This window comes from Haliotis rubra, unplaced genomic scaffold (assembly GCF_003918875.1).
Source record: "Haliotis rubra isolate DU_JTF1 unplaced genomic scaffold, ASM391887v1 Scf274, whole genome shotgun sequence".
NCBI classification, from domain to species: domain Eukaryota; kingdom Metazoa; phylum Mollusca; class Gastropoda; order Lepetellida; family Haliotidae; genus Haliotis; species Haliotis rubra.
This window is the reverse complement of record NW_025766825.1, coordinates 127,880-199,968: the sequence shown is the minus strand read 5'-3', so window position 1 is coordinate 199,968 and position 72,089 is coordinate 127,880. Positions and strand designations below refer to the sequence as shown.

At 39.4% G+C, this 72,089-nt stretch overlaps 2 protein-coding genes and 1 long non-coding RNA gene across 3 annotated transcripts in view; 2 read left to right on the top strand and 1 right to left on the bottom strand.

Annotated features, from left to right (window-relative positions):
* The window catches only part of LOC124280783 (monocarboxylate transporter 10-like), a 20,027-nt gene extending 3,279 nt beyond the window's left edge, over positions 1–16,748 (bottom strand). Inside the window, exons 1-4 of the mRNA XM_046716753.1 lie at positions 16,169–16,748; positions 2,832–3,433; positions 1,361–1,727; positions 113–240 (exon numbers count right to left, since the gene is read on the bottom strand). Coding sequence (XP_046572709.1) covers positions 113–240; positions 1,361–1,727; positions 2,832–3,433; positions 16,169–16,490 — 1,419 coding nt within the window. The 5' untranslated portion in view covers positions 16,491–16,748. The remainder of the gene's footprint in view (positions 1–112; positions 241–1,360; positions 1,728–2,831; positions 3,434–16,168) is intronic.
* Positions 16,749–29,598: 12,850 nt separating this feature from the next.
* LOC124280782 lies at positions 29,599–33,869 on the top strand. The gene is made up of 2 exons (XR_006899771.1): positions 29,599–30,093; positions 32,449–33,869. It is a non-coding gene; the product is annotated as an uncharacterized LOC124280782 (long non-coding RNA).
* Positions 33,870–46,882: 13,013 nt separating this feature from the next.
* LOC124280809 (ras-like protein rasV) lies at positions 46,883–47,527 on the top strand. Its single transcript, XM_046716790.1, has one exon. It carries the CDS (start codon positions 46,883–46,885, stop codon positions 47,525–47,527), a length of 645 nt encoding a protein of 214 aa, XP_046572746.1.
* Positions 47,528–72,089: the final 24,562 nt, after the last annotated feature.

The following is a 72,089-nucleotide window of genomic DNA, read 5'->3' as shown; positions in this document are numbered from 1 at the left end:
TGCCAATATGTACTTTCTAACCGGCATCTGAAAACTTGTACTGCTCAACCTGCCTGTGTAAGCTTGTCCTTATTAATCTGTTCGTTCAACCTTTGTAACCTGTTCTTGTTACCTTGTACACTCTAAGTTGCCTTTGAAATGGACTCTTCACCAGGAACATAAAGATAGATGCGACCAGAGTTATCGCCCCTGTCAAGTGGAAGCCAGGGTTGTAGGACTTTAGCTGGTCGTGCATGGCGCCTGGAGTAGAAATGTCATTATGTTTCCAGTGTCCAACATGCCTATATTATAAATACATAATAACAAGAAAGGGTTATGTCACCATACCATGTACAGTCGGTCGTATAGGTTGCTATGTGCTGGACGCCATGGGGAATCCCCTCTGAGGGAGATGCTGACTCATCCGGCACGTGGTAAGTGGAATTCCGCTCTGTGACTTGGCTGATTGTGCGCAGTTGTACAACATGCCGTTCATGTCGCTGACGTTGCACCATGTCTGTCATAATCAATTATTTACAAGCCGTCATGATATTGCTGGGATACAGTTGAGGTTGTCCAGTGGTCTAATGTCTTATCAGGTGGTCGTGAGTTCGTAGTATATTCACCCCAACGAAACGTCCGGACAAATACATTTGTTTATTACCTACGGTGGCGAAAATATCGGGGTTCATATTTTTCAGACGATGCCCTCGGGCAAAATATCACCTTGTTATGGTGACGTGACGTCATGAACAATGTTATGACGACACGTTTCTTCTGTGACGTTGCGTTCTACATGCGGCGACGCCTATGTTTGAAAGTAGATTTGAGTTTATTTTCCTCAATTTGACGACCTCGGTAATAAACAGAATATTATATTCGTGCCCATATCATACTATGTTTACGACACTCGTGCCTGAATATCGGTATATCCTAAATGCCTAAATACCAACATTTAGGCACTCGTGTCGTAAACATAGTATAACATGGGCACTCATATAATATCCTCTATATACTTTAAAATAAAGCTGAAGCTCATGGATGTGATTAGAATAATGTCCTAAACGACGTCATATCTAACACGTTCTTTCGTCCACTGAAATAAGTATTATATCGAATGTATGCAAAATCCAGTAGACATAGACCGGTAAAGATCAGGGTTAGAATTGGTCTTGTCGTAAGAGGCGACTAACGGGATCGGGTGCTCAGGATATCTGACTTCGCCGACACATGTCATCGGTTCCCAATTACGTAGATCGTTGCTCATGATATTGATCACTGGATTGTCTGGTCCAGACTCGATTATCTACAGCCCGCCGCCATACAGCTGGAATATTGCTGAGTGCGGCGTTAAACAACAGTCAATCAAGAGAGGATGTACCTGTAATAACGGGTGCTGACAGGAATGTCGGAATAGAGAGGAGGGAGGAAAATCCAATTGCCTGGGAAGCATTTCCGGCCCCGACCAGATCGATAGCGTTTGGTCCAAACAAAACCATTATAACAGCGTCCGCCAATCCTAGAGCGACGGCGATTACAATGAACCCTGGGAAGGTGTGGTTGAATGGAATGCAGATGACGATGACGCCATAGACAAATAGCGCCCCCTGCTGGAGATATATCCTGTATTGGCTTAACAAGTCGGATAACTTCCCCACCACGAGTTTGAACACACCCGACACGGCCGCCATGATGGTGATGAGAATACTGACATGGGTACCCGGTAGAATATAGGCCACGTGGTTGACCTGCAACATTGAATGGAAATTATATCTGCATCATTTTGAGAGGACAATTACTGTACTTGTCAGAATATCTGATATGTAAGGCTGATTGAAAATTGTTTATAATATAAATATTTACGTTACAAAATCAACACTTAATTTCACAAAATTCTATAAAATCAAGGGCCCCGTTTCACAAAGCTCTCGCAACGCTACGACAATCGTAAGTTAATGTTACAGTATAGGAGGTACAAATGCAACGAGATCATAGGCTTACGAGAGCTTTGTGAAATGGGGCCGAGAATGTCTTGAGAAAGTAACGTTTATTAGTCGAGTGCAAACATGTGTCATTCAGAATCTGAGCGTGTCAATCTGAGAGTTCGATGACTGTGCTTGACATGGATTATCTGATATGAAAGGTTGATTTAAAATTGTTTATAATCTATGAGGCTAAATTTTAAATTTTATAAAATTCAGCAGATCTAGAAAAAGTGACAGTTGTCAGTCGAGTGCCAAAATGTGTCATTTTTAGACAGAATGTGTCAACTTGAGAGGCCGGTTAATGTTTCTCATGGAAAATCTCTCCTGCAGCTATAATGGAGAGTTTAAACTTAATTTTCACTGAAATTCTATGACAAAAAATGGGAATCTAAAATGTAGCAGTTGTCAGAGGAGTGCCAAAAATGTGTCATTCTGAGATAGATTGTATCAACTTGAGAGGGCGGTTACAGTGTTTGTCATGGAACATCTGATAAATGAAGTTTAATTTCAAATAGCTTACAATCTACAGCGATTCAAGAATGGAGCCGATTCATTCTTTGGTCCGTGATCTAGTTTTCAGCCATTTCGAATTTGGGCACATAATAGCAAAAAGGGTATCATAAACAAGTGTTAACAAACAAACATAGATAACAGTACATAGTCCCCTACCTCACTGACTCACCGTGGCGGTGAGGTAGCCTTGTGGTTAACGCCTAGTGGCTCGTCACGTCGAAGACGCGGGTTCGATTTCCCACATGGGTACAATGTGTGAAGTCCATTTCTGGTGTCCCCCGCCGTGATGTTGCTGGAACAGTGCTAAACGCGGCGTAAAACTAAACTCACTCACTCACTCACTCGTCGACTCACCATGTGGAAGTACGGCTCTAGGTAACCAAACCGACTGACGGACAGAACAATACACCACGTGACGAACTGTCTGTTCTTCCAAACACGTCCGTTCAAGACTTTCCAAGACATGAAACTTAAACACCTCTTCAAATGACTTGTGCTCCCGTTGGTACTGCTATGACTTAAATATTCTCGCGTGATCAGAGGTTTCCATGCAACTGTACACAAGGTCAAGGTCACTCCAAGGCCAGCATAACATATCAAGGTCACCTTAAGTCCGAAGTAGCCAAGTATGTAGGGTAGAGAGAACGACATTGCGACGGTGAAGGCCGACGCGCCAAAGGTGACAATGCCGTTGACAAGGCCGAGGTTTTTCTTGAAATAATGCCCTGTAATGGCCACCATTGGAGAGAAGACGAGGCCAAAGCCGCTCCCGAGGATTACCCCATAGGTGAGGTAAAGCAGTTCCAGCTGGGTCACGAAGGCGCTCGAGAGAAACCCCGACACGCAGAGAACACCGCCAATCAGAGCCGTGTGACGTAATCCGATGACGTCACAGAGTATGCCGGACACACAACACATGAAGAACATGACCCCGTTCATGCACGAACCGATGAAAGCTGCAAACAGAGATATCAGACAATTACTAACAATTATGATCAATATCTTACCTGTGTCAACTTAATTACTTGTACTTATTTGGGGGCGGTGGGGTAGCCTAGTGGTTAAAGCGTTCGTTCGTCACGCCGAAACAAGGGTTTGATTCCCCACATGAAGTACAATGGGTGAAGCCCATTTCTGGTGTCCCCAGCCGTAATATTGCTAAAAGCGGCGTAACACTAAAGTCACTCACTCGCACACTTATTTTGTTTATATGAGTGAGTGGTGTTTTACGCCGCTTTAAACAGTTCTTCAGTTGTATCGAGGCATGAAGTCTACACACAAGGGAGCTGATAAACCAAGAATCGCAATGACAGCATTTATGGGATTCGAAATCGGAAAAATTGTTTTAAGGATGCACCTGCCAGAATGTCACAAATTCTGAAAGCGTAACAGTTAAGAGTAATATTGGAGCTTTCTACAGCTGTATCGCCTTATCAATTATAAATATCGTTGGAGCTGAATATTGCTCATTCCCTAAACAGTTTTCATTTGGTTTGTTAATTCACCCATTAATTCATCAAAAAATGACTGTCGAAAAACTTGCCTATATACACATTTATTTCGACACTGCGTAACCACATACAGAAGCAGGCATCGTTTCATTCGTTAAATCAAACATTAATTATTCTGGAAGCGAACTATTGCTTTTTCATTAGAAATGTCGTCATGGCTGAAACATTGCCGAAACCAAGTGTTAATTCACACACAGAACCACCTTAGACGTACTCTCGGGATGTCTATTCCCTGTGTGTCTTAGTGTTTACATCTCATAATTGATGATTGGTTCATCACAACCGATCAATCATCGAAAATAATTGGTTCTCGTCATTTATCAAATATTCCTGATTATGTTTCTTAATGCACAAAAAATAAAGAAAAAATGTGTCGTTCTTTCGAGTTTTTTGCAAATTGCCTAAATGCATTTGCAAATTTTACATCTTTAAAGGATGATTAGTATGTTAGGAACCTAAAGCTCTTGGAGTCTTTAAGATAAATTCAATCCTGACTTGGAACGAGCTGATTGTGCTTTTGAAATTTAACAGACAAAAACAGACAAAAACAACCTTCTGAAAAAATATTGTTAAAGCAAAATAAGTGTTCCAAAATTGTTTGTGTTCGATTATGAGAAAACATGATCGATTGCTTGGTCGTTTAGTCATTGTGACCAATCTTCGATTATTTCAATTAATCGGACCACCACTAGTGTGTCTGCGGCTTTTTTTCTCACTTTCTCAATGTCCCTTATTTTCTCCGCAGTCACCACAGTCGTAAAAACAAAACAAGCAAGAAACACCAAGAATATCCCCACAATGATTTGTTCCAATCTTGCCTTAATATTTATTTATGTATGAACCCAATCCCATTTATGAATCACTTGCACCTAATGGAACATTAAGAATAATCTACCGCTAAAGCTGCTCAACTTAAATCTCACCCGGAGGGCACGTCTTTCAAGTTGATACAGGCGTTGCTCCCAAGGCCCCCCCTATGCCTGGATATATATGACACACTGATATTATCATTTGATTGCAACTATTTTTCAGTTTTAGAAACCTTATGAGAAAACAACACAATACAACATTCATACAGTCACTGAGATGATGATAAAGACTTACCCATAGTATTGAGGATGATTTAATTAGGAGATAATCATACTGTGTTGGAAAATCAGAGTTATATAACGAAATTATAATAGCTCTAAAGTATTTTTTTAAAACCTCACTCGACCATAGCCGCGTTATTAAGGTTTAAAAGAAATACATACTGTGTTGGAAAATCAGAGGTATGTAACGTGATTATATACCTCTGACTGACTTTAATTCACCAATCACAATCCAGTATTTACCGAATTCATGGTAGAATATCGATTCATCCAGATATTAATCCAGTAATAGTTATTAACCCGGAAGTATCGATTTAAACAGTAATACTGGCTTCCCCGCTATACTGACTGATGTAGTCGTATTGATTAAACGTTATATTTACAAATCAAGCAACAGTGATTTCTATTGTAATTTTGAATAATCTAGTGGCATTGATTTACCCTGCTGATTAATCAAGCAATACTGATTACCGAGTAATGCTGATTTATCTGGAAATACTGATTTACCAGGTAATTTTGTTTTATTCACTAATATTTATTTGTATCAGTAATATTTATTTGTTCAGTAATATTGAATTAGCCAATAATATTGACTCATCCAATAATATTTATTTATTCAGTAATATTGACCAGTCCAGTAATATTGACATATTCAGTAATATTGACTTATTCAGTAATATTGACTTATTCAGTAATATTGACTTATCCAGTAATATTGACTTATTCAGTAATATTGACCTATCCAGTAATATTGACTTATTCAGTAATATTGACTTATTCAGTAATATTGACCTATCCAGTAATGTTGACATATCCAGTAATAGTGGTCTACCCAGTTATATTGACTTATTCAGTAATATTGACATATCCAGTAATATTGACTTATTTAGTGATATTGACTTATCCAGTAATATTGACTTATCCAGTAATATTGAATTATTTAGTAATATTGACTTATTCAGTAATATTGACTTATTCAGTAATATTGACCTATCCAGTAATATTGACTTATTTAGTAATATTGACTTATCCAGTAATGTTGACTTCTTCAGTAATTCTTTCACAGAGGTTTTATATATTTGTCTAGAGTTTTATTGAATATTTGGTTTCATATTTCATATTTACTGTTTCATCCACGTGTCTATTTCATACACTTATCTGGTTACATCAGCCCATTGTTTCACTGTTATTTGAGATTGTACTTCAGTACTATCATGAATGTCGACATACACATAGTCAGGTAAATATACTGACGGGCAAAAGAAACGTTCTCCTCGTTCAATTTGATCTCACTTAAAAACAACAACAAGAAATCGAAGTTTGCAATTTATAATTTGTGAAACAATGACATAGGCACGTGCTAAGTACAAACGTTTTTTTAACAAGGCTGATAACTTATTGAACAGGTAATGGTCGACATGGGGTCAAACTAGAGAATTCACGATCAGTGGGTCCATTCGGGAAACAGCAAAGCGTGAACAGAAGTCTGTAATAGCGAGTTTGTCCACCTCTGGATAGAATACATGCACACACACTTCTTCTGACTGAAGTTGTGAGGCGTCTGATGACGTCAGCTGGGATTCGCCTCCATTCTTCGACAAGGGCTTGAGTCATTTGCTGTACTGTAACTGGTGGATCAAGATGGTTCCATACGTGCTCGATTGGCGACATGTCATGAGTGCGTACAGGCCATGGCAGGACGTTGACGTTGTTGGCGTGAAAGAAGTTCTGGACAACTCGAGCGACCATGTCTGTCAGCAGCCTCCCTCGGTACGGTCGGTAGGCCCTGATACCATAGGCCCGTAGTCTCCTTGACACTATCCTTCGACTCACTGGGTGACCGAGTGCTGTTGACGCTGATGACGTTACCGTCAGGAAGCAGTTTCTAAGGTGTAACATCTTGAGGTTTCGGTCTTCCTGCGCATTTGTCACCCGGGGTCTGCCTGTCTGGGCCTGTCTGAGGTCTGACCAGTTTGTTGGTAGCGCCGACGAAGGTTCCTGACGGTCACGACGGAGCAATTGAAGGTTCTTGCAACGTGACCCGTTGTAGCGCCCATTTGCAGCATTCCGATGGCCCTCTCTCGCTCTGCTGAAGTTAACCTCGGCATTGTAAAGTAGTTTTCTGCTGAAGTATGATCTGCTCTGTGCTGTGAGGTAATTTTATACCATGCTTTCACGTGCATTTTACCCTTACTTGCAAAACACTTGCATTTTGCTGTTTTCGATGCAAAGTTGTCAAGAGGTGCGTTTGAGCGCTGATGTTGGTCGGAATCGAACCCTTGTTGTTCGCAATAACTATGGGGCAGTTTGCATTTGATTATATTTTCTTATGTTAATATTATGAAAACTTTTGCAAGAGAAAGTTTCTTTTGCTCATGAGTATATTTCATGAGCGACCTTTGAGATCGCCAGGCCTATTTACATTAAGTAACGTGTACATAATCTCGACGGTTCAATAAAAGATGTGGATCTTATTCATATTGTTTACCTGTGGGTAATACTTCTCGGGGAGTTGAGAAATCAAGTATATTCTGTCAGGTATTGTGAGCATGTTTGTTAACATTTACTATGTTTCTTTAAAAACAATCAAATTAAACATAGACTCTGTAGAAGAAGAAGTTGAGGTGGCGGGGGAGCCTAGCGGTTAAAGCGTTCGCTTGTCACGCCGAAGACCCGGATTCGATTCCTCACATGGGTACAATGTATGAAGCCCATGTCTGGTGTCCCTCGCCGTGATATTGCTAGAATATTGCTAATCGGCGTAAAATTAAACTCACTCACTCACTGAAGGAGGAGTTAGGGACGAGGAATCCTGTCTATGTTCACCTCACGACTGCCACTCTGAAACGTCCATCTACACATTTATTTGTTGGTAGAGAGAATAAAATGGCGAAGTCACGTGAGCGAGATTTAGACGTTAGGACAGGTGGTCGTGTTGACTTCAGTTTCAGCGTAGCACGCAATCAATCACGTATACTTAACTTCAAATGATAGATAAATGTGCCGGAAACCAAACTAATCAGTGTAGCACGGCTTTAGTCACCGACCCCGCTCGGACTGCTTCTGTTCGAGGTCAGTAACCTCGGATGAAGAAACGAAATTCATGGCTCTTTTCGACATTCGGATTTATTCGAGTCATAAGTCATGGCTCTTTTCGACATTCGGATTTCCTCGAGCCCTACGTGATGGCTCTTTTCGACATTCGGATTTCCTCCAGCCCTTATAGTCTGTTTGCAGTGAAAACGTACCGATGAATTTCACTCTAAACAAAAAGGTAAATCGAATTATAGTGAAATTAAAATTGCCAATCCTCATAATTTTACCTTGCCAATTGAACATTCAAATCTCATAATTTTATGCACTTTAAATAAAACATCGAGAACAAGTAGGGTTGGTGTAAGTTAACGCTCATCACGTACCGCACGTGCATTTGTTTCACTGTTCCATCTACTGCGTTCACCCCCTTGTAATACAAACTAATAATAGCGATTTGAATCTATGATCGTTTGTTAAACAACTTTTATCCTAAGTTGAATTTTTTTTGGAGATTTAAATGTTCATTTTGCTAGGTAAAATTATGAGGATTCGCAATCTTAATTTCACTTTATTCGATTTACCTTTTTGTTTAGAGTGAAATTCATCGGTACGTTTTCACTGCAAACAGACTATAGTCATGGCTCTTTTCGACATGCGGATTTCCTCGAGTCCTCAATTTTAGAGCTGGGCGACAAAGCCTTCCTCCCATGGAAATTCTATGTTAGAATTACTCCCGAGCACAGTGCGATGTTCGTATGAGGTGTTTAGATAGGTCGGGTGATGTGACACGGTAACATGGCTTACAGTGTGTCACGGTGACCAGATGTCGTGGGTCGTTACTCATAGCAGTGTGCGAAATATATAGTTTCCAAATTTTGCTAGCCAGTCGGGCTAGCTATGCCTGAAAGTTACTAGCCTACAAAATAATTTACTAACCCGAAATATGAATGTAGGAACTAAGCAAAAGATTATAAAAAAATTGATGAGAATAACATATTGTCGGCATGATAGGGGTTTCATAATTATCCTGCTAATATGATGAACATTTTTATCAGGGCATGATCTTGGGTGATTTAAAATTGTATTATAACTTAACATGTCGGAGAGAGTGATATTGTTATGAGAGTGTGTTTTTTGTATTAGTTTAAAACTATCAAAGATATGTTAGGAGGTATTAGTTTACAAGAAAGCTGAACAACACAGCTTTAGGCAAATCACGAAAAATAATTCTCAAATGCATTCATATTTAGGTGTTATGCATCTTCTTCAGAAGATTTAAATTGTCATATTTTCGTCCATGCCCAAATAAACCAATAAAAGTGATTTAGATGTCCAAATGAAAGGTAGAAATAAATTTCTGCTTTGGGACAAAGATAAACCATTTAAAGTCACCATTTTTAACTATTAAAACAAGAAACAACTGCTGTAGAGTGTGAAAAGTTGTAAAATAATCATTTCTATGATTTCAGTCTTTTAAAACATTTTCTGCTGATTTGCATTAGTGAAAACAAGTAAAACGTGTCTTTGATATTGTGAAAAAATGCTTAGGAACTTCTACAATGGTCTTTGTTAACATTTTTTGCTTGAAAAGTAACATTTTCCCATTTTCTTTTTACGCATAGCAATATCAGTCGCCAAAACGCAGCAATATTCAAGCGGTACTTGCATCCATTTCACATGTAGAATGATTCTACAGGGTATGAAGAGAGCCTAGATAAGATGATATAATACACAGGTACGAGAAATGTGCCACGATTAACAGCTGAAGAGAGAGAAAGTGCCATTCGGATACTGCAGATGGGGTCGACATACAATGCCGTTGCCAACGCCCTCGGATACCACCGTATCACGGTTATAAGACTTATTCAGGGCTTCAGACAGACTGGGGTCACCGTAGACAGACCAAGAAGTGGACGTCCACGTATCTCAATGCCAGTTGAAGATAGGTACCTCCGTCATTAAGGAAGGAGGGTAACGTTTCTTTTGGCGTTTAGTGTATGTTCAATAGCAATAGTATTTTTAGCGGTACGCCTTTTGAGATAGAGCTCCAGAGTTGACTCCCTTGGCTTTATTTTTTGTTTCGACCGGTCGTGTGTTCGAGAAAACCGCATAAAGTTCTGAGTGGATAATGATGCTGCCCACCTTTACTAGAATGCTCAAGAATCTGTGTCAGTATATATAAAGGCTGGTTGTTGTCTTGACACACACACACGGAATTACACGGGATATTTCATATCACTATCGTTGTGTACATCTGTCTGCCGTCATCTGCCTTCCGTCGTCGTCTGTCTGTCAACATCGTCAAGACCGATTGTCTACTGACATTGTAAACAAACTTCAACTAGAATATCTGCTCTCACTGTAAATGTCAAGGGTCGTGGTGAGTTGATATCTTATATTTGTGACCCAATACTTTAGATTTGTGACTCAATTGCATTGTACTAAATATCTGTTTTGTCATTCATTGTAGCTTGCTTATTGTTTGCTCAATATATTATTGAATATTTTAGACTTGTCTGTGTTCTATTTTGCTGGTTCAAAGGGGACTCTTCAACCTTTTATCGCGGCAATTTATTAACCGTAACAAATTATTTACAAAATAACCCCAAGAAAATTCACTAGCCAGTCGGGCCAGTGGCTGTGGAGATTTACTGGTCCGTATGGATTTTTACTAGCCACGGGCTAGCGGACTAGTGGATATTTCGCACACTGGACTCATAGTATCAATCATTAGTTTGTCTGCTCAAGTCAAGTTGCTGGAATTGTGCGACATTAAAACAATAAAAACGTTTATGGTAGGTAGAGGACATTTCCAAACTGACGCATCAATGCCTGACGTCTCATGCAACTCACTACAGGTGAATAATTTACCTGTATTTGCATGTGTTTGTGACATTGCCATCGCTAGGGCAGAATCTGCTGATATTTTTGGAAACACCGTGTGTCATCATCATTTGATTCATAAACTCATGATCATAGTCATAGTCGGACTCTGCTTTTATGAGAGATATGTAATGAAAAAACTGAAAAGAAGTTTGTTACATTTACATTTTGAAAAGGACAAATCCGTGTTTAACAAACAGCAAAAAAGATTAGTGTCGAGTAATGTTTCCAGCAATCATAAATGCACTTTAACACTATACAGAATAGTATACGGTGGGGAATCGAACAGGGGTAACCAGCGTGTCAAGGGAACGCTTAACTACTGTGCAACCCAGTGTTGTGAGCCGGCAGTGATGCAGAAGTGTTCACAGATGACAGTAAACATGTGTGAGTGAGTGAGTGAGTGAGTGAGTTTAGTTTTACGACACACTCAGCAATAATCAAGTGAAGATTCCGTTTCACGGGGCCCAACGTCAATGCCAGATCTCTTAACATGAAATTATGCGAGAAGGCCCACATTTGAATTTAACACCTAATCAGCAGACACGCGTAGACATTGTTGTTTCTCCAGACAATTTATATTGAAATGGAGCCCCAGGGAGACCAGAGATGCAGAGGAAATCTAGACTTGCTTCATTTAGAGATTTCGCATTGCTGAGAGGGCTCGGCAGTAGGGAAATTAATGTGGTTCAGGGACAGTGAGATAGGCTATTGGCAATCATAACTATAATATAGTAAGGCAGGAATGGTTTAGTTTTGCAACGAGTGCTACTATTATGTCGCCGCTCATTGTGACGCAAAAGATATGACTTCACAGTCAGTTACAGCAAAACGTCACCAAATAGACAAACTGTTGTCCTTAAGACCTTGCATACAGTCGTTATGAGGCAAAAATAGGACGTCAGAGTCAGTTACAGAAAAGCGTCATATCACAGGCACTCTGTTGTCCCAAAGACATTGAATGCAGTCGTTGTAAGGCAAAACATGAAATCAGAGTCAGTTACAGAAAAGCGTCACAAACAGGCACTCTGTTGTCCCAAAGACTTTGGATACAGAGTCATTGTACAGAGTCAGAAAAGCGTCATATCACAGGCTCTCTGTTGTCCCAAAGACTTTGAATGCAGTCGTTGTAAGGCAAAACATGGGAGGTCAGAGTCAGTTACAGAAAAGCGTCATATCACAGGCTCTCTTTTGTCCCAAAGACTCCGAATTCGTTGTAAAGGCAAAGACAGAGTCAGTTACAGAATACACTCATATCACAGGCTCTCTGGTTGTCCCAAAGACTCCGAATACACTCATTTTAAGGCAAAACATAGGACGTCAGAGTCAGTTACAGAAAAGCGTCATATCACAGGCTCTCTGTTGCCCCTAAGACTTTGAATACACTCTCCCACTGACAAGACACCCTTCCGAATCACTCACAGCAACACCGTTATTCGGGAGGTCGTCCTAGACAGTTTCCCACATTCATCCAGTATTAATCTTGTCACGCGCGACCCACGTGACCCTCTGCCATTAATGTCACAACAAAAGCTGAAGCCATTCATCACGTCGGAAAATCCCAGCAAATCCTTTACTGGGGACATCTTTATTTCAAGTTAGCATATATAATCCTAGAGAGAGACACGCTCTCTGTGCAAAAAGATGACAGACGCCTTTGTTCCCAGATACAGACACGCTCTTTGTCCAAAAAGATGCGGGCATCTAAATGTCTTTAAAAATGTCGAAGCGGTCCTTGTGAGGATGTTGAAGTAGCGTCACGTAACAGTACGCTGTCGTTGTCGCAATAATGCTCCCTTACAGAGCATGTCACTACAACCTATTTTCAGGCCAGGTTATTAAAATTTAATTTTGTATGAACCTTGTTTTCATTTTTAATCTGAGTTTATTCCTAGACTCGAAGTAGCCGAATGGTTTTGACGATCAAGATTCGAATCCCAGCAGGAGAGATGATTTCTGAAACCATGCTATTGTTGAAATATTGAAAAAGGGGCGTGTTCTAGAACTAGGATCCGTAGTTCCTAAAATAATAATAATTTGTTTCTCCTAAACTGAGCTTATATCATTTTCAAAAGCTTATGAGTTCGGAAACTGAAATATTCCGCACCATTATTGGACTGTGACATTATTTCAGTGCATTTCACATTATTTCAAATTATCTCACATTATTTCTGTGCATTTCACATTATTTCAAATGATATCACATTATTTCTTTGCATTTCACATTATTTCAGTGCATTTCACATTATTTCAAATTATCTTACATTATTTCAGTGCATTTCACATTATTTCAAATTATCTCACATTATTTCAGTGCATTTCACATTATTTCAAAGTATCTCACATTATTTCAGTGCATTTCACATTATCTCACATTGTTTCAGTGCATTTCACATTATTTCAAATTATCTCACATTATTTCACATTATCTCACATTATTTCAATTTATATCACATTTTTCCAATATATATCACATTATTTCAAATTATCTCACATTGTTGTCACATCATGAACAACATTGAACAGTACATCCCGCGCATATCCCAAAGATACTTCTATGAGAGGATCACTAGAAAACAGTCATGCGTTATGATGTAGTGATCGTAGAACACATTCTCTAAGCAGGGGAATAACACATTTTACCTTTCTTCCTGTCGAGTATTTTGGTAAAAGGAACTGAATCTGATTTGTACTGGATAATGTCTCAATTAAAACAACAAAATGAAAAAGCCCTGTGTTTCAACAGGAGCACCGGGTGTATTTCATCATATTTCGTCCACTCATCGTTTGGTATTGCTTAAACGGTGTTAATGCTCGTTTTCTTTCTGCTGGTATTGTTTTTCTTCAACACACATGGTAAATCAAGTACTGAAAAACTTATTATGTATTTAGTGATGAAAAGTATATATGAAGACGTAAAATACACCAAATTTACAATCTACCTCCGTTATGTATTTATCCGTAGGATATGACATGGTAGATAAAACATATGTCTGATCCTGTTAGAAAACTTGTTTATGACATGCCTTGACCAGAAATATCATGACATTTCCTGCGTGACAAAAATACAGGATATATTTTTCACTCGTAACTACGTTTAGGAAATACTAATTTGTCACAAGATGAGTTATTCAGCATATTTGTCACATAGAGATTCGTCCTTTACATTGTAAAGGCGAAGAACGCATATGGATTAAAAACGGCAATAAATGTAAAATTTATTGGATTGCATACGATAAAAATCGCTGAATGTGTTAACTTAACAAAATATTTTTTTAATTGCCATCATCAATACATCAGATACATTATGTTTGTGCTGTATCCGTGGTATTCAGGGTAATCATATGAAAAAAGTACAAGAAAAATGATTTGTGAATATTACCACGAGTGTAGTTTCACATTCTTCTCTGTTGTACATGTATGTGTTCACTATCCCACATTGTAACCTTCTAATAGCCTTTCTGTTTACTGTTTTCAAGATATTTCGCTGTAAGCAGGATCCGTAGGCGGGAATACCTGTGATTTATGTTCCACCTTCACAGGTGAGTGTAATCTTAAGGAGAAATACATTTTGACTTCTAGTTTAGACGTAGACAGTAAAAATAAGATGATGGACGGGTTTACATTGTATTCTGCACGTGATAATTCTCACCCATAATATTTACTGGGTAAGGAAGAAACCGGGTTGTTTTATATTTTGACGTCAGAAGGAGCACTTGTTGAACACGTGATTTAGTGTGTGGCTGAGTGCACGGGTGGGTGCGCGGTGTTCGTTGTTTTCTGTTGAGTACGTGACTGAGAGCGGGGATGAGGTCATGGCTAAGTGCGTAGTAGTATACGGGGTTGAATTAATGGTTGAGTGCGTGGCTAACTGCATGGTTGAATTAATGGTTGAGTGCGTAGCTAAGTGCAGGGTTGAGTTCATGGTTGAGTGCGAGGCTAAGTGCAGGGTTGAGGTAATGATTCAGAGCGTGGCTAAGTGCAGGGTTGAGTTCATGGTTGAGTGCGAGGCTAAGTGCAGGGTTGAGGTAATGATTCAGAGCGTGGCTAAGTGTGGAATCAGTTCATGGTTGAGTGCGAGGCTAAGTGCAGGGTTGAGTTCATGGTTGTGAGCGTGGTTAAGTGCAGGGTTGAATCCTAACGTGAAAGTGTTGCTGCGTGAGTGAGTTTTCTGTGCTGAATGAGCAAATGTGCGTGAGTGAGTTGTGTGTGGTGAGGGGGCGGTAGGGTAGCCTAATGGTTAAAGCGTTGGCTCGTCACGCTGATGACCCGGGTTCGAATCCCCACATGGGCACAATGTGTGAAGCCCATTTCTGGTGTCCCCCGCCGTGATGTTGCTAGAATATTGCTAAAAGCGGCGTAAAAACCAAACTCAGTCAGTCAGTTTGTGTGGTGAATGAGTGAGTGAGTTTGGTTTTACGTCGCTTTCAGCAATATTCCAGCAATATCACGCAGGGGACACCAGAAATGGGCTTCACACATTGTACCTATGTGGGGAATCGAATCCGGGTCTTCAGCTTGACGAGCCAACACTTTAACCACTATGCTACCCCACCGCCCCAGTGAATGAGTAAACATGCTGCGTGTGGCTTCATGAGTGAGTTGTGTGTGGTGAATGAGCTGCTGAATGCGTTAGTGAATGAGTTTGCATTTGGCAAAAACATTTGACTACACAGCATTTGGTATTTCTTGGCACATCAGTTGAATGTGGTAGAAAACTGCATGAAGGATGTTTACCAGCATGACACTGTAACATCACGACACTCGAACTCTGATATTTTGTGGTCAGAACGTTTTCGCAGTTTCTCCTGCTTGTCATGATAGTGATCTATCGAAACTTTAATACTATCTTTAAACAGAAAGCTGATCTTACACACTGAGTGAGTGAGTGAGTTTAGTTTTACGCGGCACTCAGCAATATTCCATCTATATGGCGGCTGTCTGTAAATACTCGTGTCTGGACCAGACAATTCAGTGATAAACAGCATGAGCATCGATCTAAGCAACTGAGAACCGATGACATGTGTCATCCAAGTCAGCGAGCCTGACCACCCGATCCAGTTAGTCGCCTCTTACGACAAGCATGGGTTACTGAAGATCAATATTCTAACCCGGACCTTCACGGGTTTCTTACACAATGAACGTTTCTGTATATGAAATAGGTACTTACACGTCTTGAGAGACACACCCTCGTCCCCAGGGGCATTCAGCTCCCTCATATGGTTGTAGAGGATGCCGAAGGTGTTGACTGTCCCCATGACGCTGCCGTTCACCCAGAAGCACGTTGCACACACGACCCAGCCCCACCCCCTGTCTGGCGGGACAAAGTCCAGGCCTTGGGTATTGGAGACACAAGTTGCATGTACCCTTGAGGAATTCCTCTCTGTGTTGTCAGACTCTCCCTGTAAGTTTCCAGGGGTCGATCCACGAGCACCTGCTGTAGAATTACCATTGACATATGGGTGGAGGTCTGATTCCCCTCCCTGTTTCATGTTGGATGGATGGTTTAAGAGACAATGCTACCGTATATATCATTAAGGGAGTATCCTCTGTGATATACCTGTCTGATCTTCCAATGCATCAGCCATGTTCTCAGTTTTCAGTTGTAAGGATATGCGACACTCCTTGTTTAACTGTGATGCACCCTTGACGGAGACTGATTGACGTCCGACCTGCTCCAGCGTCAGATCCGTGTAGATTTTAATAGGGACGCAGCACGGTCAGCAACTCGCGTGCGTGTTGGAACTAGGTGTTCTGTAATCTCCAGTCTGTTATCCGTCCTGCAGGCCCCGTTGCCAACAGTTACAAGACACACGTTGCAATGAGGCTGTGTATGTAGGACATGCTGTCATTCAAAACAGTTACCTGTGTCACACTGTGGAATGTCATCTGAAACAAAAGACTCACAATGTCCCAGTGTTGAATGTCATTCAGTATTGGGTCATATGACATATGTTAGTGCTGAATGCCAAATTAATATAGGATCATATCACACGGTCTTACTGTTGAATGTCAAACTAATATAGGGTCATATCACACGGTCTTACTGTTGAATGTCAAACTAATATAGGGTCATATCACACGGTCTTACTGTTGAATGTCAAATTAACACAGGGTATTATCACACGGTCTTACTGTTGAATGTCAAACTAATATAGGGTCATATCACACGGTCTTACTGTTGAATGTCAAATTAATATAGGGTCATATCACACGGTCTTACTGTTGAATGTCAAATTAATATAGGGTCATATCACACGGTCTTAGTGTTAAATGTCAAATTGGTATAGGGTCATATCACACGGTCTTACTGTTGAATGTCAAACTAATATAGGGTCATATCACACGGTTATACTGTTGAATGTCAAATTAATATAGGGTCATATCACACGGTCTTACTGTTGAATGTCAAATTAATATAGGGTCATATCACACGGTCTTAGTGTTAAATGTCAAATTGGTATAGGGTCATATCACACGGTCTTACTGTTGAATGTCAAACTAATATAGGGTCATATCACACGGTTATACTGTTGAATGTCAAATTAATATAGGATCATATCACACGGTCTTAGTGTTAAATGACAAATTGGTATAGGGTCATATCACATACTGTTGAATGTCAAATTGGTATAGGATCATATCACACGGTCTTAGTGTTAAATGTCAAATTGGTATAGGGTCATATCCCACAGCGTTGAATGCCAAATTAATATAGGGCCATCTCACACGGTCTTAGTGTTGAATGTAAATTGGTATAGGGTCACATCACACAGTATTGAATGTCAAATTAATATAGGGTCATATCACACGGTCTTGGTGTTGAGTATCATATTATTATAGGGTCATATCACACGGTCTTAGTGTTGAGTGTCCAAGTAGTACGGGGTCATATCACACGGTCCTAGTGTTGAATGTCATTCAGTACAATGTCACATTTCACTAGGTTCCATCATTGAATGCGACCTGGTACAAATGTAATGACACCTTATCAAAGTGTCGTCGTCCAATTGCCTTTAAGAATGTCTCAGTTTAGGATACCACCCGTTGAGTCGTTTCACTGAATGTTCTATTTATACGATCTACATCGAGGTCTACATTGTTGACTGTCATCTACATCAATGTCCTATTGTTGACCGTCACCTACATCAAGGTCTTATTGTTGACCGTCACCTACATCAATGTCCTATTGTTGACCGTCACCTACATCAAGGTCCTATTGTTGACTGTCATCTACATCAAGGTCCTATTGTTGACTGTCATCTACATCAAGGTCTTATTGTTGACTGTCATCTACATCAATGTCCTATTGTTGACCGTCACCTATATCAATGTCCTATTGTTGACCGTCACCTACATCAAGGTCCTATTGTTGACTGTCACCTACATCAAGGTCCTATTGTTGACTGTCATCTACATCAAGGTCCTATTGTTGACTGTCATCTACATCAAGGTCTTATTGTTGACTGTCACCTACATCAAGGTCCTATTGTTGACTGTCATCTACATCAAGTCTATTGTTGACATCAAGGTCCTATTGTTGAATGTCATCTACATCAAGGTCCTATTGTTGACTGTCATCTACATCAATGTCCTATTGTTGACTGTCATCTACATCAAGGTCCTATTGTTGACCGTCACCTACATCAAGGTCCTATTGTTGACTGTCAACTACATCAAGTTCCTATTGTTGACTGTCATCTACATGAAGGTCCTATTGTTGACTGTCATCTACATCAATGTCCTATTGTTGTCTGTAAACTACATCGAGGTCCTATTGTTGACTGTCAACTACATCAATGTCCTATTGTTGACCGTCAACTACATCAAGGTCCTATTGTTGACTGTATTCTCTACATGAAGGTCCTATTGTTGACTGTGATCTACATGAAGGTCCATTTGTTGACTGTCAACTACATCGAGGTTCTATTGTTGTCTGTCAACTACATCAAGGTCCTATTGTTGACTGTCATCTACATGAAGGTCCATTTGTTGACTCTCAATTACATCGAGGTCCTATTGTTGTCTGTCAACTACATCAAGTTCCTATTGTTGACTGTCATCTTCATCAATGTCTTATTGTTGACTGTCATCTACATCAATGTCCTATTGTTGACTGTCAACTACATGCATGTCCTATTGTTGACTGACATCTACATGAATGTCCTATTGTTGTCTGTCAACTACATCAATGTCCAATCATGAGGTAATACCTGCTTCAAGTGTCATCCCTCTTCTCTTCTTTGCTGTACAGTCGCACTGGTGATGCTATTTGTGTTGTCGATGAGGCCGGTGTTTGTGAGACTGATTACAATACTGGAGGCTGATAATGGTGATGACTACAGCAGTGGCCTCTGTGCCCCAGGGGGTGGGCGTGGCTCCACACATATCCGGGGGGACATTTGATAGCGGAGTACCATCAACGAGGATACTGCAGGGATTTGCTTCACATTAAAGATGACTCACATTACTGAAAATTAGATCATATCCGATTCTGATTTTAGAATGCAAAGAGCATTACCCATCCCTAATGTCATAACTATTGTTCCCAAGGCCATTTTCAAAATGTTTGACTATTATTATAAAATTGTTATTGACGCAGTCTTAATATAATGGCCAAAAGCAAAAGAAAAACGATTTGTCCATATTAGTATAATATTTCTTCGATGACCGATTTTCTATAGTAATATGAAAGAATCTTTTGTTCTTTAACATCTTCTATAAAAAGGGTACTTTTATAATTATCATGTTATACATAATATTAGCGACCACATGGCAAAACGTGACCACTACAGTTGATCACTACAGTTGACCACTACAGTTGATCACTACAGTTGACCACTACAGTTGATCACTACAGTTTACCACTACAGTTGACCACTACAGTTGATCACTACAGTTGACCACTACAGTTGACCACTACAGTTGATCACTACAGTTGACCACTACAGTTGATCACTACAGTTGACCACTACAGTTGATCACTACAGTTGACCACTACAGTTGACCACTACAGTTGATCACTACAGTTGACCACTATACTTACAGTTACACATTCAGTCTTCGGAACAATTTAGTAGTTTTCGGATTTCTAATATGGGTCGCCCCAGAAACCCATGCTTCACGAAAGTGAGTGAGTGAGTGAGTGAGTTAAAATTTTAAGTCACATCGGCAATATTCCAGCCATATCGTGACTAAATCAAGTTATAGTTTCATAATAATTATAAATAAATTATAAACATCTGTCAACGAAGGACAGAAAAACAACTAGATCGTTACAGATACAAATTTAAAGCCAATAATTAAATCTAAAATAGTTTAACTATTGGAGACGATACAATATAAAAACAGGCTGTAGATCGTCAACAACTGTAGGAAATCCCCATACTAGGGACCATGGGGACTAACAGAGCCTTTGCTACCTGCATGGATTTACACCACCCCGTCAGTTGCTGGCGATTGTAGGAAAAGTTTGCCATAATTTAAAAGCACAAAACTACTATATTTAATAAATAATTGGTATGTTTAAATTTCCCTCGATGGTTTTGGGACTTACGTATCACTTAACGAAAGAGGTGGCTAACGAAATTAGGGTCGGGATGACTTACTTAGTGATTGTGTCATCGTTTACCGATCGATGCTCATGATGTCGCCCCCTGGTTTGTGCGTTCTTGACTTGAATATTTATAGACCGCAGTTATATGGCTGGAATATTGTTGAGAGCAAGGAAACATCATAGAAACATCTAAACAAAAACGTTATGTTGCTTACACATGCTACACACATGCTTACACCGCCCCACAAGACCGCCTCCGTGGTGTAGTGGTTAGAGCGTCCGCTCGGAGAGCGGAAGGTCGCGGGTTCGATCCCCGACCGCGTCATACCAAAAGACTATAAAATATGGTACTTGTTGGTCCCTGGCGTTCGGCATAAATGGGGACTGGTCGGCTCGGAGTCAGTATAATGTGTCTGAGTGGGGTATTCATGCTTCACTGCGGCGTGGTATCTCAGTGGGCTAGCACTATAAAACCAGCTGAAGTCTGGGCTAGTACAAGCAGCCGCACATATACATACACACGCATGCACGTCGTCATATGAGCGAAATATTCTCAAGCACGACGTTAAACCCAATTTCACCTAACCTCACCTCACCTACACCGCCCCACTAAAAAGTGGGGTGATGGGGTAGCCTAGTGGTTAAAGCGTTCCCTCGTCACGCTGAAGATCCGGGTTCGATTACCACATGGGTGCAATGTGTGAAGCACATTTTTTTTATGTCCCCCGCCGTGATATTGCTGGAGTATTGCAAAAGCGGCGTAAAACCAAACTCACTCACTCACTCAAACAAAGTATGGGAACCTGAACTTTAAATTTGGATAGCAAGTATAAGCGTTAACACGCTTTTAAAAGACAGACATCTTACGAACGCACCACCATTTGTCTTCATTACCACCCCTAAACAGAACGCATGGGATGCACGTACACAACGCAGTAGCCCCATACACCTGCATGGGGTGTCATTTTTCATTTTGCGTTTTTTAAGGAAGGTTGATAAATCACTGTAAACCATTAATTGTGACAATCGTCTTGCATCACACAGTTGTTAGTGTTTGTTTCTAGCCTGGTTTTTTGTTTGAAAATGAAAACCGTACAACTATGGTCAAATGGAAGCACAAGTGGTGATGGTCACTGACTCACTGACTCACTGACTCACTCACTCACTCACTCACTCACTCACTCACTCACTCACTGACTCACTCACTCACTCACTCACTGACTCACTCACTCACTCACTCACTCACTCACTCACTCACTCACTCACTCACTCACTGACTCACTCACTCACTCACTCACTCACTCACTCACTCACTCACTCACTCACGTTAGATAGATCGTAAGGAGATTTACCATAATCCCGTAAGGTAGACATGCTGATATTCCAGGAGCCGTTACGTTCCTTGAATATATGGTCCACATCCATAAATACAGAATGTCCCTCCTTCGTCACATGACTGATATCTCGTCACGGTTTTAGTGCTACATCTACCTACCGATCTCATACACGCACTTCTGACCCGTGAAGATCCGGGGTAGAATAGGTCTTCAGCAACCCATTCGCCATAAAAAGGCGACTATCTTGTCGTAAGAGGCGACTAACGGGATCGGGGTGGTCATCGCTGACTTGTTGTCACATGTCACGGTTCCCCAATTGCGCAGATTGATGCTCATGCTGTTGATCACTGGATTGTCTGGTCTCGATTATTTACCGATATAGCTGGAATATTGCTGAGATAAACTCCACTCACTCATACTCCACGCACTTCTTGATGGCGTACGTAAGCAACTGTACCGGTGATGTTTATGTCAGCGTTCACACCGTCACACCTGAGTGACTACGGTCAACATACATCACTGTTCACCTTCTGCTGGAATACAGGCAGAGTCAACCGTTGCCTCGGGCAAGTCAAATATCTTCACAGTTAAATCTCTATCAAAGCCGGCTTGTTTTAATGTGCAGGTTTTATAAATGTTTACTGCATGAAGCATATCTCTTGCACGGGATTGGCATATATCACATCAATCGGGATCAACATTCCAACTTTGATTGTCAGCCTTTTTCTTGCATACAGGTGTTATTGTGTTGTTGTGTTGTTGACTGTGTTGCATTTGAGAAGTGTTGTATTGTGTCAGTGTTGTAGTTGTGTTGTAACTGTTATTGTGTTATTGCGTTGCATTGGAGAAGTGTTGTATTGTGACAGTCTATTAGTCGTGTTGTAAGTGCTATTGTGTTATTGTCGTGACTGTGATGCATTGGAGAAGTGTTGTATTGTGACAGTGTTGTAGTTGTGTTGTGATGCCATTGTGTTATTGTCGTGACTGTGTTGCATTGGAGAAGTGTTGTATTGTGACAGTGTTGTAGTTGTGTTGTGAGTGTAATTGTGTTATTGTCGTGACTGTGTTGCATTGGAGAAGTGTTGTATTGTGACAGTGTTGTAGTTGTATTGTAAGTGCTATTGTGTTATTGTCGTGACTGTGTTGCATTGGAGAAGTGTTGTGTTGTGACAGTGTTGTAGTTGTGTTGTAAGTGCTATTGTGTTATTGTGTTGTCGTGACTGTGTTGCATTGGAGAAGTGTTGTATTGTGACAGTCTATTAGTCATGTTGTAAGTGCTATTGTGTTATTGTCGTGACTGTGATGCATTGGAGAAGTGTTGTATTGTGACAGTGTTGTAGTTGTGTTGTAAGTGTAATTGTGTTATTGTCGTGACTGTGTTGCATTGGAGAAGTGTTGTATTGTGACAGTGTTGTAGTTGTATTGTGAGTGCTATTGTGTTATTGTCGTGACTGTGTTGCATTGGAGAAGTGTTGTATTGTGACAGTGTTGTAGTTGTGTTGTAAGTGCTATTGTGTTATTGTCGTGACTGTGTTGCATTGGAGAAGTGTTGTATTGTGACAGTGTTGTAGTTGTGTTGTAAGTGCTATTGTGTTATTGTCGTGACTGTGTTGCATTGGAGAAGTGTTGTATTGTGACAGTGTTGTAGTTGTGTTGTAAGTGCCATTGTGTTATTGTCGTGACTGTGTTGCATTGGAGAAGTGTTGTATTGTGACAGTGTTGTAGTTGTGTTGTAAAGTGCTATTGTGTTATTGTCGTTGACTGTGTTGCATTGGAGAAGTGTTGTATTGTGACAGTGTTGTAGTTGTGTTGTAAGTGCTATTGTAGTTATTGTCGACTGACTGTGTTGCATTGGAGAAGTGTTGTATTGTGACAGTGTTGTAGTTGTGTTGTAAGAAGCTATTGTGTTATTGTCGTGACTGTGATGCATTGGAGAAGTGTTGTATTGTGACAGTGTTGTAGTTGTGTTGTAAAGTGCTATTGTGTTATTGTCGTGACTGTGTTGTATTGGAGAAGTGTTGTATTGTGACAGTGTTGTAGTTGTGTTGTAAGTGCTATTGTGTTATTGTCGTGACTGTGTTGCATGGAGAAGTGTTGTATTGTGACAGTGTTGTAGTTGTGTTGTAAGTGCTATTGTGTTATTGTCGTGACTGTGTTCATTGGAGAAGTGTTGTGTTGTGACATTGTGTTGTAGTGTTGTGTTATTGTGTTTTGTCGTGACTGTTCATTGGAGTGTTGTATTGTGACAGTGTTGTGTTTGTGTTGTAAGTGCTATTGTGTTGTTGTCGTGACTGTGTTGCATTGGAGAAGTGTTGTATTGTGACAGTGTTGTAGTTGTGTTGTAAGTGCTATTGTGTTTGTCGTGACTGTGTTGCATTGGAGAAGTGTTGTATTGTGACAGTGTTGTAGTTGTGTTGTAGGTGCTATTGTGTTATTGTCGTGACTGTGTTGTGTTGCATTGGAGAAGTGTTGTATTGTGACAGTGTTGTAGTTGTGTTGTAAGTGCTATTGTGTTTGTGTTGTGAAGTGCTATTGTCGTGACTGTGTTGCATTGGAGAAGTGTTGTATTGTGACAGTGTTGTAGTTGTGTTGTAAGTGCTATTGTGTTATTGTCGTGACTGTGTTTCATTGGAGAAGTGTTGTATTGTGACAGTGTTGTAGTTGTTGTAAGTGTAAAGTGCTATTGTGTTATTGTCGTGACTGTGTTGCATTGGAGAAGTGTTGTATTGTGACAGTGTTGTAGTTGTGTTGTAAGTATTATTGTGTTATTGTCGTGACTGTGTTGCATTGGAGAAGTGTTGTATTGTGACAGTGTTGTAGTTGTGTTGTAGGTGCCATTGTGCTTTTGTCGTGACTGTGTTGCATTGGAGAAGTGTTGTATTGTGACAGTGTTGTAGTTGTGTTGTAAGTGCTATTGTGTTATTGTCGTGACTGTGTTGCATTGGAGAAGTGTTGTATTGTGACAGTGTTGTAGTTGTGTTGTAAGTGCTATTGTGTTATTGTCGTGACTGTGTTGCATTGGAGAAGTGTTGTATTGTGACAGTGTTGTAGTTGTGTTGTAAGTGCCATTGTGCTTTTGTCCTGACTGTGTTGCATTGGAGAAGTGTTGTATTGTGACAGTGTTGTAGTTGTGTTGTAAGAGTTAATGTGTTATTGTCGTGACTGTGTTTCAATGGAAAAGTGTTGTATTGTGACAGTGTTGTAGTTGTGTTGAAAGTGCTATTGTGTTACTGTCGTGACTGTGTTGCATTGGAGAAGTGTTGTATTGTGACAGTGTTGTAGTTGTGTTGTAAGTGCTATTGTGTTATTGTCTTGTTTTCGTGACTGTGTTGCATTGGAGAAGTGTTGTATTGTGACAGTGTTGTAGTTGTGTTGTAAGTGCTATTGTGTTATTGTCGTGACTGTGTTGCATTGGAGAAGTGTTGTATTGTGACAGTGTTGTAGTTGTGTTGTAAGTGCTATTGTGTTATTGTTGTGACTGTGTTGCATTGGAGAAGTGTTGTAGTTGTGCTGTAAGTGTTATTGTTTTTATAACTTTGTTCTCGAATATGATCGAACATGATTTATATTTTAATTTCATAACTATTATTTACGGATCGCTGTGATATCGATAGAAACAGTCAAAGTAGTTGTTTAATGCCCCCCACAAACAGTATTTCAGTTATATCTCAATGGTATCACAGTGTCCACAACCTAAAGCGCTTCAGCTCTTAAGACTATTAACACACTGGTGAAGCCCAATTGCAAGGATATGACGCTGCCAGATCTACATAAGTAAATATTGCGAACCCGTTTCCTGGAATGTCAAAGGGACGCAATCCTGCAGTATATATTCTGTTTTGTTACACCATGGGCACCGAATGCAATAAATATGAACATTCATATTTGCATGAAAATCACCCACCATTTAAAGAACAACAGACAGGGTTAGTTATTCAACAAACGTTATGTTGTACGAGAGAAGGCCCACGTTGCTAGGTGTTAACATAGCCTGTCTCACAGTCCCTCATTATTTTCCCTACTGCCTAGCCCTCCCTGCAATGTAGTCTGTCTCACAGTCCCTGAACCACATTATTTTCCCTACTGCCTAGCCCTCCCTGCAATGTAGTCTGTCCCACAGTCCCTGAACCACATTATTTTCCCTACTGCCTAGCCCTCCCTGCAATGTAGTCTGTCTCACAGTCCCTGAACCACATTATTTTCCCTACTGCCTAGCCCTCCCTGCAATGTAGTCTGTCTCACAATCCCTGAACCACATTATTTTCCCTACTGCCCTAGCCCTCCCCCCTGCAATGTAGTCTGTCTCCACAGTCCCTGAACCACATTATTTTCCCTACTGCCTAGCCCCTCCCTGCAATGTAGTCTGTCCCATCACAGTCCTGAACCACATTATTTCCCCTACTGCCTAGCCCTCCTCCCTGCAATGTAGTCTGTCTCACAGTCCCTGAACCACATTATTTTCCCTACTACCTAGCCCTCCCTGCAATGTAGTCTGTCTCACAGTCCCTGAACCACATTATTTTCCCTACTGCCTAGCCCTCCCTGCAATGTAGTCTGTCTCACAGTCCCTGAACCACATTATTTTCCCTACTGCCTAGCCCTCCCTGCAATGTAGTCTGTCTCACAGTCCCTGAACCACATTATTTTCCCTACTGCCTAGTCCTCCCTGCAATGTAGTCTGTCTCACAGTCCCTGAACCACATTATTTTCCCTACTGCCTAGCCCTCCCTCCAATGTAGTCTGTCTCACAGTCCCTGAACCACATTATTTTCCCTACTGCCTAGCCCTCCCTGCAATGTAGTCTGTCTCACAGTCCCTGAACCACATTATTTTCCCTACTGCCTAGCCCTCCCTGCAATGTTGTCTGTCTCACAGTCCCTGAACCACATTATTTTCCCTACTGCCTAGCCCTCCCTGCAATGTAGTCTGTCTCACAGTCCCTGAACCCCATTATTTTCCCTACTGCCTAGCCCTCCCTGCAATGTAGTCTGTCTCACAGTCCCTGAACCACATTATTTTCCCTACTGCCTAGCCCTCCCTGCAATGTAGTCTGTCTCACAGTCCCTGAACCACATTATTTTCCCTACAGCCTAGCCCTTTCCCTGCAATGTAGTCTGTCTCACAGTCCCTGAACCACATTATTTTCCCCCTCTGCCTAGCCCTCCCTGCAATGTAGTCTGTCTCACAGTCCCAGAGCCACATTATTTTCCCTACAGCCTAGCCCTCCCAGCAATGTACCCTGTCTCACAGTCCCTGAACCACATTATTTTTCCTACAGCCTAGCCCTTCCTGCAATGTAGTCTGTCTCACAGTCCCTGAACCACATTATTTTCCCTACTGCCTAGCCCTCCCAGCAATGTAGCCTGTCTCACAGTCCCAGAGCCACATTATTTTCCCTACTGCCTAGCCCTCCCAGCAATGCTAAAGCCCTAAATGAAGCAAGTCTAGATTACCTCAGGTTCTGAATCTCCCATCTGACGGGCGCTCCTTTTCAATTAAAATGGGTTTATTTGTTGCTATAAAAAATAATATATTCAGAAACTAAGCTTTAGTCTAGGTGTTAACTGTGAGTGTGGCACGGTAATGCAAACTGAATGAACTCTTTACGTCCTGGTTTCAATATCTTGTTCCTTTTAACGTAAATGTATGGAATCCTGGAAGGGACATTGTCGTGTTGTCGCGTTGTCGCCCTCTCAAATACAAGCAAAATTAACCAAAACGCGACACGCGACATCGCGACAACGCGACATTTCGCCCATTTGTTGCATTGTCGCGATGTCGCGTGTCGCGTTTTGAATAATATTTTTTATTCCTCCAAGGGCGACACGCGACATAGCGACAATGCGACAAATGGGCGAAATGTCTCGTTGTCGCGATGTCGCGTGTCGCGTTTTGGTTTATTTGGCTCACTTTACTTGTTTTTGAGAGGGCGACAATGTCCCTTCTCGGATTCCATATAAATGTGTACCATCTGTTCTGTTTGTTTGTTGAAGATCTAAGTGAGTGAGTGAGTTAAGTTTTATGCTACACTCAGCAAAATTCCAGCTATATGGCGACTGTCTGTAAAAATCGAGTCTGGACAGTCAATCCAGTGTTCAACAGCATGAGCATCGATCTATGCAGTTGGGATACGATGACATGTCAAGTCAGCGATCCCTCTTACGTTAGTCGCCTCTTACGACAAGCATGGGTTACTGTAGACCAATGCTAACCGTGGAAGCCGCGATGACTGAGTGGTTTAGACATCCGACTTTGCGTGCTGTCGATTAGGTGCCTGACTCTGAGTGTGTGGGTTCGACTCAACCCAACAAAAGTACTAGAATCTGTACTTTACTGAGAAAGTGTAATGCCCAATATAACCTGTGTTAAATTCTAACTTGAAGCATTATGGGTTAATTACTATCTAATTTATAAGACGTACTCGTTAAAAATAAGAATAGAATGTGACTGAATATAGTTTTGTTGCTGAAATAAATTCTTTCAGCATTCCTTTCAATATTTTAACTACCTGTAAGATGGGGTAGCCTAGTGTTTAAAGCGGTCGCTCGTCGCAAGACCCCGGGTTCGATTCAATGTGTTGCTAAAAGCGGCGTGATACTAAACTCACTCACTCAACTATCTGTACTCCTCCCCCCAAATCTGACATTGCATGTCGCGCTGAATTCCAAGAATTGGCTACTCATATGAATTTCTAAGAAATGACCCAGTGAGTGCAAACAGTGGAAATATGCAATGCTTGAAAGGTTATTTGTTGACTTCTTTTGGAAATCCGTGCGTTTGAAACATATATTAGTCTATGACTATAACCATGTTTATCTTAAACTTCAGTAATATCTGTTACATAGATTAGTACCTGTGGCATCTTTTAGGATGTTCTAAGATAGCGAACCTGTGTACACGTGGCTGTGTATTTCCGAGTTTCGTAAATAGCACAGTTTTCAAAGCACGGTAGGACACAATTTTCATATCGATAATCATTAATAAGTTTTCCTATTGACGATATTTCCGATTATCGATCATTTTATCCAGCCCTAATTATAATTTAAGCGACGTTTCGGTGTAGCTGTTACTTACATTAGGGACAGTTCATAATTTATGGCTAGTGTGTGTGTGTGTGTGTGTGTGTGTGTGTGTGTGTGTGTGTGTGTGTGTGTGTGTGTGTGTGTGTGTGTGTGTGTGTTGTGTTACATTGTTCATACATTTGAGCCATAAATTATAAACGGTCCCTTTTAATGAAAAAGTTATATATTTTTGTAACGTTCCAATGTTGGTCGGGCGGTGGGGTAGCCTAATGATTATAGCGTTGGCTCGTCACGCCGAAGACCCGGGTTCGAATCCCCACATGGGCACAATGTGTGAAGCCCATTTCTGGTGTCCCCCGCCGTGATGTTGCTGGAATATTGCTAAAAGCGGCGTAAAACCAAACTAACTCAGTCAGTCAGTCAGTCCAATGTTGGTCGTCCGCACTCAGCTTTTTTGTTAATTTGAAGTGTATAATCGTCAAATAATAATTTATAGACTTTTTTCATTGACAAACAAGACCTTCAACACTGAATATGTACTCATGGCGGTTAACCACAGTCATGAAGCATAGCTGCATGTACAGCAATAGAAATAACGCCTGTGATAAATATAGAAACTCATTGGGGAAACCCATGCCATAATGACTCGTAATGTTAAAGTACAAATGACCTGTATAAACTGACAACAGAGTACGTGTACGTATTTACAACATCCTCGTTGTTAACCACATAGTAAGACTTGTGCCATTCCTTTAATGAGAGTTTAGTTGATTTTAAACATAGATAGACGTGGCATCGTGTGTTCATGCCTAACTCTGTCGAAAGATTCAACATCGTGATAGTGCTGTGATAGTTTGACCTCGCACCGCACTTCAGCTTGACAACGACTTGTCATTGTGTCAGGTGTCGATACTGTGGGGTTTGCCCATGTTGATTCAATGTACAGTGCAATATAGGGGATTTACCAGGGAGTATTCCCAACGCTCAACGACCATATAACACCGAAAGAATAACAGCGACCTCACTTCCACTGTAACTTGACGGTCGTGAACACTTGTCTGCCACATAGCATCAACTGGAACGATGGCAAAATGTGCATATGTATTTGTCGTCATCTGCCTGTTTTTCGTCTCAATGGCACTTGGACGTCCAAACATTTCGTGGATAAGACCTCCGAAAGGTAAATCACGTTACTGTTGAAATTTGCTGTTCACGATACACATTTTTGCACGCTGCCTTGTAGCTTGTAGTTTAGAGCTTCGTCTCCTCACACCAAAGATGTAGATAATTTATAAATTGACGAGATTTGTGACGTACCCCCTAAATATTTGGCTTCAATGTTGCATGTCTATATATACTCAGCAGCAAAAAACCCCGTCAGTACGAATCCAAATAAGATAGGCATTGTAATCAAATCATTACAGAAATGAACATTATAAACGGATCAAAAACATTTTTTGTGTTCAATATCTTGACACATCAATGAATAACTCAGCACAATTTCAAGACATTACGTGAACGTTTGCAGTCCATTCAGACTCTTGACTTCAGTATCTAGTGTGACCACCACGATCGGCAATAACTGCAGCACAGCGTCTATGCATGGATTGCACCAATCGGTTGATGAAGGCCACTGGCACCTGGAATCACACTCTAAGAAAAGGCCTGGCGCAATAAATCGGCTGTGTTCGGCCTTGGTATGACATTATTCAGTCTCCTCTGAATTTCATCCCAAAGATGTTCAATTGGGTTTAAATCAGGACTAAGGGCTGGCCACTGCATTATGTTGACACCGTTCTGCTGTAGGAAGTCCCGTGTAGCTCTGGCAGTATGGGCCCGGACGTTATCATGCCGGAAAATGTTGTTCCTGTGACGTGCGAAATGTGGTATGACGTGGGGTCTGACAGATTGGTCGATGTAGCGCACCGCTGTGATTCCGCCTCCTCTCCCTGGACCAAGGTTCTCCAACACCACAAGACCCGCTCTCTGGTTCAGGCCTATTCCACCCCATACCATGATGCTTGCACCTCCCCATGAGTCTCTTTCCATGACATTGGTCTGAGTAAAACGCTGGCCACGTCGTCGTCATATTCTTGTTCTGCCATCTGCAGTTGATACGCAGTACCGACTCTCATCTGTGAACAGAACAGTTCTCCATTGCCTGTATCGCCAGTTTTGGTGTTGTAGGGCCAACTGTAGACGTTCACGCCGATGACGAGGGGTGAGGATAGGTCCACGGTAAGGTCTACGGCAATGGAGGCTCCCGCTGTTAAGACGTCGGCGTACTGTATCAGTACTGATTGGTCTTCTGTGTGTTCCCACTTTCTGCCGTGCTGTTTCGGATGCCTGCATGAAGGGATTCTGTACATGCTGTCGCACAACCTGGCGGTCTTGTCGTCTTGTGGTCACCCTTGGTCTGCCAGTACGGGGGCGATCATTTGTGGTGTTGGTGGCCCGGAAACGTTGCTGCAGCCTGTAGATGGTCCGAACGTTGACTTGGAAGTGATTGGCAACGGCTTGTGCAGTGTGGCCAGCTTCAAGTCTTCCTAGCGCCTGGTTCCTCTGAGCTGTCGTGAGTCGCGGCATCCTGCTGACGTTGTAATGTGAATTTTTCAACCAGGTTTGGGGGTGCATTTTATAGGGCTGGTCCTTGTGAACAGCACGTGCAGCATGAGTTGCATGAAAAACATGGAGAACACCGTACCATCTCCGAGATCAGGTTGCGTTTTTGAGACCATTTCCTGGGTTCCATTCTGAGTTTGGGAATGAATGTCTTTGCTCAGGTAAAGTTGGAGATGTTGTCAAAAATATACGATCAAAATATTAAATGAGTTTACAGTTATCCGTTTCTGCGAAGGAAAATTCCAAACTGACGTTTCTTTTGCTGCTGAGTATATGTGACTCACCTTGAAAATGTAATTGCTCACAGATATAACTTCAGCAATATTAGAAAATGAATATGAGAGAATGAGAGAGAGAGAGAGAGAGAGAGAGAGAGAATCTGAGAGAGAATGAATATGAGAGGAGAGAGAGATGCAGAGAAATTGAGAGAGAGAATGAATACGAGAGAGAGAGAGAGAGAGAGAGAGAGAGAGAGGCAGAGAGGTAGAGAGAGAGGAGAGAGAGAGAGAAGGGAGAGAGAGAAAGAGAGAGAGAGAGAGAGAGAGAGAGAGAGAGAGAGAGAGAGAGAGAGAGAGAGGGAGAGAGAGAGAGAGAGAGAGAGAGAGAGAGAGAGAGAGAGAGAGAGAGAGAGAGAGAGAGGAGAGAGAGAGAGAGAGAGAGAGAGAAAGAGAGAGAGAGAGAGAGAGAGAGAGAGAGAGAGGAACGCTTAAAAAATACATGTCATAACCGTACATATTCATGGAATACCTGATGTATTAGGGCAGCATAGTAATTAAAGCGTTCACATACTGGAAAGAGGGTAGCCGGCCTAAGTGTCAAATTGACCGAATTGTCACTACGCTTAAATTGTAGCAGTTATAATGGATTGATCGTGACTGTTAGTTATCAATATTTGTACATTTCTACGTTACAGGTGATCGGAGTCACAGGACAGCAGAAGTGCCTTCAGCAGGCTGCCAGATCTTCACTGCAGTTCGCCAATGTCAGCCGACACTTTTTTCCAGAAAACTGTAAATTCATGTGCGACATTATGACCCGAATTTGCAAGGCTGCTCCTCCAGTCAGATACCACCACTGTACGTCTGACGTTATCAAGTGTTACCTCAATACCATGGTAGCGCATCTCAACGGTACCACGAACTACACAGAATCACCAAACGGTGCCACACAGTTCCTTGTTGACCTCGGACAGTCACAGAATTGTACACGTGCAGGGACTGGTTGAGGAATAGACACATAGCTATACTACATGTGTACATAGCATCAACATCGTAGATGTAAACAATTCTTGATGAGGTGGTGATTCGCTACCATAAGGACTCCATCTGTGATACCTTCCAATGTCTATGTCTAAAAACGATAAACACTGCTCACGGAATGATGCTGCTGGAGTATTCCTGAAGAACAGACTTTAAGTGTTCTTTTATCCCCCTTCTCACTCAGAATGATGTTCCATCTGTGATACCTTTCTGACAGAATCTCTTACTGGAACGATTGCGACAACTCATAATGTCCAACGCCATAATGTTGCTGGGATCTGGGTGCCTGGGAAGTACTCTTTCAATCCCTTTTCACCCAGCAGGATGCTATATACACAACATCTCCTGCAATGTGGACATGGTGAAGGAAATGTCTGTCATTGTTCCCTCAGTGGAGCAATCGTCTTCTTCCACGAGACTGCCATCTTCTTCCACGAGATGAACAATGTACAAGTGTGTATAAAACACTCGTAGTGCCAAAGCCAGTCTACCTACGTGTCTGGCTGTACTTACCATTATAGGCATCTAGTTTAGAAACCTTGTGATGTAATATGTTGGCGATACAGCAATATACAATTGTGTACAAAACACCCGTAGTGCCAAAGCCTGTCTACCTACATGTCTGGCTGTACTTACCATTATATGCATCTAGTTTAAGACCCTTGTGATGTAATATGTTGGCGATATAGCGATAAGCGATTGTGTATAAACACCCGTAGTGCCAAAGCCTGTCTACCTACGTGTCTGGCTGTACTTACCATTATAGCATCTAGTTTAGAACCTTGTGATGTAATGTGTTGGCGATACAGGGATATACAATTGTGTACAAAACACCCGTAGTGCCAAAGCCTGTCAACCTACGTGTCTGGCTGTACTGGCTATCATAGGCATCTAGTTTAAGACCCTTGTGATGTCATATGCTTACTTCCATATGGCAATAGAAACTCCACTGATATTGTATTATACGTCGTTTACATGTCTGGAAACAAGTTGACTCTGGTATTTACATGTGATGCATATTTTTAATTTTTGATAGTTCATGTGCATTGAGATGGAATAAAATTAGATCAAATTATCCCGTTTTGGACTGTTAATGTTAATCCGATGACGTCTTGTAAGCATTTGGTCCAAGGTTGGGAAGCTGGTCTAAGTCTGAGAAGCACCCATGTATCCATGGCAACCAGTTCCCAGCCAATCTCGAGCTGGATATTTCAAGATATTTCAAAGTCGTGATACTTAACGTACTTTGTATTGACGAACATCGTTTGTTGAAACGTATCCTTAAATCGATGACACAACTATACACAAGCTCAACAGAGTAACCATAGCAACTGAGTTGACAGTTCAGAGGCGTCAAACAGCTACTTATAGTGGTGAGTCAGAGTTCTAAATGTAACCCGTATCAAATACGTCATGATCGAATGATCGTTTTTTTTGTTGTTTCATTTATAAACAACATATGACTAGCCTCGTGTTTCATATGCATGAACAAAAACACATGTGTTGTATTTACCTTACAATTCTAAGTTTGTTGTTTGTTGTTGCTTAAGGACACTCTCAGCAAAACTCCAGCTTTATAACGAATAATAATCGTAAATAATCGAGTCTGGACCAGACAATCCAGTGATTGTCACCATGCGATACGATGACATAAGTCACAGAATATATGTTTATGAATCACTATCAAATGGCATTCCATCTCACATACACGTAAGGACTCGTGTCTCCAGTGAATTCTTCTGATTGTCAACACGTGTTTACACCATGTGGTCGACACATCTCACACCTCCTTCCTGTCTCTGTCGTTTTGTGTGGTGACTGTGTAGTTGTGGTCGGTGCTGAGAATGGTGTCTCGTCAAAGGGTGGTCACATGCACAGGATCTACAACAAAACAAAATAGCCTAAGATTGACAAGAAGAATTCAGTAATATTATTGTGGTATACACAGATTTAGGATCAAATGGTGACGTGACACCCAGGCGGACGCTGTTATAATGGTTTTGTTTGGACCAAACGCCATCGAGCTGGTCGGGGCCGGAAATGTTCCCCAGGCAATTGGATTTTCCTCCCTCCTCTCTATTCCGACATTCCTGTCAGCACCCGTTATTACAGGTACATCCTCTCTTGCTTCGTCAAAGAAAATCCTGATTATTGGTGTCAATATCTTGATTGACTGTTGTTAAACGCCGCACTCAGCAATATTCCAGCTATATGGCGGCGGTCTGTAAATAATCGTGTCGGGACCACACAATCCGGTCATCAACATCATGAGCATAGATCTACACAAATGGAATCCAATGATATGTGTCAACAAAGGCAGCGAGCCAGACCACCCGATACCGTTAGTCGCCTCTTACGACAAGCAAGGGTTGCTGAAGGACTAGTTTTAACCCATATTTTCACGGTGAAAATCGTGTGTAAATTGATGTATTGGTCTGTTGTAGTGAATGTGAAAACAGTTATATGCATGTCATAACGTCACAGGCATTACCCAGTCTGAACTATTTCCAGAAATAATTTCTGTTTGGTTTAAAGGATAAAAAAAGCTGTGAACAGTATCTGAATGGATCACTGAAAATCAGCGATGACGCCACGTGTTCGCCAAGGATGAGGATGTAACACTACCATTGCTGAGCCAGTATTTGATCAATGAGTACATTACAAAACCGAGTCTCTATTTCAGGAAGAGGGTTCTACATATTGCCGCACCACAGGAAGTGTAAAGTTGAGCAAGGTTGTGTATGATGACAGCACCATGATGGCAGTCAGGTGACTTAAAACTTGAGCATAACTGTATCAATGGATTGAGGGGAGATGTTCTACGGCTATGATGACTAAATCCCTAGTGAAGTATGACACAGTATATGATGGTATTAAAACCAAATTATATTTACACACACACACACACACACACACGCACACACACACACACACATTATATATTCGGTTCAGTTACATATGCTGTGCTTCATTTAATGTTATTAATGTGTGTAACATTTAATGAGTTCCTATTTCTGATATATTAGGAACTCATTGAGTTTCAAGGTTGTTCCGCACAAGCTTGTTGCAATTTTACCTTTACATGTAGAGCTTTGGCAATGCTCTGGTGTCTTTTTGTGCATGTGTTCATTGAGGTTGGCTTCTTCTCTTTCGGAAGCTTCGCCTTGCAGCCAAAAAGTTAAAGATTAATTGAAGCCACATACACACATGCCTAAGCATACCGATAGAAACATAACAAAATCCGTTCTTTAAATATACCGTTACACTGCATAATGTGATTTGTTCTGAAAAAAATACATGATAAGAAATATATTGTTATGAATATGGATATTGTTGTTATGAATATGGATATTGTTGTTATAAATGTGGACATTGTTGTTATGAATGTGGACATTGTTGTTATGAATATGGACATTGTTGTTATGAATATGGACATTGTTGTTATGAATATGGACATTGTGGTTATCAAAATGGACATTGTTGTTATGAATATGGACATAGTTGTTATGAATATGGACTTTGTTGTTTTGAATATCGACATTATTGTTATAAATGTGGACATTGTTGATATGAATATGGACATTGTTATTATGAATATGGAGATTGTTGTTATGAATATGGACATTGTTGTTATGAATATGGACATTGTTGTTATGAATATGGACATTGTTCTTTTGAATATGGACATTGTTGTTATGATTATGGACATTGTTGTTATGAATATGGACTTTGTTGTTTTGAATATCGACATTATTGTTATAAATGTGGACATTGTTGATATGAATATGAATGTTGTTGTTATAAAATATGGACATTGTTATTATGAATATTGACATTGTTGTTATGAATATGGAGATTGTTGTTATGAATATGGAGATTGTTGTTATGAATATGGACATTGTTGTTATGAATATGGACATAGTTGTTATGAATATGGACATTGTTGTTTTGAATATCGACATTATTGTTATAAATGTGGACATTGTTGATATGAATATGGACATTGTTATTATGAATATGGAGATTGTTGTTATGAATATGGACATTGTTGTTATGAATATGGACATTGTTGTTATGAATATGGACATTGTTCTTTTGAATATGGACATTGTTGTTATGATTATGGACATTGTTGTTATGAATATGGACTTTGTTGTTTTGAATATCGACATTATTGTTATAAATGTGGACATTGTTGATATGAATATGAATGTTGTTGTTATAAAATATGAATATTGTTGTTATGAATATGGACATTGTTGTTATGAATATGGACATTGTTGGTATAAATATGGACATTGTTATTATGAATATTGACATTGTTGTTATGAATATGGACATTGTTGTTATGAATATGGACATTGTTGTTATGAATATGGACACTGATGGTATAACCATGGACATTGTGTTTTGTGAATATGGACATTGTTGTTATGAATATGGATGTTGTCATTAATACGGATTTTGTTTTTATAATATGGACATTGTTGGTATAATGATGGACTTTGTTGATAAAAATATGAACATGGTTATTATGAACATGGACATTGTTGGTATAACCATTGACATTGTTGTTATGATTATGGACATTGTTGTTATGAATATGGACAATGTTGTTATGAAAATGGAAATTTTTGTTATGAACATGGACATTGTTGTTATAAATATGGACATTGTGGATATAAATATGCGTATTGTTATACATATCGACATTGTTATTATGAATATGGACACTGTTGTTATGAATATGGACATTGTTGTTTTGAATATGGACATTGTTGATACGAATATTGCCATTGTTGTTATGAATATAGACATTGTTGTTATGAATATGGACATTGTTGTTATGGATATGGACATTGTTGTTATGAATACGGACATTGTTGTTATGAAAATGCACATTGTTATTATGAATATGGACATTGTTGTTATGAATATGGACATTGTTGTTTTGAACGTGGACATTGTTGATATGAATATGAATATTGTTGTTATTAATGAGGACATTGTTATTATGAATATGGACATTGTTGTTATGAATATGGACATTGTCGTTATAAATGCGGACATTATTGTTCTGAATGCGGACATTGTTGGTATAACGATGGACTTTGTTGTTATAAATATGAACATTGTTATTATGAACATGGACATTGTTGGTATAGTCATGGGTATTGTTGTTATGAATGTGGACATTGTTGGTATAACCATGGACATTGTTGTTATGAATATGGACATTGTTGTTACGAATATTGACATTGTTGTTATAAATATGAACATTGTTGATAAAATATGAATATTGTTGTTATAAATATGGACATTGTTATTACGAACACGGACTTTGTTATTATGAATATGGACATTGTTGTTATGAATATGGACATTGTTGATATGAATGTGGACATTGTTGTTATGAATATGGACATTGTTGGTATAAATATGGATTTTGTTGTTATTAATATGGACATTGTTGTTATGAATACGGATATTGTTGTTATGAATATGGACATTGTTGTTATGAATATGGACATTGTTGTTATAAATGCGGACATTGTTGTTCTGAATGCGGACATTGTTGGTATAACGATGGACTTTGTTGTTATAAAAATGAACATTGTTATTATGAACATGGACATTGTTGGTATAGCCATGGGTATTGTTGTTATGAATGTGGACATTGTTGGTATAACCATGGACATTGTTGTTATGAATATGGACATTGTTGTTACGAATATTGACATTGTTGTTATAAATATGAACATTGTTGATAAAATATGAATATTGTTGTTATAAATATGGACATTGTTATTACGAACACGGACTTTGTTATTATGAATATGGACATTGTTGTTATGAATATGGACATTGTTGATATGAATGTGGACATTGTTGTTATGAATATGGACATTGTTGTTATGAATATGGACATTGTTGGTATAAATATGGATTTTGTTGTTATTAATATGGACATTGTTGTTATGAATACGGATATTGTTGTTATGAATATGGACATTGTTGTTATAAATATGGACATTGTTGTTATAAATGCGGACATTGTTGTTCTGAATGCGGACATTGTTGGTATAACGATGGACTTTGTTGTTATAAAAATGAACATTGTTATTATGAACATGGACATTGTTGGTATAGCCATGGGTATTGTTGTTATGAATATGGACATTGTTGGTATAATGATGGACTTTGTTGATATAAATATGAACATGGTTATTATGAATATGGACATTGCTGGTATAACCATTGACATTGTTGTTATGATTATGGACATTGTTGTTATGAATATGGACAATGTTGTTATGAAAATGGAAATTTTTGTTATGAATATGGACATTGTTGTTATAAATATGGACATTGTGGATATAAATATGCATATTGTTATACATATGGACATTGTTATTATGAATATGGACACTGTTGTTATGAATATTGCCATTGTTGTTATGAATATAGACATTGTTGTTATGAATATGGACATTGTTGTTATGAACATGGACGTTGTTATTATGAATATAGATATTGTTGTTATGAATATGGACATTGTTGTTATGGATATGGACATTGTTGTTATGAATATGGATATTGTTGTAATGAATACGGACATTGTTGTTATGAGAATGCACATTGTTATTATGAATATGGACATTGTTGTTATGAACGTCGACATTGTTGATATGAATATGAATAATGTTGTCATTAATGAGGACATTGTTATTATGAATACGGATATTGTTGTTATGAATATGGACATTGTTGTTATGAATATGGACATTGTCGTTATAAATGCGGACATTGTTGTTCTGAATGCGGACATTGTTGGTATGACGATGGACTTTGTTGTTATAAATATGAACATTGTTATTATGAACATGGACATTGTTGGTATAGCCATGGGTATTGTTGTTATGAATGTGGACATTGTTGGTATAACCATGGACATTGTTGTTATGAATATGGACAATGTTGTTACGAATATTTACAATGTTGTTATAAATATGAACATTGTTGATATAAAATATGAATATTGTTGTTATAAATATGGACATTGTTATTACGAACATGGACTTTGTTTTTATGAATATGGGCATTGTTGTTATGAATATGGACATTGTTGGTATAAATATGGATTTTGTTGTTATTAATATGGATATTGTTGTTATGAATATGAACATTGTTGTTATAAATATGGACATTGTCATTGTGAATATGGACATTGTTGTTATGAATATGGACATTGTTCATATGAATATGGACATTTTTATTATGAATATGGACATTGTTGTAATGAATATGGACATTGTTGGTATAAATATGGACATTGTTGTTGTGAATATGGACATTGTTTATATGAATATTGACAATGTTGTTATGAATATAGATATTGTTTTTATGAATATTGACATTGTTGTTATGGATATGGACATTGTTGTTATGAATATTGATATTGTTATTATGAATATGGACATTGTTGTTACGAATATGGATATTGTTGTTTTGAATATGGACAGTGTTGTAAATGTTGACGTTGTTGAGATGAATATGAATAATGTTGTTAAAAAGAAGGACATTGTTATTATGAATATGGACATTGTTGGCATAAACATGGACATTGTTGTTATGAATATGGACATTGCTGCTATGAATATGGAAATTGTTGTCCTTATTACGGATTATGTTGTTATAATATGGACATTGTTGATATAACCTTGGACTTTGTTGTTAAAAATATGGACATTGTTGTTATGAATATGGACATTGTTGGTATAAATATGGACATTGTTGTTATGAATATGGACATTGTTGTTATGAATATAGATATTCATGTTATGAATGTGGACATTGTTGTTATTGATATGGACATTGTTGTTATGAATATGGACACTGTTGTCATGAATATGGACATTGATGTGTTGAATATAGACATTTTTGCTATAAATGTGGACATTGTTGATATGAATATGAATATTGTTGTTATAAATATGGACATTGTTATTATGAATATGGACATTGCCGATATGAATATGGACATTGTTGTTATGAATATGGACATTGTTGGTATAACCATGGACATTGTTGTTATGAATATGGATATTGTTGTCATTAATGCGGATTTTGTTGTTATAATATGGACATTGATGGTATAACCATGGACTTTGTTGTTATGAATATGGACATTGTTGATATGAATATGAATATTGTTGTTATAAATATGGACATTGTTATTACGAATATAGACATTGTTGTGATGAATATGGAGATTGTTGTTATTATATGGACATTGTTGGTATAACCATGGACATTGTTGTTATGAATATGGACATTGTTGTAGTGAATATGGATATTGTTGTCATTAGTACGGATTTTGTTGTTATAATATGGACATTGTTAGTATAACCATTGGCATTGTTGTAATAAATATGGACATTGTTGTTATGAATATGGACATTGTTGTTATGAATACGGATATTGTTGTTATGAATATGGACATTGTTGTTATGAATATGAACATTCTGGTTATGAATATGAACATTGTTGTTATGAATACGGATATTGTTGTAATGAATATGAACATTGTTGTTATGAATATGAACATTGTTGTTATGAATATGGATATTGTTGTAATGAATACGGATATTGTTGTAATGAATATGGATCTTGTTATGAATATGGACTTTGTTGTAATGAGTATGAATCTTGTTATGAATATGGATATTGACGTTAAAAGCGGATATTGTTGTTATGAATATGGATATTGTTGCTATAAATACTGACGTTGTTGTTACTTATTTTGTTGTTAATTACGGATATTGTTGTTAAATACGGATATTGTTTTTACATACGGATATTGTTGTAATGAATATGGATACTGTTGTTATGAATTTGGATATAGGTGTAGGAGGGTTGTTTTATCCCCTTCTCACTGTGAATTAGAAACCACTTTCAATAAATTTAGTACCTTCAGGCATTTATTTTTATGGTATTTGATATTCGGATGAAAAGTTAAATGGGAGTTAAATCAGAGACAAGAACTTGGCCTCCTTTACAACTTTGATGGGAGTGCCACTTTAAGCTAGTTCTGGTCCGTATGCGGCTTATATTTTCTACAAAAGTGTAGACAATTAGTTTTTGACACCAGTTTTCAAGACACAATTTGTTTATTGCATTTAAACACAACTGCAGTTGCCGTTCATTTAAACACAACTGCAGTTGCCGTTGCATATTTTCACCGCGACAAAAAATATTAAAATCATCCACAAAAAGTGATCCATCGATTGAATCATTTATAAACTTCGATAAACTGTTGGCTGTCGGTTAAAAACTGTGATATAAAAAGAGGGAAACGACGCCTCAAACCAAAATCATGTAAATCCTTTAAAATGCCATGCTTCCGGGTGGTATCGTATGCTTTCTCAAGATCAAAGAATATTGATACTGCATGTTGCTTATTCACTATAGCATTTTTAACAAAGGATTCTAAACGTACCAAATGATCAATGGGACTACGATTTTCCCTGAACCCATATTTAATATTTGTTATAAGGTTATTGGTTTCAAGAGACCATATTAATCTATAATTTACCATTCGTTCCATGGTTTTACAGACACAACTCGTTAAAGAGATTGCTCTGTAATTCGACGGATCTGTATGATCCCGGCCAGGCTTTGGAATAGGGACTACAATGGCATTACACCACGAAATTGGGAAATTCCCTGTGGTCCATATCATATCACATATATTTAGCAGCGTTTCCAGACATGATTCGGGCAAATTCTTCAGGAGCTGATAATGAATATCACCAGCAGCTGTTGATGCATCAAGAGCTTGCTCAAGGGCGGTATATAGCTCATGTAATGAAAATAATTCATTATAGTCTTCGCCATTATCCGAATTAAAATTTATTCTCTTCTTCTCCTGTTGTTTCTGGTATTGTTGAAATTCAGGGACGTAATTTGACTAAGAAGAATGTTTTGACAATATCAGCCTTATCCGTCAACAAATTCTCACCATCCTTCAGATGTAGTACAGTAGATTTAATACCTTCAACTTTAATTCTTTGTATCATGTTCCACACCTTTGACTGACTGACTGAGTTTGGTTTTACGCCGCTTTTAGCAATATTCCCGCTACATCATGTCGGGGGGACACCAGAAATGGGCTTCACACACTGTACACTGTACCCATGTGGGAATCGAACCCGGGTCTTCGGCGTGACGAGCCAACGCTTTAACCACTAGGCTACCCCACTGCCCCCACACCTTGAAATAGGTGTGCGCGAATTTAACTTGGAGACATAATTTCGCCAAGACTGACGCTTATTCTGGTTAAATCCGCGTCTAGCCTTAGCATTTATGCACAGTAGGGTGTCGTCGAAAAAAAAATACTTTTCGGCTTTCTTCCTAAACTTTCTGGCCTGTTTACATTCCTCATTGAACCATGGTTTAGGAATATGTGGAACTGCTGAAGACTTGGGTATAGTGTGGTCAGCAATGTCATTGAGTATATCTGAGAACAATTGTATAGGATCTTCGCTATTCGCATAAACACTATGTTTTAAGTGTTCAGTACATAATGTTTTATACAACGACCAATCGGCCCTGGGGAAGTTCCTTCTTGGTAAAGGTGGACCATCAGCAGGGTTTATTGTTTTGAGAATGGTGGGGAAGTGATCACTCCCACATAGGTCATCATGGACCACCCATTCAAATTCATTATATAAAACGGAGTCAGCAAGTGATAGATCCAGGCAAAAACATGTTCCCGTAGCTGGATGTAAATATGTGGCTGAATCACTATTGAAAATACATAAATTATTATCGGAAATGAATTCCTCGATGATTTCACCTTTATTTTTAGTATGGGCACTCCGCACTATGTCCGTTGAGGAAGAAACGGCTTTGGAGGCTGATCATACAGATTTTGAAGATCCGATTGTCGAATGTCGGAAGAAGGACCCTAGCTGGATTTATACCATCCCTTCAGCCATTGGCGATTGTACTGATATTTAGCCTTAATAAAACAACAAATAATCTACGATTCAAAAAGTGTGTAAACACATGGCTTTGGAAGCTGAACATACAGATTTTGAAGATCAGATTGTCGAATATTAGACGAAGGATAAATATACAAGCTGCACAGAGTCTGAGCTGTGCAGAGTTAAACGAACAGCAACAGTCTGAAGATTTGCGGGACAGGGCTATGAATGACACCCTGCCGCACAAAAATTGAAGCACCTCTTGTGGCTCTACCTCCTGGAGTAGAGAAGGAGTGGTAATCACTGTACTGTCGTAAATCAAAGTTATCTGTATTTTAGAGTGAGTGAGTGAGTTTAGTTTTACGCCACACTTAGCAATATTCCAGCTATATGGCGACTGTCTGTAAATTATCGAGTCTGGACCAGACAGTCCAGTGATAAACAACATGAGCATCGATCTGAGCAATTGGGAACCGATGACATGTGTCAACCAAGTCAGCGAACCTGACCACCCGATCCCGTTAGTCACCTCTTACAAGCATGGGTTACTGAAGATCAATTCTAACCCCGACCCCACAGGTGTATGTTTTAGATATGTTTCTTGGGGACAGTGGATAATCTTGAATTAGTTATTGTATTTCGTTGAAGTTATTTTTAAGTCCTCTGCAGTTCCACTGAATTATATTAGCCAATTGAGTCATGGTGGCTCAATTGGCGATCTTTCTCGTAAATGGGAGGATGAACTACTTCTCCTTCGCCTTTCCTGTAGGGACAGAGTCACCTCCATATATAGAGGTCTAAATGAATTCTGGATAATTACTAGGGCAGTAGGTTGTTTGGATGAAAAGACGGGTTTTTCTGACTTAACCCATGTCAAATCAGTCTGACCCAATACAGATGATGTTACCACGGATCGGGAGACTGCAACAGAGTAGGTTTTAGACAATGGAGGTGTTTGAGTTTTAAACAGTTTCTTTGCCTTCAGGTAAGATATATTCTTTTGACACTATATTTTCATGATTTGTGATCCTGTTTGCCACACTAGGTAAGTCTTAGAAGATGCAGCATCTGTGCCACTACAATTGCAGCATTTGAAGTCCATCTGGCAGCCAGCCACAACGATGACACACAGGAGAGTTCCGACATGAGTTTGAACCATGGCCAAACTTTTGACATTTGTAACATCTGAGTGTAGTGGGGACATACACCTCCAATCCGATAATAACATATCTTGCTTTGATTGAATCAGGAAGGGACGAACGCACAGACCAACTTTCTTTATAGTGAAACGTTTGACTGCAGTTACTCCTTGATCCGTCAACTCCGTAGTAATTTCATCCAGACATGTCGGACAGGCAACGAGCCCTGTCACAAACAATGCCTCGACAAGAGTTAAGTGTCCTGTACACAGTCACAGCAACCTCAATATTTGCATCCCTGCTCCTCACCCACCACGGTGTCAACAAGGACAGTGTCAATTGCACCGGATATCCAAGATGCTGACACCAGGGATACAAGGATGGTATACTCCAGTGAATATGACTTGAATAGCTGTTTTTGTCGACCAATTCAATGCCAGACTGATTCGGCCCTTGACAGGAAATTGAAGACATACTTTCTCAGCGGTCAACATCACCAGACTAGCCCGTGAGCCACCGCCTTCTGGCATACGACTGAGTGCTGGGTAATGCTTATAGTTCTTCCTGCGTATGGACCCAGGGCAGAATATGTCCTCAGCGGCCAATTGCTGGTCGTAAAAGGCGACCGAATTGAGCAACCTGTTTGCCGCGTGTTGCGCCCCAGTGTCGGTGGAGGACGGGAATCTTGCGGTTGAGGGCATTGGTTCCAAGTACATCCTTCCTTTGCTCAATAGACCACTTCAACCCTTACTTCAACTGAGCGGGTTATAGAATGGACTCGGTTAAAACAATCGGCTGGTCATGCCATGCCCGGTGCATTCTATTTCACATTGCACTAATTTGATTTCTCTAAATGATCCTGTTTAAGGTATTGATCAAATTACTTCACTGAACTTGGTCGGAGGCCCACTTGTTATTTGCATTGTCTTCATGATACTCTGTGGTAGGTAGGAAGCTCGGATGATGAACCATTTTACACTAACTATGGATCACAAAACCCCCTTTAAAGGAAACAAACGTAGGCTTGACAATGAGGATGGTAACCAACGACCTTCAAACTCAATCGAAGGCACCCGTGAAGAGCAACCTCCTTGTGGTGGGCGCTGGGTAACGCAAATAGATCTTCGCCCTCGTGTGGACCCTGGGTCAAATAAGTCCACAGCACCCCATTGCTAAATGGTCAACATCACCAGATTGGCCCATGAGTCACCGCCTTCTGGCATAGGACCCAAGGCAATTTAATGTAACAATAATGTGTTTACTGTAAATAGAAATTGGCCAATACCCTATAAGATAAATGTGCAAAAGTAATTCTATGCACAGGGCACGGCGTGACGAGCCGATTGATAGAATCGGGCCAATTTCTACCACCCGTCCAGGTGAAGAAGTAAGGGCCGAAGTGGTGTGTTGGACAAAACTAACACGGCTCCAGGCTCCTGTTGCCCTCAGCACCAGAATCCCTTTTTTCCACCGACACAGGGGCGCAACCCACGGCAAACAGGCTGCCCAATTCGGTCTAACGACTAGAAATGGGGTGCTGTTGACCTATATGACCCCGGGTCCACACGGGGGAAAGAGCTATGAGCATTACCCACCACGAGGAGGTTGCTCTTTAAGGTTGCCCTTATCTTAAGAGGAGTTATACATTTTCTATCGTCAATACTTGTTGTTTTAAGGTCATTTGAATGAGTCAGTCATTAGCTATTCGTGTATGGCAGTTCTGCATGTCACATCATGTTGCTCACACCTTGTGTTTGGCCAATGTGAAAAACACAGTGGAGACCATTAAAATACATTGTCAGGGATGAACCACTTGTGTTAGAACTGTCGACATGGTTTTGCTATCATCACGCTTATGTGCCTACAGTATATAAGGAGGAGTTTCTGGTTCCTTCTGTCAGGGTTGAGCGTCTGTTGAACTAACACACACTAGAAGACCATCCATTCATCAACATCTCATCATGAGTCGCCAAGTTACATTTCATTCAGAAGTCAGTATCAGCTCAGGAGAAGATGAGACACTGCGCTTGGCTGTTATTGGAGATAGCCGAGTTGGCAAGTCAACCATCGTTGCAAGGCTTTTCAAACACTGGACTGAGCTGACCAGCTGTTCTAAGCAGAAGGGTAAAACAGGTGCTGATGCTCTTGGAATCCAGGGGCGGGATGTGATAGTCGACATCGTGGACACACCAACTAAAAAGTGTCTCTCCTTCATGCAGAGGCCTCCTTCCTGTGACGTCTACGTGTTGGTCTATTCGTTGGTGTGTGATGAATCCTTCGAGTCCGCCGTAGCAGCCAGGGAGCAGATCATCAGGTTAAGAGGACCCAAAGTCCCAATTGTGTTTGTGGCCAACAAGACAGACATTGCTGACTCTGTAGACAAGACAGAAAGAGTGTACCGAGATCTGAACATCAGCTGCGAGTGGGAAAATGGACATGTGGAGATCTCGGCGGAGAAGGACACCAGTGTCCTGCCAGTGCTTGAACAGATCATGAGGAGGCATCACAAATATGTTTCTCCAATTGATAGAAAAGAAAATCTTTCTGGTCTGAAAGGAAGAATTGTTTCCATCAAGAAACTCTTTTCAAAGACAAAGCGGGACTGAACTTGTGTTTGTTTGAGAATGTGATTTGAAACGATTATTTTGTCAAATTCCGTGTTCTCACACAGTTTGTATATATGCTGTTGTTATACTTGTTTGATATACACGATACTGATGCATTATATGAATAAACATTGTATTGACGTATGAAAATAGTTTATTTGAAGTTATTTCTTAGCTATTCATAGATAACTTATTGAACCGTCACAGTGCAAGTGCATTCATACTACACCTGGGCCCCGTTCCTCAAAGCGATCGTAGCGCTACGACAGTCGTAAGTCTATGTTAAAGTATGGGAGTTACGACTGTCGTAGCGCTACGATCGCTTTGAGGAACGGGGCCCTGACTTTAAATCTTTTCTTCACAAAACAAGTTATATGACGTTATCTCTTTCGAACTGTTAAATGGCACAATGTATGTACGGATAAGCGGCACATTCTTTATATCATGGGGGCGGTGGGGTAGCCTAATGGTTATAGCGTCCGCTCGTCACGCTGAAGACCATGGTTCGATTGCTCACATGGGTACAATGTGTGAAGCACATATCTGGTGTCTTGCGCCGTGATATTGCTGGAGTATCGCTAAAAGCGGCGTAAAACCATACTCACTCACTCACTCTTCACATCATGATGTTCGCTTCTACTACAGATGTCATGTAAACCAAATTATCACTTAATACAGAGATATTCTCCCTGATATGGACTTTTCTTGCCACCCCGATATGGGCCGGATCGGCATGGTCATATCTGGCCCCGGGCAAGATATCGATATATTCCCCGTCAATTTTGTACACGACGTCACGGAACGTTAATGAATCGAATGACGTCACATCGAGAATGTCTTTTGAACGTGATATTCTTCTTGGGAAAACGCCATACAAAAGGACTGTTATCATTATGATATTTAAAACGATGACATCGCTTGGCAGAGTTGCATACCCTTGGAGTGCCAGAAACCAACCCTGCATGGTTGTTTATATAATGGTTCATCATCCGAGACGTAAATCCAGCTACGGCCCATGCAAGAAGCAAATGTACTGCAAGTCCCTATGGTCCCTAGTATGGTGATCTACCTTCAGTTGTTGGCAATCTATAGCCTGTTTTTATATTGTATTGTCATCATAGTTGAAATATTTTAGATTTAATTACAAGTTTTAAATGAATATCAGTGATACACTAGTAGCTTGACTGTTCTTCGTCAACAGGATTTTAATTTCTAACTTTATTGATCTTTGATATAATTATATATTATTCTCGTCACAATATAGCTGAAATCTTGCCGATGTCACGATTAATATTAACTCACTCACTCATAATCCGAGCTCCCCACCCACCACGGAGTATCATAAAGACAGTGCTAATAATAAGTGGATGTCCAGCTTGCGGCACCATGGATACCCGGATGATATACTCGAGCAGAAAAAAATAAAGAATTATTTATTCTACCAGATTGGCCAATGAGCCGAGGAGGTTGCTCTGCAAGTGTGCCATATAATTGTTTACATCCTCTTGCACATGGTATTTACAAATACACTGTTTGCTTGCGTCTTTCTTACATCCATGTTAATTTCATGTGAAGTGTGATTAAATGGAAATACTTCGCTGACGCAGGTGATATCTGTTTTTGTATGGAGATAAATCAAAATAACAGCTGATAGAATATATCAGTATTGCCATGACAGCTGAAATATGTGCGAATCGCCTAGTTATATGTATGTTCTTTGTTGAACATGTTTTATCTAAATATGGAATTCACTGTAAAGATGGTATTATTTGTACACTTGATCATAATTAACTCTTGCTTGAAACCACATGTCCACTTGACATTAACTCAGGATTAATGGACAGGAAATCTCTGTGTCGCAGTACTTCGAAACAATGGGCATGATTCAAAATATATAACTCGTCCATCCATCACTTAATTGTCTGCTCTGCTGTGTATTGGTAAGCTGTAAATGTGTACTTTTATGAGATTGGTAGGTGCTACCGGTAGGGTGAGTGAGTGAGTTTAGTTTTACGCCGCACTCAGCAATATTCCAGATCGATTTCTAATCCCGTGATTGACTACTCCATGGTGATGACCTAGGGTCAGATCATGACTGACTACTTTCCTCATTAAAATTCATTGATAAGTTACTCGTGCTTCAATCGAACGGAACCTGCTGCTCGTAACTCGTGCCAAACACCAAACACCTACCTGTTATTTTCCCCCAAATGCAACATAAACAGGTATTTATACAATGAAACACAATTAGAATAAATACAACACGAATCTAGTTATTTTCTAATTCCTTTTATTAAAACTTTTGATTCTAGTCATGAATTCAAAATGGCTCGAACAATCAGTGATACCTGCACAAACAATTATGTGAAAATCGCCGTTAGAGATAAAGGTCGGGATTCCCTTCGAATATTCAAAATGTACAACATTGGTACTTTTACTTGAGAGATGCGACAAGTGTCGTTTTGCAAAAATACCTGACACTACAACGTCAGTGCCTGTCCATTGTGAGATCGATTTGCCCCGTGGTTTCTTTGATAAATTGATGAAGATAACATTATTCACTAATGAACATGATGATTCTTTCGATGAAGATCCACGTCCAGCTCCGAGCTACTATGAGATTTCAATGTTATCAAACTCACCCATGACAATCAGAACCAAAACACACTCGTTGAAACAATGTACAACATGGAACGTTTGCAAGGGCTCATGAGTGAAAATGGCGACACACGTCCTTTTCAATCGAACATGTACAGGAACGGTTGATCTACATATACGTCATTGCTTACGATACTCCTCCGACGCATGACAATAAAACATAATCGTTTTAGAGTGTTACATTAATTTTCTGTAATCTTATCTAGTTTGCATTATCACTATTGGCTTAATGACGAGAAAATATGGCAGAAACTTCTTTGTGGAGGGTCACCATGAGGATGAAATGTGATTAGGAAGCAAGTGACGTCACTCATTCATAAACGTTGTGTTGTGTATTATTGCGCAGCTACGATGAGAAATTATGACATTTGAATCTATTCGACCATAATATGGTGCAATTTTATGGTGTGTAAGAAACAGATTACTGAACTCGTGTTTGTCAGATACCATTTATCTTACAACTCGTTGTTTCAAAACGTTGAATCAACTCGTAAGATAAATGATATCTTACAGACACTCGTTTAGTAATCTCTATTTCTCTCTGTTGTTCACACTGAAAGTCTTTCACCACCTGGCAACAGCTGCTGAAGTCAGCCAACGGATGCGTTGTTATTGAAATAAAACCGAAGAATATATCACTAGATATGTGTCCTCCTGAGAGGGTACGTAAGTCCCAAAGCATTCAAGGTAAATTTACACCTATTATTTTTAATCGTAATACATATGTTCTTTTAATTTGTGGCTAGATTATCTGAAATTGCTAATGGCTGAAGGGATGTTGTAAATCCAGCTAGGGTCCATGCAGGAAGCAAATGTACTGTAAGTCCCCATGGTCCCTAGTATGTGGATTTACCTTCAGCTGTTGTATAGCCTGTTTTTATATTGTATTGTCATATATAGTTAAAATATTTTAGAGTTCATTAACTAGTTTTAAATTGAAACTAGTTATTTTACTGTCCTTCGTTGACAGGGTTTTATAATTTACCTTTCTTTATTATGAAATTATAACTTGTTTTTAGTCACGATATGGGGGATGTGACTTAAAATCATAACTCACTCACTCACTAGATACGTGTGGCAGTTAGAGATCATGCCCTTTCATGTCTTACAGGGGGTCTGTACTTTGCAGTCTATGCAATATTTAACATATCACATCTGCAGCAAGTGTTTCTTGACATTGAAACTGGTCTGGCAATCGCGGTACAGTTACACGTATAGTACATGTACATGTTTCACAAGTCATAAGACTCGAGAGAGAATATGAAAATGATGAACTGCAGACTTTTGTTATAATGAGGATTAAAAACAACAGAGTCAGATGCAGGGTTCGATTAAGTAGAATACTGTTATTCAGTAAAATACTGTAAAAATAATTTAAAGGGGCACTGATCCCGGGCCAACTGTTTCTCGCCAACAGTGTAATTATGAGACGTAGCTGCAAGTTCGTCATTACCTGCTTCCTCGACCGTGACGGACGAGGGGACTCGGCTACTGTCCACCTTGGCAGAATTTCTCCAACCTAAACAGCGGGACATTAGGAAGGATGGATGCCCATCAGATGCCGTTATTTGAAAATATTACCGGTAGTTCTTGTCTGATTGTAAAAAAGTTTCTCAGCAATGTAGGGTTTTCGGATTTTGTAATGCCTGGATGGTATAATGTCTGATCCACTTTGATCCTATTTCTGTGTATTTTAACTCGATATTTAATCATGTCATGTGAAAATATGATGTCTATTACCTATGAAAATATAAACATACATTTGATTTATTTGAATCCATAAACTAAACAAGCCCACTTTGCCATTGCTAAAAAACTCCGAAATTTTACTTAGGTAAATAGGTATATCTAATTTTTAACTTAGGTACACAGCAAATGCTTATATGTATTTCTGATGCAGCAAAGATGTTCCGTTCTTATCCTCAAAACAGTGTCGGACCATAAGTTTTATCAGACAATTAAAATTGCACGCAATTCAGCGATTACTACTCCCTTGTAGTAACCCTTGTTTGGTGGTAAACCTACACATATGTTATTGGTCATCATACAGTTGATGGTCAGTTTATGAATTTATAACAGGTATAATTAGTGGCAACACCACTCAGATTACCCGACAAATGTTCCCATTTGGCATTTCTCGTGTCTGGAGTAAATACTCATCATTATAAATTAAGGTCCGATGTGGCAAATGTATTACATGTTATGTAATATGCGCACTGAAGTGCAACAAGAGGAATTATCAGCTGAGTCATAAAAAACAAACATCGATCAAAGTATTAACCGATAACATGCTGATTGATTAATTACTTTTCTGAAAAGTGGTGGTTATGTATCTAGATCTAATAATCAATACTGAATAGACCCTGTCGAAAAGTGCCTGGGTGAAAACAACGTCCTTCCTTCAAAGGATTAACCATCAATACATTGATTGATTGCTCATTATTGGTTAACTAAATTACTTTTTTAAAGAAGGGAAGACATCATGCAGTTAGTTGCCAGGGCCCTTATTCTCGAAAGGTTCGTAACCCTAAGAATTCTTAACTTTGATCGTAGCCAATGTGTTAAGAATGGGCTTAAGAAGTTCGTAGGGCTACGAACATTTCGAGAATAGTTAGCCAGGTGTCCTATCTTGGGTGACCAATGAGACTATACACCAATGTGAAAACCTGAAACAATCACGTGACCAGTTGAGTAACTACCACTAGTTATAACTGTTAACAGACACATGACATAGAACGGGATTCTTTGTCAGGTACACATGAATGGCATATCGTTAACGTTCCTTTATGTGGATATTGATGGATACATTCCTCGAACAAGGTAATAGCCTGATATTGTTGCCATAACTTTAGTCTGTTTTAATTTTGATATTTGCATTTTGTTTTTATTCATTTGTTGTAGCATTCAACAGAATCATTTTTTCGCCGTGAAGTGTAAAGAATCAGACATCATACACTAGATCGCACTTAGGACGTGTGTGTGAAATATGATTCACGGTGACAATCTATAAAATGTCTAGATATTACAGTCATGTTATAAATTTACTCTAAGTATAAGCAGATCGTGTACTTTTTATTTAGTTTCAATATGCATATAAATATGGTAATAAACTAATTAGGATAATAAGACAAAATATAAAGATGCATTTATATTTTTCAGTCCTAACATTTTTTACCACTGGCAGATGGTAAATGTCTTCATTTGTTACCATAATATTATCGAGGTAAAAAGATTTCATCTTTGTTGATCAATCTATACTTATGCTATCGATTGCGCATTCGGGTGGCGCAGTAGAGGTCACGAACCAGTCAAGAATTCTGGGATATCCAGGTACTCACGGGAGAAAAACTATAACAAAAGCAACAACCTGTCCACGGAAATAGCTCTGGATCAGTCCCCCTTTAGCGATGAATCATCAGCCCCTACATATAAACTGGGAATAAACTAGGTTCTGAAGGCTTTAAGACAAGTCTCACGCGTTGATGATGGATAAATTCTAATAAGTTCAAATTTCTTTTAGATATATGATTGAACTGTAGTCAAGTTTGGAGCGAACGAGTGTCCTGTAGAGTTTTTTTCAGATGCCCTCCCCACTTCGAGTTTGAAACAAATCAAACACAATACCCAAGAACTTGTCTTCCTTTACAAATTTAAACGTCATCTGAAGGTTTTGACGTGGTTGATTATTTTCAACAGAAGTGGAACGCCATCTTCCACACCATTCATCGATTTCATTTAAACATAATTGCAGACAGACAGGTTTATTTCATAATGTGGCCATGAGACCAAAAGTACAAAATGACAACTTGGATTAAATTTTTACAGAGGCATGGATATGATTTTTTTAACAAAATTGCTGGACGGAGTATGATATTATGGCTCTTAGTATTTAGAAAATGTACACTTTTTTGTTTATTTCGGTTCATAATATAGATACTTGGTATGTAGTGGGTTCTTACCGCTGCATATAAAGGACATTTCATTAACACATGGTACTCATCTTCAGGGAACACATTTACAATAATCACACATAGCTACACTGATGCCATTGTCTTTAGATCTATAGGAAACTATTTTCAGATCGGTGGAGCCGCATCTGAATTTTGTTAAAACTCTGCGCAGATGTAACTAATAGAGTGCAATCAAATACAATTCTGGAACAATGTTAGAATTAACAGCAGAATACATGTGCAATAATTTTGAGTTTCTTATATCCTGCGTCCATTCTTAGTAGTACATGTCTTTACAACGTTGTTTAAGAAGATTTAGAAACAATTCAAAGTTTCCAACATTTTCATATACCCATACATAGGCAAAGCCATGTTGAAATAACATTGATCGAATAATTGCTGTTGCCTTTCAATAGTATTCATGTTTTTGCGATCAATCGATTGAATCGTTTGAAATTTTCCATTCACTGTTAATCTTCATACCGATTAAACTGACAGGCTACATACTGCCTTGACACTGCTTGTTGTTTGTTTATAAAGGCATTTTTAACTAAATGATCAACACAACTGCCAAATTTAATAATAATACTTTATTCGCCCGAAATGGAATTTGTTGTACACCAACTGCTGTGATGCATAGAGCAACAAATAGATCATGTAACAATACAATAATCATCTAAATAACACAGCATTTACACAAGGGGACTATGGCATGACACACATAACAAGTAACACATTCAAACACAAGAGATCAGAGCAATGATAACTGGTATACAAAATGTACAGTTGGGTAAAAGAATATTATGATAAGTGATGTAAAATGTAAACATTATAGAATAAACAAAGAGGGAATAAAATACCATTGAGGTAAATGCTTGATGCAGATAAATGTAAATTTACTGGTTTCAAATAGCGATGCTGGTTGGAATAAATGATTTTGATGCCCTGTTAGTTCTCAAAAGTGGAGTTTTGAACTATTTTGACAGCTAGTTTTTAAGCATGCCGCATGCCTAAAAGGGTTAGATTTTTCAGTGAGACTCTTGATTGCTCGATTGATGATTTTGGACAATTTGTTTGGTTTTATTTTGTAGTGAAAGGAACCCAAACCAGCTTTGTATGCTAAAACAAAGAATGCCTTTAATAAAGGTTTTGTAATATAAAACAAGCGGAAAGAATTGACATTAAAAGAGTTGAGTTTCCGTCTTTGTTGGCTTTTTTTGTAGATTCTGGCGGTGTTCACAGTAAAACTAGCTTTTCATCAATGATGGTGCCGATATATTTGTATTGTGGGACAACTTCGATGCTGAAATTATCACTAAGAACAGGTCTATGCGTAGGTTTCTAAAGTCGAAAGTCTAGTGTTGACCATGCGTCCCATGGTTTTGCAAAAGCAGGAAGTCAATGAAACAGACCATATACTGAGAGATCAGTATGACCCCGTCTAGGTTAAGGTATTTGTACCAATTATAGCATCACTCGGGGATGGAGTGCACAGGAACTTGTGCACAGGTCCAAAAATAATCAAATCTATCCAGAATGTTCCTAAAAGAAACAGCTGTCAAATCTCATAAAAGAAATATGACAATTTTCTGGAGAAACACAGAATTCAGAGGTTCATATTCAGATATATTCAAGATCAGATTGGCCCATAACTACTGTAATCCATCACTAATTTGTACATTGAAATTCGAAATACCAATTAATAACAGAAATATGCGCAAAATTATTCACCACTCACAGGGTTTGGTGTGACCAGCAGATTGATAGAACCGGGCCATTCTTCCACCCGTCGAGGTGAAGTCAGGGTCGAACTGGTGTATTCGGGAGAGGAACATTGTTCATTGAACCAGTGCCCTGAACCACCAGACTTCCGTCCTCTACAGACACGTGGCGCAACCCACGGCAAACAGGTTGTCCAATTTGGTTGCCTTTTATGACCAGCAATGGGGTGCTGTGGACCTATTCCGCCCGAGGTCCACACGGGGGAAGATCTTTTATTATTACCCATACGGATGAGGAGATCCCGTGTAATATCTCTTTGATATTTGCACAGTGTGCAATTTAGTGATTCTCGACGTTGATTGGTCGATCGTATATTTGTACATTTTCATTGGATTCCGGAACTACTTTCACACCACTACGTTCATTCATAATACTTCATCGATTCTTTGCACACTCCGGTGCAGTGGTGACTTGGCATAACATCACTGCCACAGGCTAATTTGCATATGACGTGACCGGCCTTTTCTCTTGTTTGTACACAAACGCGCATATTTGTAAGTAAGGAGATACTGGCCAAATGCAAGCGATTCGGCGCGGTCTTCATAATGTTTTACATTGTTACATAAATAATCTTCTACAACTGCGACAGTAAAGTTTATGACAATACATATTTATGTATCAAAGGGGCTGGATCGTTTGCTCTCCATCAGGCTTCGATTACAGCACGTTGAGCCGTACAACCCATGTAAACAAAGGATCGCTACGCAAACCGAAATAGTGTTGCAGGTTTTAGGATATTTTCTCAGTGAAACTAAACCATTCTAACAATGATGTTTAATTAGATGTGTAGACCCATCCAAAATAAAAGAGTTAAGCAATATGTACATTATATTGAATAGACTGTGTAAGATGTGACGAATCATCACATCTTTCTGGCCTGTGGCAAAGGTACTATGCTGGCTTGCCGCATGGAACTCTGGGAAGAAGAGTGCGATTCATTGATGAATTGACCGGGCTGTAATTGCACTGATTCGAGATTTTAAAATAGAAAAAAACAAACCATATAGGTTTTCGATTTCGATATTAATTTAATGCTTTATTTCGTACTTCATTAACAATATGGCGTCGTTTACTTAACAACATGTTATAAAAAATTGTCTCAAATTGATAAAATTCGTGGTGACGAATGCTCCAAAAAGACTCGTCCCCGTCTCGATGCTTGTTATGTGTGAAACTACGACAAACCAATCAGAACACGCGTAAAGAGTGCGGTGCTTTGATAAAAATAATCCCGACTACTTAAATCGTTTATGGCATTATGCCATTGTTGAACAAATCATGAAAATTATATACCGTCATACTGAAAGTACAAAGAACGTAGCTAACAGGATTTTGCTGCCTATTCTGAAGTTTTTAATAAGAATCATGCGATTGACGGTGAGAGATTCAAATTCACGCGCGTGCGTTTGTTGACATAACGGATCTCATGGGTCCAATTGAGTATATTTCTGACTGTCTTGCGGGGGCTTTGTTATGGAGATTGTACGTGCGCTTCCAACAATTTAAGGAAATGTAATATAAATCGCTACGAGTTTCAAAACATAATATTATATTTATATGTAACTAATAAACTTTAATCTTTAACATTGGGATTATATTTCACATCTCTGGGGATATTCTAGTCTGAGTTTTTTTTGGTCATTGATATTTTTTCAGCGAATTCATTTACAATTCCATCAGGGGTGTGACAGCAAGGTTACACGAATGTTCAGTTTGAGAAATATTTTAGTTATTTTCGAGTATGTGCTTTGGGATTTAATGTAGCTGAAAAAAATATTATATTATTTGTACGTTCAATAAAACAATTCCCATTTGTGATTATTAAACCCTATTTAGTAAATTAATATAACTGGAAATATAAGGTGAACAGCTTGTAGTAATTTCAAAGAGATTTAATTCTTTAAAATAAATAATTAAAAACAAAAAAAACAGCTATACAATGTACGAGTGCTTCGTTGATATAAGTACCATTGGAATCAAACCGGGATAGAGTTATCGTTCTTGTTTAAAGTAGTTCATGTTCATGCGCCAAGATGAAATCCTTCCAGAGGGGCACGCGTCGCTATTCGGCTTGTCCCGGAATAACACGAGTTGGTCACGAATGACAAGGACACTGACGCGAGCCAAAACTAGGTCACAGTCCGTTTCTGCAAAATGTTGACAAACGTTCATAACTGTGCACCGTCTTCTTTAAAAAGGGTAAACCATGCTTGCGTTTTATTCTTCCCTTGCAGATTTCCACTGTTTTATAAGTTAATGTTAAGAAAATTGACAGGTTTTTGCTGTTTTGAATCCAACAACAGTCACCCACCTTCTTACACGAGAAGGCTTCATCGACACATTTGCGATCTATGAGTAAATATTGAATATGTGATTGTACTCGTTGAAAATAAACTGAATCTTTACAAGGGTGTGTGGTTAATAAAATCGCACTCAAACGAAACTGTTGAATTGCGTTTTCTTTCATACCGTTTTCTACTCTACTATATTGTGGTTCGTATGCGATTCCATTAGGCTTGAGGAGTTTGGTTTCATCCGCGCATTAATACAGATCAGCTGATTCAGTTGTAAACACTTACACAAGAAGGCTTTGCGTACAAAAAATACTGGTTTCTCAGTTTTATTATAGAATGGGTAAAACATATCTGATCATTACAATCAGGATGAGGATGTCCCACAAGGCAGTGTTTTCTCTGTCCCACTATTTTGTATAAATAGTGGAAAACCCCATTCTTATCTGTATGCACGTAATTCTCTATAACCGTTTATCAATCGTTATGTACAAAATAAACACTGTGTTATTAGCTTGGTCTTGTTTATCATTGCTGATAGGTAGAAGATATGGTAATGTGAGTTCAGGTGTTAACATATTTCTATGACAACCTACACATTGATTAAATCACATGACTTATTTCTATGTCAACGAAAGAATGGTGTAAGACACATGATGTATTACTATGACAACTCATGCATCTTTTTACTCTCATGTGGTCAAGTGTTATGCGGAATAGTTTCTTTACCTTTACCAGAAACTGGTTTAATTCAGTTTTACTGATTTAGTATAACAAGACACGCAGCTTTGTCAGTTATCGTATCTTCATTACACTGTTCAAGAAATTCATGTTACTTGGAATTTTGGGATTATTTCTCCCACGGATTACCAAAAAGAACAGTAATACCAACGATTGGATATCTTCAACTACAGACAACAACAAAAGGTAAGTGTGACTCACCGATTCATACCTATGAAACTACATTAAAAAATCCATGAAAAAATCATACCGTATTATAAACCCTGTCACAACTTGAACTAAGACAGTTGTCTCGACCGTGTCCAGCTTTGACAAACTTTACTTACAGAGAGATAGTTTGAGTTGAGTTGGGTTTTGCGTCACATCGGCATTATTCCAGCCACATAGTGACGAGAACAAGTTTGCATTAATAAACATTGTAAGTACATACCCAGAATGAGTTTTATTTCAAAAACATATATTCATTACATTGTCATTTAAAAGCAGAAAAAGTAATAGCATCAAATTTAAAGGCAGGCAATTTGTTAAGTCACATTTCACAGTTACAATTTATGATAGTTACATTTCACAGTTACAATTTATTATACAGATCAACTTCCCTCAGGTAGTTCACTATCAGATGAGCGCTCACGCGGGAGAACAGATCTTTTAGGTTTGTTGCATCATAATGTGAGTCCCTTGCAGACGATAAGTCCACGCATTCAAGCAGAATATGCTTGATGGTGAAAACCTCATTGCAAGAGACACACATGGGGGGTCCATCCCCATCCGTTTTCAGCAGATAGTCATGAGTAAACCGACTGTGGCCAATACAACATCGTCGTAAAATTACCTCATCACGTCTTGACTGACAACCCAAGTAGGTACAACCAATTGTTGGTTTCAATTCATACAGTTTATTTCTTCCTACTTGAGTGTCCAATCGTTTTTGCATGAGGTCCCGAGTATAGCTTTTGATAGTGGGTTTGAAATCGCTGTACGGGATCAGCAGTGGAGATAAGGGCTTGTCAAGAGCTGCTTTTGCTGCAGCATCGGCTTTTGTGTTACCTGCTATGCCGACGTGACCCGGCAACCAGCAGAGGACGATGTCATATTGGCCAGTAGAGAGGTCGTTGTAAAGTTCCAAAATGTCCAGAATGATTGGGTGACTTGAAGTAACATTTTGAAGTGCTTGAAGGCAAGATAATGAATCTGTGAAAACGATGAAGTTTTTGGAATGATTCTGCTGTTTAATATAGGTCAAAGCTGAAAAGATAGCTTTGGCCTCGGCAGTGAAAATGGAACTGTTGTCGGGAATCCTAGAGGAGACAGTCTTAGATCCAATGACTGTAGCACTGGCGACTTGGCCCTCATCCTTGGATCCGTCTGTGAAAATGGATCTATGGGTGATAGACTGAACCGCAAACGAAACGCCACACATATAGAGGTTTCTTAAACCACACACTTCAATTCGTTTTAATTATCAATAAAGACGGAGGATTCAGTTCAAACCTGATAATTATGGTTAACACTTTTCCGGGGGAATCACATTTATAATTCACACAAACAAAAGCACCAAAAATGATACCATTAGGATGCTTCAAAGTCAGTATCGTGTGTGGCCTCCATGGGCATTGGTAACGGCATTGCATCGGCTGTACATGGAATGAATTAACGGACACATGGGCCCATACTCTGCAAAATGCCTGATCGAGTCCAGCCGCAGTTGCCGGCCTTGGTTGGAGGTCATTCAGTTTTCTTTGAATCTCGTATCAAAGCTGTTCTATTGGACTTAAATCCGGACTGAGTGCAGGTCATTGTAGGGTTTGGATACCATGTTGTCTTAGGAAGTCCAATGTTGTTCTCGCAGTGTTGGCACGAGCGTTGTCTTGCTGGGAGATTGATTTCTGTAACGTACAAAATGTGGTACAACGCGGAGTCTTATAGCGTAGGGTCAGTTATAGCGAGCAACTGTCACGCCTTTTCCTTGTCCGGGACCAAGATTCATGAGCACTACCTTGCCAACTCTCTGGTTCAAACCGGTTGCACCCCACACCATGATGCTTGGAACACCCCACTATGTCTCTTTCAACAATACACGCATTGGAAAACCGTTCCCCACGGCTGTCGAAAACAATATCTGCTTTCATCAGAAGAAAAAACACAGTTGTCCATTGTAGATAACGCCAACTGCAATGCATTGCATCGGTTTGGGCGGTGACGAGCAGTGAGAACAGGACCACGATATGGTCTGTTACAGCAGAGGTTTCTTTCGCGCAAACGTCGACGCAGTGTATCGGCACTGCTGTTTCCGTTGCTCTGGTGAAGCGATCCTGCAGATGGTTGCACACAATCTGTCGGTTTTGACGTTGTGATGTTACTGCAGGTCGTCAACTGCGTGGACGGTCTTGGTTGCTATTAGTGACCTGATACCACTCCTGCAGTCGGTAGATTGTCTTAACATGAACATTAAAATGATTTGCTACCGTCTGTGCAATCTGGCCAAGTTGCAATCGCCCCAAGGCTTAATTCCTCTGATCTCTCGTAAGTCATGGCATGGCAATTGTGTAAACACAAAAATGATTTCAGGCGAGCTTGTGACACGCTTTCATTGGTAGGGTTGTCAGGATATGCACGTGCCTTTTCATTTTCACGAATGTCATACGGAACCTTTTATCGCGTCTACCTTTTAGGTGCGTTTGGTCGATATGCTTTTCATCAGAAAACACACTGATGTTGGTAATAACTGTCAATTTGGATTGGAAACACATATTAACAAAACGGTACAATCATAACAGAAACACCACCTTGTAAGAACAAAATTCTGCATTTTGTTTTGAAAAGTGGCGTTTCTTTTGTGATTCAGTATACATGCCCAGGATCACCGTCTGTAACAAGGTTATGTTTACTTCATAACACAGTTGATGGGCATTAAAGTTGATAATACCTCGGTCTGCTTTGAAGTTTGAAGTCGCCCCTATGTAGGGTGAGTAAGTGAGTTAAAATCTTACATCGCGTCGGCAATATTACAGCCATATATAGCGGTGAGAACAAGGTAGTCATTTTTAAATATCTATCGACAAAGGACAGTAAAATAGGTAGGTATATCACAGCTTGATGATAATTACGATAGGAAAACAGTAAATTCAATAGAATCATTCTTATAAATTAAAACCAGGCTATGAACCACTATCAATCAAAGTATGATCACCTTAAGGGACTTACAGTACTTTTGCTTCCTACCTGATTCTGACCAAAGGACACTTGTTAAGAGTGCTAAAAGCAAAAAGTAACACCTGTTCCTGAAACAATGAAGTACAGTTCAGTAAGATTCATATCTAAGTTAGCATATGTAAGGCAACTGGGTATTATATATGTAAACATATAAGGTTTAGGTGTACTTACAACTGATCCATATTGGCAGCAGAATGAGTTCAGGGCCTAAAACCAATAGGCTTTATGATTGGTCAAGAATTCACACGTGGAAAAACAGTTCCAAAGGTCCTTGACTTTTCATAGGTGGGCATAGCATCATTAGCCTTTCGAAATTCAGATACTTGTAAAGGGTTACTTTCTTTTTGTAAATTACGAAATTGTTTTATTTCGCAGATGGACCGTTTTCGACAAGCTTCCTATAATACGATCGATTCCTTCACCACCAGTGACGAGTTGTTGGCTTGGGCTGAGCAGTTGGGTCTTGTATACAATGAACATGTGGCCTTACGAATGATAACATTGTTGTGTCAGGAAATCGAACAGCAAAAAGAAGCAGACAAATCTTGTAAGGACAAAGAGCTGCCCTGTCAATTCTGTCGTTCAACGTTTACGAAAGGAGATCAGCTGAAAGCACACCAGGATCAGTGTCCAAATCGACCCGCATCTGAGTTCATGCCATCCAGTGTACACCCTTCTACAAGTTATGGAAAAGGACTAGCGAGTCCAATAACCGAGGAACCAGTTGCTAAGAAACCAAGATTTGAGGAAGTGGAGTATCTTGAACATATAAATCAACCAGGGTCACCGGACAATCAACAAACAGAAAGTATATAATTTGGGGACTTCGATTTGGGGGTGGGAAGAAGTGGTAGTGAATTTTTATATTAATTTACTATTTGTACCTTGGTCATAGGGAGGTGGAGGTGCAGACAACCAGACAGGGGGAGATAATCAGGTAGAATATATGTCATTTGAGGAGGATTTAGATGTGTTACACCCTGGTTTCAGGTGTGTGTGTGAGTGAGTATGTGTGTGTGTGTGGGGCGTAGACAATCACGTTGGGGAAGCAATAACAAGGTAATGAAAGACTATGATATTCAGCCGTTGGAGTGAGTGAGAGAGTTAATATTTAACGTCACATCGGCAATATTGCAGCCATATCTTCAGACGTTGGAAGGGAAAGAGAACGGTGGTCAGGAACCACAAGCTGGTTCTGTCCAAGATAAATCCTATGAATTTAGTTTATGTAAGGAAAATACCTTTGCCAAACATGCTGCTGCCGGCGAACTTTATGAAAGGAGATTTAATGGGAAGGGCAAGATATTGCGCTTACACGGGAATTTACATGACATGTCCAATGAGGTGGTAAGTGAGTGAGTGAGTTAATATTTATCGTCACATCAGCAATACTTCAGCCATATCGTGACGAGAAGAACTAATTAGTGTATAATGGAACAATACAATTAGAAAGTAAAGACCTGTTGACGAAAAACAGTAAAACAACCAGTGTATCACAAATATTACAGTAAAACTAGCCTGTTGTCATAAAACAGTATTTTAAAGAGAACAATACAATATAACACAGGCTATAGATACAAGGGACCATGGGGACTTCAAGTACAATTGCTTCCTGCATGTACCCTAGCTGCATTTACACCATCCCTTCAGCTATTAGCAGTTTTAGATAATCTAGTCATAAATTAAAATAACATACATACTACGAATAGTAGGTTTAAATTTACTTTGAATGTTTTGGGACTTATGTACCCTCCCAGGAGGACAATAATTTAACAATACTTCAACACCCTTTGAGGGTACAGCCACTAACAATTTCAGTTACTAATCTAAACTGCTATTTATAAAATATTATCTATTTACATACCATTTATCAAAATTGATCTGGTAATTCTATTTTTTTTTTAAATCAATTTTTTTCCATCTCAAGGGATAAATATTTCATTGTCAAAACATTGAAGGATCTTTTTGATGTTAATCATCATTTAATTATTGAATTTTTGAAAGAAATAGAATTACTTTGATTGATATGTTTTGTATATATATATATATATATATTATTATGGGTAGTTTAAATTAGCAACTTAGATTGTTAGTGGCTGTATCCTCGAAGAGGGTTAAAGTACTGTAAAATGATTGTCCTCCAGAGAGGGTACGTAAGTCCGTAAACTTTCCAAGTCAATTATATTATTATTATATAATTCAATAATTTCTGTTAAAAGTCGATGTTTACAAGATAAGTTTTTCATAGCCTGAAGGCATGAAAGAGTCAGAAAAGATGATATAGTGCTTATATTTAGGGTGCGTTTTAATATATTCAAGAACCGTTAATATGGCATTTGCTTCTGCTATAAAAATAGGGTTGTTATCCGGTAATTAAGAAGATATTGTCCTGGATCCAACGACAATGGCACAAGCAACTACACCACCATCCGTGGACCCATCTGTAAATGCGAATTTGTATGTATTAGGTTTATTCTTTAATTGATTAAATTCTTGTTTATATTGTAATTCATTGGTTTCTGATTTTTTAATGTAGTTAATGTTAGGAGACTTGTGGCCAAACCCATTGCCAAGGGGAAAAAGAAAGAAGACGGGAAGAATAAATATTTTCCAGTTCAATTCCGGCTACAGAAATGAATGGTTTCATTTTTGGCCCAAGGGGTGGATTAATGTGAAGAATGTTTGTTATACTGATCCTCATTAAGAGGATGAAAAACACAGTTGTGTGCAGGATTGGGTTGATTGGAATATAGTGTTGTGATATTTTGCAAAGATAATCTGATACGGCGAAGTTTTGAAGATGGCTCATCAGCCTCGATGGAGAGACTGTCAATTGGAGAGGTTCTAAAAGACCCAAGACAAAGTCTTAGACCTTGGTGGTGAACAGAATCAAGTAGTTCGAGGTTGCTTTTACAGGCCTCACCAGATACAATGGAGCCGTAATCAAGTTTTGATCGGACCAGTGATCTATATAAATGAAGGAGGGTGGTTTGGTCCCTTCCCCACTTAGAATTGGAAACGACTTTCAACAAGTCGAGTGCCTTCAGGCATTGGCTTTTAGATATTTGATATGCGACAGAAAGGTTAAGTGCGCGTCAAAGATGAGACCAAGGAATTTAGCATCCCTCACATTCCTTTGATGGGTGTATGCCATTTAATGATAAGTCGGGGTCTTTATGGGTTTTGTATTTCCTACAAAAGTGTATGCCATTGGTTTTAGATTACGAAAATTTAAACCCGTTTTCCAGACCCCATCTATGAATTTTGTTTAGACAAATTTGTAACTCTCTCTCAATAGCTCGCAAGAAATGTTAATATCAACCACAAAAAGGGATCCGTTGATTGAATCACTTAAAACCTTTGAAAGACTATTTATTTTATTACTGAATAGCGTAACGGACAAAATACTGCCCTGTGGGACATCCTGATCCTGAGTGTAATGATCACACAGGTTTGACTGACTGATTGAGTTTGGTTTTACGCAGGTTTTTAGCAATATTCCAGCAACATCACGGCGGGGGACACCAGAAATCGGTTAGACAGGTTTGAACCCACTAGGACTTGAAATTGCCTGTCGGTTCAAAACTGGGATATAAAAATATAGTTGCGGGCAACGATGAGGTCTCCTTGGCTTTACTTTCTATCTATTGTATCTGAGGGCTAGATATCATCGTCCAAAACGGAGCCAGAACACATGTTTTGACAGGCGAGCGGATCTTCAAAATACAGCCGGAGTCACGGGGGTCATGTACCTTTTTAAGTAGTTCCGGAGAAGAAATAGTTCCCCCTTTAAAAGGCTGCATCTCAGTTGTTCTTGGGTCTACGTTCAAAACAATTAGTCTACCATACTGGCACTTTTGTGCAGAATGTGCACATTTTTGGAGCAAACTATTCAGAAAAGCTGAAAACAAAAATAACTGCCAAACGGTACGTTTTAGCAACTTGACCCGCCCAGGCAAAATTGTTGGGTATTCGATTGTCCACATGTACAAGAAATTTGGAAGTGTTGGAACAATTAGTTCTTGAGATATTTGCTGTCAAACGTTGAAATTTGGAATTAATTTTGAACTATCGCCCCTTTGCTATTGGGCCAAGAGCCTAGAGATTTTTAAGGGGAATATCTACACCTCGGTGTGCATCTGTGTGATTTTTTGTAAGTGATTCGGAGCATTGGTTTAGAAGTTATGTTTGGTACAAAAATCGGCGGAATAATAAATAATAATAATAGTAATAATAATCATAATCCGAATAGTGAAACCAACCATACTGGAGATGGGACTTGCCCCAGGGGAAGGCACAGATTCAAGACAAATTTCGGGCCGAGTACAAATCTCGTTTAAAGAAAATCTGGAGCTCAGAGCTAAATGCTCGAAACAAGGTCAAAGCCACCAATACTTTTGCTGTGCCAGTCCTCTCCTATACCTTTGGAGTAGTTGATTGGACGAAACAAGACATCCAGAGTCTTGACCGCCTGACCAGAAGGATCATGTCTGATTACAGAGCCCACCACCCTCGTTCCTCTCTTAACCGTGTATATATGCCAATCAATTCTGGAGGTCGGGGTTTGATTAATGTGGAGGCTCTTCATGACAGAATTTTATTGTGTACTTTTGCACATATTTATTTATCGGATGATCTTCTGGTGATGCATGTGAAGACTCATGATGAAAGCAAGGAATTCCACAGCTATTTTAAGCGTGCCAAGGTTGTTGGACAGAATCTGAAATTTGAAGTTGACTTTGCTGATGGCGATGTACTGCTTGACGGTACAGCGATGGGAGTAAACCAGGTGAAGTCCTTCACCAAGTCTGCCCAGAGTCGGTCTTTTGTGGAGAAGCTTTCTGAGAAGCCATTGCATCGTGTGTACATGCAGTGTGTGGAACAGAATAGCAATCCCTCCGACTCCTTCGCCTGGATGAAGTCGGCTGGTCTTAAATGTGAAACTGAGGGCTTCCTTTTTGCTGCTCAGGACCAGTCACTTCCCATTCGTAATCGCCTAAATGTGATTCTTAAAGAGAATATTAACATGAAATGTCGACTTTGCAATGAATTCACAGAGACTGTCCAACACCTTGTCAGTGGATGCCCTTCCTTGGCACAAACAGCATATATTAAACGACATGATGGCATGGCTCGCTGCTTTTACTACCGTCTCCGCCATGGCTGTGGCTTTGACTCCGAGGTCCATCCATGGTACGACCCTGAACATGTCCAGGGCGTCATGGAAAATGATGCTTTCAAACTTCTGTGGAATAGGCCCATATACAGCCTCAGAAGAATTCCTGCCAACAAACCTGATCTTGTCCTTTTTGATAAAGCCAATGAATTTATATATATCATTGAATTTTCTGTCCCTTTTGACAGGAATGGGATTGACAAGATCAAGGAAAAGCATGATAAATATGCGGACCTCGCCTTTGAAATGTCTCGCTTGCATCCCAAGTACACTGTCGTCAGGCTCCCCATTGTTCTCGGTGCCCTTGGTTTGGTACCTCCTGATCTTTTGGCGCAGATCAGGAGAGTGCCCGGGTTCTCCACCGGGAGTACAGCTCTTCTGACACTCTGGGTAATGCAGAAGGCTGCAGTGTTGGGGAGCCTTCATATTCTCCGGAAAGTTCTTGGTGGGTTCGACTAGGCACGTTTCCTGGGAGAAGTCCCATTCGCTGTCTGGGCTGCGTGTAGAAGGGGCAAGGGCCCTGAGCTGATGATGAGCCTTACCAGCCTGACTGTGCCAGGATCATCCGAACCCTCTCTGCTGCATATTATCTTTAATCTGTAAAACATAATCCGAACGATTACAATAGGTCTCCTGCCTAGAGGCAAGGAGCCCCAAAGATGCAAACGACCTCGCAAACCAAAGTCACGTAAATCCTTTAAAATGCCATGCTTCCAAGTAGTATCTGATGCTTTCTCAAGATTGATACTGCATGTTATTTAGTTATAATAGCATTTTTGACAATGGATTCTAAGCATACTAAATTATCTATAGTGCTTCTATTCTTCCAAAACCGCATTGAATATTTGTAATGAGGTTGTTGGTTTGCAGATACCAAATTAATCTGTTATTTGCCATTCGTTCCATGGTTTTACAGACGTAGCTGGTTAAAGAGATCGGTCTGTAATTGGAAGGATCAGTATGATCCCGGCCAGGTTTGGGTGTAGGGACTACAATGGCATTATGCCATGAAGGAGGAAAAGTTCCATTAGTCCATATTTTGTCATATATATCTAAAAGTGTGACCAGACATGGTTCAGGCAAGTGTTTCAGAAACTGATAATGGATATTGTCATCATCCGCTGAAGTGTCATGAGCTTGCTCAAAAGCAGTATACAGCTCATGTAATGAAAACACTTCATATAGTCTTCACCATTATTGACTCAAAGTTAACTTTTGTCTTTTCCTGTTGTTTCTGATATCTCTGAAACTCTGGACATAATTTGCCGATGATGAATTTTTGGCAAGAGTTTCGCCAATTTTATTTGCAATTTTAGATTTGTCAGTAATTATATTATCACCATCTTTAAGATGGTGAAAATCAGATTTTGAACCTTTGCCTCTAATTCTTTGAACCACGTTCCATATCTTGGACATTGGCGTGCGGGAATTAATTTTGGAGACATAGTTCCTCCAAGATTGCCGTTTGTTTTGTTTGAAGGTACAACATGCCTTTGCATTGAGTAGTTTAAATGGATTTAAGTTATGGACAGTTGGATGGTTGTGGAAATAATGCTGCGCCTTTTTCCTCGCTTTTCTGGCTTGTCTACATTCTGTATTAAACCATAATATTCGTACACGTATTGGTATACATCCATCAGCAATGTATTTTATAACATCAGCAAACGTTTGAATGGGATCAGTTATATCACTGAAACATTCAGGTCACAGTTTTGATTTACATATACTTTGATATAAGCCCAGTTAGACTTAAAAAAATTCAATCTTGTATACGATGGGGAATCAGATGGAGTTATTTCTGAAAGGATAGTTGGGAAGTTATCACTTCCACAAAGGTCACTTGAAAAGACCAATCAAATTCATGGAGGAGGTTAGTCTCTGCTGGAGACAAATCTAGAGAAGAGTAAGTGCCAGTTGCAGGATGCAAATAGGTGCTTGACTCGCCATTGTATATACACAAGTCATTATTGGAAATGAAATCTTCTTGTATTTTACCTTTAGTATTAGTGTTGGTACTACCCCAGAGGGGGTTGTGACCGTCGAGGTCATCCATTATAATATATGGTTTCGGAGTTGGTCATAGAGAGCTTGAAGATCAGACTGCTGGAGTATTGAAGAAAGCAGAATATACAGAGAGCATTATGTAAAGGAAACGTGAAGAGAGAATCTCACTGCAACGGCTTGGAGATTAGTTTAAGTGTGACAGGACTATGGATAAGATGCTGCTTAACATGTATTGAAGATCCTCCAGTGGCCCTGTCACCCGGACGAGCAAAATAATTATATACATCGGACCGACGTAAATTAAAAGTATCTGTCTGCTTCTGATAGGTTTCCTGCAGACAGAAAGCTGAAGGTGTAAAATCTTGGACTAATAGCTGTTATTCATTAAAGTCGATCCTTAATCCTCTACAATTCCACTGTACTATATGTTTGGAATAAACTATCTTGTAGGTGGATTGATTTTTAGTGGGCATATTTTTAGTGGGCGACAAGCTATGTGCCCTTGGATGGGTGTGTTCGGACATTTCCATGTACTCCAATGAACCATTGGAGTTGAACTTGATTTTCTGATCCCTTTGATACTCTGCCACTTTGAAGTTTTTTAGTTGAATCTGGCCTTGGTTTTGGTTTGCTTTTAACGACCTGTTTGACATTTGCAGTTGATTGAGATGGTGATTTGTCCTGAGGTGTAGATGTGTCACGATTACCCAAACACTCAGAGTGGATTTGGGATGAAATTATGACTGTTGTTTGAGTGGATTGTTCCGGTGAAAACATCTCAGGAGTAGTAGTTTTCACCCAAGTCAAGTCTGTTGCTGTAGTTATGACTTTGGACTGTTTTGGGGTTGTATCAGATAGTGATTGACACATATGTTTCGGCCAGTTCAACCCTGATATTGCAGTTACCTGCCTTTATTGATCGAGGAGCATTTGGAGACAAAAACGAGAAGAGGTCGGTGCTTGTGTGATGGATTTGTGGGGTTTTACGGGTGGTAAATCGTTTTACAATGGTGACACCTTGCTCTTTCATTTCTGAGACTATATCCAGTTCCGTCATGTCAGCGAACAATTGATCCTGATTTGTTACAATACCTTTGCTGGTGTTAAGAGTTCGGTGTGCAGAAACTGAAACGGGTATACCAACAAATGATTCAATAGAAAGGAAATCCGATCGTGGCTGGGTGGTTGCTGCTTTCGATTAACAAAGCACCTGAACGCAACCGTTTAATGTTTTTCTCGTCTTCTTCAATGCCATGAATGTATTTAGAGAGTGCAAATGGATTTAATTTCAGAGGCGTTTTATCAATATCTCAAACTTTTCATTCATCGATGATTCATGTCTGGCACTTCTGCATGTCACCTGATGCTGCTCAAACCTGATGCTGCTCACACCTGATGCTGCTCACACCTGATGCTGCTCACACCAAGATATTGGTAATGTGGATATGTCTTTAATGTTTTTTAAGCAACGCATACTTGAATGTAATATACAGGTAATTTTCAATAACATAAGTACAGCTTGTACGACACCTACATCCAGCATATAATATGCGTAAAAATATATTAACGGATTCTATTTTGTCCATTCATCAATTGAAACGCCCTCAGGGTCATTCTTTTCGGGGAGAGGGGAGTGCTGTTCTATTACTAACATCTATATTGATACAAATAAACTTATACTATCATAAATATTTGTCAATATAGTACAATTATAATTCAAGACAATCATAAAATAATACTTTTATCACCTGTTTGTGGGTGTATGTTCAAATGATAGAGTTCCCCAATATCATAGTCCATGTGTGGGTTTCAGGTTTTGAAATCTCACTAGGCCGGAAAGGCTTGCAAGGTGTGAGTAGCATCAGGTGTGGTCAGCAACAGGTTAGGGCAACATCAGGTGTGGACAGCATCAGGTGTAGGCAGCATCAGGTGACATGCAGAAGTGCCAGACATGAATCATCGGTGAATGGCCGTTGGTTTGTTGTTTAACGCCGCACTCAGCAATATTCCAGCTATATGGCGGCGGTCTGTAAATAATCGAGTCTGGACCAGACAATCCAGCGTTGAACGCCATGGCCGTCGATCTACGCAACTGGGATACGATGACATGTGTCAACCAAGTCAGCGAGCCTGCCAGACTTGTGAACAGCATCAGGTGAATTGCAGAAGTGCCAGACATGAATCATCGATGAATCATGGATATTGGTATGTTGTTTTACACTCAGCAGTATTCTAGCTATATGCCGGCGGTCTGTAAATAATTAGGTCTGGACCTGACAATCCTATTGATCAACAGCATGATCATCGTACAACGGAATTGGGATACGATGACAAGTCAGCGAGCCTGACCATCCGACCCCGTTAGTCGCCTCTTACGACAAGGATAGGTTACTGAAGATAAATTCTGACCCGGATCTTCACGGGTGAGTTATATTTAAAGTCACATAGGCAGTATTTCTGCCATATTGTGTCTATGAAAGCACTATATTAATACAAATAAACTCAAGCTATTATAAGTCTTTTCAAGAAAGAACAGTAAAATGCAAGACAATAAAAAATTTACGCTTAAAAGTAGCATGCAAGCTATATAAATGAAAACAAATATATATAAAGTGATAATGGGTGTGGCGATGCGAAGACGTGGTGCTTCACGTCGTAATGCACACGCCAAACAGCGCATTTCCGCGCAAGAATGGACTGAATGGATCAACTAGGCCAGTTCACTATGCAATTTTCCATATTTCCAT

Bases quoted from the DNA above. Each gene is read 5' to 3' on its own strand.
- LOC124280809 (XM_046716790.1), top strand. From the start codon at position 46,883: ATGAGTCGCCAAGTTACATTTCATTCAGAAGTCAGTATCAGCTCAGGA.